The following is a 72,089-nucleotide window of genomic DNA, read 5'->3' on the forward strand; positions in this document are numbered from 1 at the left end:
CATAAGAGTTTAATTCTTTTTCATAAGCATTATATTTGTTGCCTACATAACCCCTGAAGTTAAGCAACATTGAGGCTGGCCAGTACCAGATAGGTGACCATTTTGGAAATGCTAGGCACGGTAGGTGTTGGAGACAACGCCTATACCTAGGTCATCTTGACCCTGTCTTGCCATCAGGACTAAGTGTTTCTGGATGACAGTAGATGCAAGTCCTCCACACTTTAAACTAAGTCAAGCCAAAGTCACAATGAAACGGAAAAAGGGTAGATAACAACTGTTTGTAAATACAAACAATTGTTTGTAGGCTTTATGGTTTACCATAGGTGAGGTAATATAACGTAACAACAAATTGCCAAAAGAAATTATCGATTTTCTTTTTTGGTATCGATTCTTCAAAGCATTTCCTATTTAATGATATATTAACAATATTGGGCCCACTAAAAGGAAATTAAATTTATTTTTAAAAGTAGTGATTTTCATCAAAATAAAAAAAATATATATTTTTTCTTTTTGGTAATCTGAAAGAATTACTATTAACAAATTCAATGAATTTCACACTTCAAACCACAAAAGATGAAAAATTGAACACATTCAAAATTCGAATTTTTAACCCTAAAATCAGACACATTCACAGCTATTTTTTTTTTTTTTTTGCTTTATCTACAATCCTCACCATTCCCACAATACAATATATTTTGTTCAGTTTCAGCTGATTATTTTAAGTATATTTTTAACCAGAAATAAAGAGGGGAGGGGTAGGCAAACTATACATATACATATATATATATATATATATATATATAATATCGATTATGAAAAAAAAAAAAAAAAGTACACTGTTAGAAAGTCCATTCTTCACTTAATAATTGGTGAAAAATTTTTATTGATTGGATAATTACTTGCTTTTTGGTAGATTTTTAAAGAGAGACTGTCAAAAAATGCTTACTTCCTCCTTCCATTTTGACCGTGCCAACCAGAGCCCTCCATGCTATATGAATTCATAAGTGAGTGAAAGTGTGCTGGTTGACCACCAGAAGACTTACGTTTAAGAATTTGGGATTAAATTGTTAGGTTAAAGTACAGAATAGTTATAAAATAGTCTCCTCTCCCCATGTTAAATAAATAAGTTTCTAAATAATTAACCCAAAAGCAGAATACATTCAACAACAAATACCGAGCTTCTTAAAGGTGGTCAACCAGCGTACTTTTACCCATAACTGTTACTGATCAAATTTTAGTATAAAAGAATACTAACCACAGAAAACATGCATGCCCTTGGTTTAACCTACTACTAACCCCAGTGTGGATGGCAATACAAGATATTTTTTTTTTTAGATGTATATGATGTGGGTGTAACAGGACCATCAAAAGTCATTTTCACACCCACTCAAAAGTAAATAATATTGTTTTATTTATGACATATCTATATTTTCAGTAGGAAAAAAAGGGTGCTTGTTGAGAGAGTAAACAGATCAATTTAAAAAAAAAAAAATGTCGTTTTAAGCAAAAACAATATGATATACTTAATTGTCATGTCGAAAATAGTAATATATCCAAAAATTACAAAATTTCAGTGTGTAGAACTGATTAAAATAAAGTCCATTACTATAGGAGAAAATGTTAAGTCAGCATTCAAATGTAATGTAAAATAAGGGTTCAGAGTTATGTCCTCTGTGTGTGTGAACTGTTTTCCGTCTACCTTAAAACATCTAAGAAAAATTCAATTTTACTCGGTTTTCCATAAAAATTACATTTAAATATAAATAATGATAAAATTTTACTTCAAGGCCCGTTTCACGTTCATATAGAAATATGTATATTTTTTTGTAGATGACGAATCTGTTAACTGTTTCCGTAGCAGAGAAATAGTTCTCTTGATATGACAAAATTACTTTTTAAAAAAAAATGGGTGATCACTTTTCAATGCAAATTTAACTTAAAATGAGCAACCACTTTCTGGCCACCTAGTGGGGGGGGGGGGCAATTTTGTTTGGTTATAGGCTAAAAGGTTTTTGTTTTTTTTCTGCTTTCATCTTTCAATAAAGATACGAGGAAATTGAAAAACAAAAATAAACAAAAATCTATATACAGATACATGTAATTCCTTATGTTATCAGTGGTGACCATTTGTATACACGCAAGTGCGCATATTTTTGACGCAAAGAAGTAGCTTTCCAGATATTAAGAAATGTAATTCTATATGTTATCAGGGGTGGCCAAGTCAAAGTTTTGTGGTTTAATATATGGAAAACTACTTGCTTCTTATCTTGCTCGGGGGGTCGGGAGCTCCGGGGAGGGGGTACCACATCTTACAACTTTTTATATACTTCCTAGATTATAATATCTCCAATTTACAAAAGGAGGTCGTCTCTATCTTTTATTTGAGTGACTTTTATCTTAAAATTCCCGCTATTCTGCCTTCTCGCATGTCTTTCATATAAAAAAAACAAAGGTATTTTCTGGCTTCGTGCCGGGAACATCCAGAAAGCAATTAGCTTTGATCACTGGGTGGAAAACCCCTCATATCAGACAATTATTATTCATTTGACACTTGAGAGCTGGGAACGGCCTCGTGGTGAAGAAAATAAATACCACGAGAGACTGGCCCCAGGCACTTTCATTTCTTTGCCGACTCCTGACCTAATTATCAGTGAGTCAACAGCTTTTCATTGACATCGCTAAATTTAAACACTTTTCACTTCCTTTGTCATCGTAGCACAGCGGTAAGATCTCAGGTTTTCCACTTTCGCATCACGGGTTCAAACCTGTCTGCCTACTGCCACTTTTTTTTTTCATTCTTTTACACCTCCAAAAAACCCCACAGCAGCCCTGCTAGTATTAAAAAAAAAAAATCCATTTGTCGACTATCTCAACAAACACGAAAAAAATGCATTATCAGAAAAAGAACGGAAATCAAAAGTCAGAAAATTGAATTTGCATAAAAACCAATGATATCTACTTAATTGTCAATTGATAATTAGTAACATATCACTGTATTACAGAAAACATGTACCTTCAACGATTTCACGATCAATTGGTCCATGCTCCGTTAGGTGTGTCAGAATTTTGGGGGAATTTGACACCCTTAACACAAAACTGCGAATATACAAAAGTCCCAATTTCTTCTTTTAAAGTGGGTTGTTTAATTTCTTTATGGAATATACTTCCAAAATAAACTATTAAAGTTTTTTAAAAAATAGAAATATTTTTTATTTAAAAAAAAAAACTTTATGAAGTGCATGTGCATGTTCATGCAGCCATTTTTTCTACGTAATCTATCAAAATTTAATGTGAAATTTTATGCTCTTTCCAAAAAACCGAATATAATATTTTAGACAAAGGTTTTTTGTTTTTTTTTAATTCCCCCCCCCCTCATTTGCAAATGTCTATTAAAAAGAAAATAATTTTCTCACCAAAGGTTTATATATCACAAATTGAAGATAAAAGATCAATAAATAAAATAATCTAATTTAAAACAAAAACAAAAGAATAGTTACGTGCAAATTTACCTGTAAAGTCAAAAGTTTAAAACCTTTTTTAAAAACCATGTTGATTTTTTTTTAAGTGAAACCTCATATTTTGAAAATATTGTCCTGTAAAAATTGGACACATACATCAATTTTTTCTATTTCAATCAATCTTAATTTTTTTTTTTTTAGATTTAAAAAAAAAAAAAAAAAAAAAAAAAAATTCATCGCATAAAGAAGAAATAAAATATTTAAAATCAAAAACTCGTGTAATTCTTTAAGAGAATAAAAAAAAAATGGAAAATTTGTCGGCGGGTTTGTGTATAAACTTAATTATTCAACTGATGAGTGAAATGTAATCATTTTTCAATTACGGTGACCCATTATGGACTAAATTGGTTGTTGACAGCAAACATGTCAGAAATTGAAAGGGGAGATCACTTCAAATGTTTGTTTCTTTATAGTTACTACCGGGATACTTTTGAAATATATTTGGTCTAATATGTTGTTTTTACGTTTTTGAAATAATTAATTATGGAGGTTTTTGGCCTTCATATTTTTCAACTGGAAGAAAGGCAACTCCGTTGTGAACCTCTCAAATGACAATTTAAAATCGCAGTCTTTTTGAATCCTTGCTTAAAAAATTATTTCATTTAAAAATTACATGGAATATAAAATATAAATATGGACAAATTCTTAACAATGAAGAATGGAAGCACCCATTGATTATTATTTTTTATAGGTAAGTGATTTTTTGGAATTTATATATATTTTTTATATTTGAAGTAAGTTAAAATTCGTTGAATTTCTTGAAATCTTTTTGAAAGAAAACTAATTAAAAAAAAATTGCATATTTTTCTAATAAACCTTTTATTATTTTAAAATATTGTCTTTGCTCCTTTTATTGAAAAACAAAATAGGGTTTAAATTACATTTTTCAAGTAGTTATAAGCTTCGAAAGACAGTGGATCTAATTATTCAAATTTTTATCACTCATTTTTAATGGCGAGATCTGCTCCGTTACGCCAACTGAATACGCCTCAACATTTTCTTTAAAAAATGACGACTTTTCGAGATTTTCGGGTATGTTGAAAACGAATATCGCAAGGTAAATTAGTGCAGACAAATAGTTTTTCGAGATATAAATACCTGTTTTATGCAATGCAATTTCTAGTAGTTTGAATTGGCCGCCATCTTTGTTGTTTCAATGAAATGGTTCAGTGAGCATGCGCAGACGAACCGTGAAATGAAAACGTTTATTCAACGTCATTTCTAAGTTCACCAAACAAACTACTTTCAAGAAAATTCGGTCACTGGTTGGTTGTCCAACCTGTTTATTCTGGAAGCCATTCTTAAAATGGGAAGATTGAAAATAAGAACATGTTTTTCGGAATAAACACCACTCCCCAGCCCCCTCATGTTAATAACGGCTTTCGGAATAAACACCCTCACTATGTTAAGAACGGCTTTCGGAAATTGCTCTGAAAAGAAACAAAAAAAAAACTGAGGTTTTGCCTCATTCATATGATGCCCGTTCAAACATGGCCGCCAGTGATTTACATTTACAAAATACACCTCGAAAACTATTAATCTGCGCTAATTTTCCCAGCAATATTCGTTTTCAGGATACCTGGAAATCTACAAAGTAGTCGATTTATCGAAAAATGATGAGGAGGCGCCCTAAGTTAGTATAATGGAGCATATTAACCTTTTTTTTTTTTTTTTTAAATGTAACAAGACAGACTAGCTAAATTCCTTTCTATCACGAGAACTATTTGGTTTATTATTTAAGTAAAGCTTACAATTTATTTCGAAAACTTTTCATTAATAATAATTTTCTGCTTCATTATTTTTCGTAATTTTTGATATTTTACTAATTTTGACATGACAATTAGGTATTGATTTTACTTGAAATTCAATATTTCGATTTTCGTTCATATTCTGGACAAGCGATGAAAATAAACTAACGGACCCACCCACAATTGATATTTAAGAAATTTGGGTACTAGTGCAGAGAGTGATCCGGACCTAAATAATAACGTTATTATTTTAAAAAGCCATTCTTAACATGGGGAGGGGAGGGTGTTTTGTACCTATTATATACTTCAACCTTACAATTGAATAAAAAAATATATCATAAAACTTTAATTAAACTTGGAAATACGATTTAAAAAATAGCGCGGATCACTCTCTGCTGCACTAGCACCGAAATTTGTGTTTACCTTTTTCCGAATGAATCCTCCATTTCCCGGAGTGAGGACCAGGCTTGGACAGCGAGTGCAATAAATTTTGTTTTTATTTTTACCATTCCCGTCTAATCTACTGTTGTATAAAGGAGAAGAAGGAAACGGTGGTTTTTCGTTGTGATCGCCATCATTGCTACACTTTTCGGCTTCTGCAGACATGGCGAACAAACAACTGGGATATTAGCAAGCAGATTGGGTCAGACCTTTAACAACGTGGTGCCTAATGAATGACAAAAGAATAACAACCAGCTACTCGTTTTGAGTATCACATTGTATTCAACTGCTGCATATTTATACAATTAGGTCTTCAAACGAACAGCAAACAAACAGGATTTTGTTCAAATGTTCTTTGATACGGGATCGTCGCGTCTGAAAAATTAATTTCTCTCTCCTTTTGCTTATGAGCACAAATAATTCATAATACTTAATTTTTACCTTTAAACTTTAATTGATACTTGTACAGTTTAATCAAGACAATAAAAATGAAAATATCGAGAAAAGGTACGTATCCGTTTTGAACTGAAGATCTCCGAAAAAAATTCCACTAAATTTGATCGAGTAGTTTTTTTGGGGTTTTTTACAGCGGAAAAACACGTTTTTATGCACGTTGAAGATAGACATCTTTGAATTTTAAAAAATTTTGTTTGGATTTTTAGCACACGCCACGGGGAGATACCTCAGTTTAAAGCGCCGACACTTCCTCATTTTTAATACTAGCTTTTCTTCCTAAAAATCGAACCTTTTGCTCGATATCCTAACAAATTGTTTTTTCGCTGTAAAAATAAAAAAAAAAAAACAAACAAAAAAACAACTACTTAATGAAATTAAGTGAAAAAATTTTTTTTTCGGAGAACTTCATTCCATAACGGATACATACAATATAAACTTTTGGTACGTGTACAGTTTAGTCAAGACATTAAAAAAATGAAAATATCGAAAAAAAGTTTAAATTGTATGTATCCGTTATGGGACGAAGTTCTCTGAAAAAAATTTCACTTAATTTCATCAAGTAGTTTTCTTTTTTACAGCGAAAAAACAATTTGTTATGATACCGAGCAAAATGTTCCATTTTTAGGAAGAAAAGCTAGTATTAGAGATGGTGAGGGGTGTCAGCGCTTTAACTGGAGTTATCTCCCTTTGTCATTTCTAAAATTCAAACAAATTTTTTTTTTTAATCCAAGATGGCCGCCTTCAACGCGCTCTCATAAAAACGTGTTTTTCCGCTGTAAAAAAAAAACTACTTGATAAAATTAAGTGAAATTTTTTTTCGGAGATCTTCGTTCTATAACGGATACATACAATTTAACCTTTTTTCGATATTTTCATTTTTTAATGTCTTGACTAAACTGTACAAGTACCAAACTTTTTTCGATATTTTCATTTTTTTAATGTCTTGATTAAACTGTACAAGTACCTTCAATTTAAGCTATACATTACGTTCTAATCGACGGTTTAAAGGTTTCAAAATCACACTCGAGTAAGGAAGTTTCACGATACTAAAACAAGTCAGACATTTTAATTAATTACTGATAGATTAAATGTAATTATGGTCGTTTAATCTGTCCACACTGATACATCCGTTACTGTAAGATCATTGAAGTTGAGACTAGCCAGTACTTAGGTGGGTGTCAATTTGGAATATCAGATGCTGTAATAATAATAAATAAAAAAAATGGTATTTTTTACGACCTGCAGCCATTCTTAACATGGGGAGGTTGAGGTGTTTATAATACGCTGGGGCACATTGTAAAAATTCACCAAAGAAATAATAAAATAAAAATATATATTCTGCAGCTACGTTGAACAGTTCTCAGCCATTTGTTGTTATCGGTGGCGACTAGACACTAGCCGGTGATGACAGATATATTAAAAAAAAAAATTTTTTTTAATGGCCAGCATGTGTTTTACCCACACAACAAGGACCTTACTATTTCCTATGGTAAGATCAGAGACCAAACATTCCAAATGTTCAGTTCTTTCTCTTGGACGAATTTCCTTAGATCCTTGCTTCTTGTGAGACTAATCTCGATGCTTCGATTGATAGCAACAATCTACATGTGAATGGACATTTGTCTTTTTGTTTAGGTCAAGGGTCGGGAACCTGCGATCTGCAGGCTGGATCCAGCCTGTGAAGGCATATTGACTGGTCCATGAGTCTGATTGCCAATGACTTTTTAACATTAGGGACAAGGCTTTCAAATTTAACAAAAGGTGTGCTGTTTTTCTGATCCACCCAACTGAATTTGAATTCTTTGATTGCAAAAACACAATCAAAACCCAATCACCTCTATTTCTGCATAAATTTTTTAAAAAATAACCAAAACAAAAACTGAGGGTCGGTTTAACTGACTGGCTGATGATAGACATTAAGCATGGACAGCTTCAACATAACAATGTTGTCTCAGTCGGTTTTCTGTTTCATTCCTTCAACAGCGAAGTTGCTGGAGTCTTTCAATAGGCCATGCTTTTATCTTTTAAATAACAGTTTCAAACATACACATCATAATTTCATCCATTTTGCTTTTGGTGATTTTTTTTTCACTTTGAAGTATTTTGACATTCCTTGAAAAAAACTAATTTTTGTGAGGTGTTCTTTTTTTTAATTTTAGATTTTCTTTTGTTTTTTTCATGAATTTTCAATGTTTATTTTCATTATTGTTAGGCTGACAAAGGTTTGCATATGTAATTTTCCTTAATTTTTCATTAATGGCTTTTGGCAACTTGTCATTATAACATGATCCGATCCATGAGGTCGAATGAGTTGTTGACCTCTGGCTTAGACTTTTTGACACATTTGTGGAGTCTTGCTCTTTTTCTTTTCCTCACACGGATCTCTCCCCTGCATGTGGTCCTAATCTTGTATCTCGTGTGTGTCTTTTCATCTTTCTGAGGCTATCTTTGCTTCCCTCCACTTCTTATCTCTTCTTTTTGTACCATTTTCTTGTAGTGCTGCTTCTGGCTACAGATTATGTTCTTTAGGAAATAATAATGTCTTTGAAAAGTGTTGAGAACAACTCTAACAATTAATATAAATGTAGTCAAATTGTCGAATGAAAAAGATGGATAAAACCATGAATGCTATGAATGGGTCACCAGTTAGCAAGGGTTAACTAAAACATGAGACAAAGTTTTGTAAATGAAAATTGAGAAAACGAAATTTTATAACAAAGCACAAAAGAGATAAGAATATCAAAGTCATTTTCAGTCATTTATTTAAACTTGTTCCTATTTACGTGCCTCCATACAAGGGCAGAGTTAGACACAAGGTCGGTTTTTAACGTGGGGGAAAATCCAGATCCTCAAAAAGGGGCACTCTGGATAGGAACAAAAATAAAAATTGTCTCAATCATAAAGAATTTCTCCTCCACTGACCGATGACAGAAAAGGTGAAGTGTAGCATCGGAACAGATACTACACTTTGTTACTAGGTAAAAGGCCAAGTTTCTAGTAAAGAAAGTTACATAGAAGAAAGTTAAATGGTCACAAGTCAAAATGTTCATAGTGTGAATAATTTGCATATGTAAATAATATACATATACGGCATAGTCATGTTGACACACTGGTTCCCTCCAGATCACCAAAGTTAAGCAACAATGAGCCTGGCTAATACCAGGTGAGTGACCATTTGGGAATACTAGGCCCTGTATAAGGTGGCGGGGCAGCACTACTATCAAAGGAAAAAGTTAGGCGCCTTCTTCCCTCCGCTAATCTGTGGGGGAGACCTCTGAGCAAGATTGAGTGCCCACTTCAACCCCCCCCCATGTCCCTATCAGGGTAACTTTGGATACAATGATCAGGATAATCTCTCAGTATGCGCACTACTCGGACAGAAAGAAACTGTAACCTACTGTATGTACAGCTGCAAAGAAAGCTGTGGCAATACATTAAACATTTTCGAAGAAACAGGATGAATGGGGTGGTGAATGATGAGGAACAATGAATTCATGAATGTCTCGAGGGAGATAGATAGATGGAGAGTCATAGCCATCAATGCCTGAACCAAGCAGGACACCACGTTAATGAATGAATGAAGTAATATACGTATGTGAGTATTTGGCAGTATAGAATTGTGTATGTGTGTACATTGGTTTACCTTGTTCTTGTTAGTGTGTGTATAGATGTTTGTGAGTACAGAAACTAAAATGATTATAGCCTAAATAGGAGAAATAGAAGTAATTTTAGTTTTAATAATAACAGTTATGGATAATAAAGTAGCACCCAAGTGGTTTCAATAACATGCAGATTAGGATAGATTAAAATAAGTTTCATCTGAGAGTACATCTTTTAAACTCCTCAGCCTAACGTTCACAAGAAATATGAGTTGGAAAAATTACATTGGGAGCATTGCCAGGACCGCTGCAAAAATGGTAGGTTCTCTCTACTGTGCTAGAAAGCTACTAATGCCCGAAAGTATCCTGTACCTCTATAAGGCCACTATTCGCCCATGTATGGAGTATTGCTGTCATATTTGGGCTGGTGCATCTGCTACTAGTCTCTCACTCCTAGACAGGGTTCAAAAGAGAGTCGCCAACCTGAACTGTCATCTAAGCTTCAGCTTCTGTCCCATCGACGAAATGTAGCATCCCTCTGCCTGTTCTACAAGTACTTTAATGGTGAATGCTCTGATGAACTGCAAGCACTTGTACCCCCTCGATGTAAATACCTCCAATAAACCTGACAAGCAGCAATATCCCATCCCTTCACAGTAGAGATCCCTAGATGTAAGAGAGCCTTCTACTCCAGTAGTTTCTTCCCCAGAACCACTAGACTTTGAAATTTTGTTCCAGGTTCCTGCTTCCCCAACTGTACTGGCATGCAGAAGTTCAAGTGTAACATGAACCGACATCTTGCTGCCAAATTCCCCACATAGTACCCCTGTAGCTTATGTCCCTGATAGTAGCCCCCTATATCAAAGTGGCAATGTGCCTTGTTTGGGGTGAAAATGTAATAAAAAAATTTTTTTTAAATAAAAATATAAAGTTGAAGAAAACTAAGTGAGAAATTGAACTGAGATTGTTATAAAGAAGAAAATGTTAGAATTATAAGTTTGAAATTCAACAACGGTGATTAATAAATAAATAAATGCTAAAGTCTAAATATTAAAATATTAATGCATGGAATTTTGATAAATTGGTAAAAATTGACTAAATAGAGTTATCTCCCTCTGAGCGTAAAGATTTTACGAATGCTAAGAAAGAGGAAAGATAATAAATTAAAATAAAATACTTGGATAATGATAAGAATCGAAAAGATAAATTTAAATTTTAAATTATCAGCATAGCCAGTACGGAATGAAGATAAATTTTAATTGATAATATTTAAATCAACCGTTTAATCATAGTTCCTGCTTAAGAAATAAAATGTTAAGCATAAATTAATCAGTAGATCGTAGAATGTAGACAAAGTTTGTACGAAACTATCGTAGATTATGAAAGAAATAATCGAGCATATAAGTATAAACTAGAATTTGAAGGGGTGGATTAGTTTTTTTTAAATAAATCAATTAAGTAAATAAATTGGGGAAGAAAAATAATTATTAAATTAAAAAAACATACAAAAGATTAATTAATATTAAAATAGATAATTCGTTGAAATATCATTTAAAAAGTAGAAATACAGAGATGGGGTAATTACTAAACATGAAGGCTATCGAAAAATAAAAAAAACAATAAGAAAATAGAAAGATGGTGTGTAGGTACGTACAAGTGCTTGTTCTATAAAAAATAAAGATTATGAATGTATTCATATTTGTATAAATAATGTATTTGGCCGTCTGAAGAGTAGCTGCTTTGGAAGATTTTGAAATGATATAATATTTAAAATTATCCAACCAGATATGAAACAATTGGAACTTATCAGAAAATAGAAAATAAGATGTTCGCATTTCATATTTTGTTGTCTCGAATTTTTTGAAAATATTATATGCATGTTCGATTATGAAAGCTGATAATCATGAAACTTAAATAATAATAGTTAATTAATTTGGACTTTAATTGTATTGGTATATGAACATTACCGAAATTTTAATATATTTAAAATTTTTGTTATAAAAATACTAATAAGGCGTATATATATATATATATATATATATATATATATATATATATATATCTTATTAGTATTTTTTTAACAAAAATTTTAATATATTAAAATTTTTGTTAAAAAAATACTAAGGTATAACTTACTCTTTAAGTCAACCATTTTTGTCTTAAAACTCATTGGTATATGAAAATTTACTGAATTTCACAAACTCAGTATAATTACATATAAGTCTATATATATATATATATATATATATATATATATATATATATATATATATATATATATATATATATATATATATATATTACTTGTTTATTGTTATATAAACATGCTCACATCCCGCTGCTACAAACAGCCACTTGTTTCAATCAAACAACAGATATCATCAGGCAGCGACTTGACTATTGAAATGTTCAATGAATAATGGATTTTTATTTTAGGTAGGAACTCTTTAAAAGTTGGAGTTAAAAAACCTTAAAACACAGAACTTTAATTATAAGATGTAAAGAGGGAGGGGCAATCTAAATAAAGTTAAAAAAATTATAATGGAGAGAGAATGATTAAGAGGAGAAAAAAATAAATAGAGAAAAAAATAAATAGAGAAAGAAAATAGAGAAAAAAAAATATAATATGGAGAAGAAAAAGAAAAAAAGATATAAAGGGTTACTATAAAGAAAACAAGAGCTAGAAGAGAAAAGAAAGAATGATGAAATATAGTTAAAGAGAGAAAGAGAGAAAGTAAGAATTAATAGGACGAGAAGCTTAAAATGTTGATAGGATATAGAAAAAGAAAAAGATCTGCGTGTCAACCAATTTATGAACAATTATACATTTCCGTAACGAGACACGTTATTACAAAAACAAACAGAAAATACAATCTTTGCGTTAGAAGTGTACATGTCAAAAGTAACAGCGAATGTAACCAACCAACATATTTATCATCTCACGTCCACGAGTAATATCAACGCAGTTCAAACATACGTCTACAATTAATTAAGCCCTTTATACTAAATGATATAAGTTTAAAGTTTTCGCGTTTTTATTAAATAAATATATAAAAAAATAATGATAAAACAATATTAAAATTATTAATAATAATAATAATAATAATAATAATAGTAATAATAAAAATAATATTAATATTAATAATATTAATAATAATAATAATGATAATAATAATAATAAAACAGAATGAAATTAATATTTATTATCTTTTTAATATAACATATTTAGCCATAAGAGGGGATTGAAGAAATTAAATAGGACTAATAATTATAAAGAATAATCTACTAATATTTATGTATATAAAAAGAATACCATACATATATATATATATATATATACATATATACACACACACACACACACACACACACACACACACACACACACACACATATATATGCATATAAGTAAAGGTGTAACTTTATACTATTAAGCTAGTTAAGTATAAATATAAAGTCATATTAAATCACAAATTAACACATTCAAGACAGTATTACTAAAAACATAGATACAAGTACACTTACATATAAATATATAAATATATTCAGGCAAAAGAAGTAATTAAATCAACAAAATACTCAAAAGTAACAACACACAGGTAGATAGTAACAAAATTAAAAATAATAAAATACATATGTATATACCCACAGAGAACCAACAGACATACATATACACATATATATATATATATATATAATTTTATGTATACACATACATACAAAAAAAATACACAAATATATGCACACAGTCATATACTAATATACAACAACGCACACACACATATATATATACGCACACATAAATATGTATAATTCACATAAACCATATATATAAAAATACATACGAATAAGAATTATTTGACAAGAGTACAGATAGATGCATACACACATAAAAGCATACAAATGGATTGAATAAACATTATTAGGGGAGTATACAACAAAGGAGGGTATACAAAATAACACAGATATATATAAACATAAGTACACACGGTCATAAAATAAACACATAGACACTTGCATATCCACATAGACACACAGGTATATAAGATAGGGGAAGTTAAGAATGAAATCAGGCGAGGAGAAAGTATATTAATAGTATTTTAATAAATTATAGAAATCAGTGACAATTTTAAATTTATTTAAATTTTATATCTAAACTAAATTACTTAAAAGATGGCTTTTATAATGTTTGCAATTAATTGAATTTTCGTGCTTCTTATTTAATAATTCATCTCTTTCTCTAAACGTAAGTATAAACAATTTCTCATAAAGACATAAGTAGCAAAGTGAGTTTAAAGATGAACAGGTTTTAGCTTTCTTTAAAATTTTCCAATTTACTATTGGGGAGTAACCTTGCTCTACTAGTTCATTGTAATATTTAGACAGGGAAGTTCTATTTTTGTACTCATTATTTTCAAAAGAGCACTTGTGACCGGTAAATCTTTCTTTAAATTTGTTATTTGTCATTCCTATGTAATATTTTTTTTCGTTAGGATTTTCCTTAGTAGAAATAGTTGCTTGGTACACTACAGAAGTACTTTGACAATTTCCTTTAAGAGGGCATTTCGATTTAATTCTACAGTTACACCCTTCGGTAGCAATGGGTGTGCTATTTTTGTTTAATATTTTGTTATTATGTTTTTTAATTATTTTTTCAAGGTTTTCATTACAGCTATAACTAAGTTTTATTGTATTTTTATTGAAAATTTTATGTAGTATGTTACTAATAGGGAAGTGCTTTTTAATTAAGTTTAAGAATTTCATTCCTAGGTTTGTTTTAAGTTTCAGATTAAAAGGGGGATTGTACCAAAGGATTTTTCTCTTACGGTTTCTATTTGAATTTGTGTTTGGGTGTGTTGATTCTATGAACTCAATTTGCGTGTTTTTGTATCCACTATCCTTAAGGGCCCTGTTATAGAAATATTTATGTTTATTAAATGTTTCAAGATTGGAAGAATTGTCACTGATTCTTTTACTAATGGATTTGGGGATATGCCTAATGATAGATTTTGGGTGATTTGATAGGGGGTGTACATAAATTGGGCTTGAGTTTTCCTTCCTATATGGTTGGTAGATGCCTTTCCTTAAATCAAAGTTCACATCCAAAAAATTTACAGTTTTAACATCTGATATAATATCCACTTTTAACTTAATTCTACGAAATTCATTTAAGATAATCTTTTTGGTTCTTTCACATTTAGGGCCGTTGGATTCCTTAATGATTATCAGTCCATCATCATGATACAAGCCTATATCCATGACATTGATGTATTTCGTTAAGTTGTATAGTATGAATAGACCTACTAAGTCTGTCATTTCAGCAGAATCCAAAGACCCCATGGAAATGTCAAACAGGTCATTTTGATCTTTTTTCAACCACTGATCATTTCCACTAATCAATGTAGTATTTCTACATGTCCGTATAATTTCAATTTCAGTGTCTTGTATAATCAGACAGGAGTTTAGCAAACTCCATCACCTCTTCGAATAGTTCCTTAGATATGGATGGATAGTAATTCACAATGTCGAATTGTAAGAAAGTACAATTCTTTTTATTTTGTATATTGGAAAACCATTTAATGGTATCCGCTGTATTAATCGATAGATTTAGTTTATATGTTGATTTAATTTGATAGTTAACTCTTTCTAGTATATTTTTACTTAATTTAGCAATTTCAGGTTTCGTAGGATTAATTAACCTAGTTGTAGGTTTATTTTCAAAATTTATCTTATGGTCTTTAAGCAAAATATATGACTGTTTTTTTTTTTTGTAAAATTCCCACTCTATTACTAATTTTAAGTCTATCAATTATTTCTTTACTATCCTTGTCAATTTTGTTGCAAATATCTATATTTGATTTTTTATAATTTTTTGTAATATTTTCTTTAATAAGCTTGTTATATTCATGTGTAGTTAGTTTGTAAAAATTTTGTGTCTTATCTGCTTTAACGTAAAGGTAATCCGAGGTGTTGATTTTCTTAATGGTAATATCCAATTGTTTTTGAAAATGATTCTTTTTCCTATGGAAAGACAGGCTTCCAATAAGTGTGTGTGCGTTGTTGTATATTAGTATGACTGTGTGCATATATTTGTGTATTTTTTTGTATGTATGTGCATACATACAATTATATATATATATGTATGTATGTATATGTATGTCTGTTGATTCTCTGTGGGTATATACATATGTATTTTATTTTTAATTTTGTTACTATCTACCTGTGTGTTGTTACTTTTGAGTATTTTGTTGATTTAATTACTTCTTTTGCCTGAATATATTTATATATTTATATGTAAGTGTACTTGTATCTATGTTTTTAGTAATACTGTCTTGAATGTGTTAATTTGTGATTTAATATGACTTTATATTTATACTTAACTAGCTTAAACTTTCAACTTAATAGTATAAAGTTACACCTTTACTTATATGCATATATATGTGTGTGTGTGTGTGTGTGTGTGTGTGTGTGTGTATATGTATATATATATATATGTATGGTATTCTTTTTATATACATAAATATTAGTAGATTATTCTTTATAATTATTAGTCCTATTTAATTTCTTCAATCCCCTCTTATGGCTAAATATGTTATATTAAAAAGATAATAAATATTAATTTTATTCTGTTTTATTATTATTATTAATATTATTATTATTAATATTATTTTTATTATTACTATTATTATTATTATTATTAATAATTTTAATATTGTTTTATCATTATTTTTTTTATATATTTATTTAATAAAAACGCGAAAACTTTAAACTTATATCATTTAGTATATATATATATAATTAAAATTACAATTAAATTTACCAAAATGATCCAAGATGGTAAAATTAAAGTATATTATAAATATTAAAGAATTAATATTTATAAAATTATCTCAGCCAGATGTAAAAGCTCGATAAAACCAAATAGGAAATAGAGCTTATATATATATTAGCATTTTGCTAATTCCTACCCTCTGATGAGAAGAAGAGTGTTTCTTCAAGGCTCCGCAGATTAAGGACTATCCACTTATCTAGTGTTTTCTTTTCAGATTAAATATGTTTTTAACTCATTTCAAAGTGTTTTTTAACATGTTTTATTAACTGTTTGCTCGTATATATATATATATATATATATATATATATATATATATATATATATATATATATATATATATTAAATCATAACTAGCTACCTGTTCCAGTGCCCACTAACGTCCAGCTATCTATTCCAATGCTCACTAATGTCCAGTTTCTAGTTCTCACTGACGTCCACCTACCGGCTACAGTGATCTCTGACACACAGCTACCAGTTTCCAGTGCCCACTGACGTCCGCCTACCAGTTTCCAGCATCAGATCTCATTGATACAACTCGGATTAACCTGAGGCATGTTATCCTACCTCAAGAACGCAAGAATTTCAGCCTCATAAGATGCCTGTTCTCATTCCAGCTAATTCTAATATCCATTGCCAAACAATAGACTGTTTTCGCTTGGTAAAATAAAACACGATACCCATCGTCTTTTAACCAATCATCTGTGTTTGTCATCTCTCTTGGCTATTGTCGTTACCTTCTTTGCTTTGTGTCTACTTTATTAGTTGTATCATCCCGGATATGACCTTGAACTATATCCAATTGTGAGGCCCCAGCTTGTGGATTTTGGGGAGTGTGGAGCCACCCATTAATTGCCATTGCTCCCAGGTCCACTCTGACCTGGAGTAGTAGTACCTGTTAGGGTCCCAACTATGGGTTAAATAGAAACCAATTGAAAAAAAACAAAACAAGTATGTTCTATTAAAAAGATTTTCCTCAAAATCTTTGGATTCGGCATTAAATAACCTGAAAAGGGTTGATATGCCATAAAACAAAAACAACTAATCAACCAATCAATTATTTGTTGTATGGCCAATTAGGACCTCCATCTTTCAACCACCTGCAACAAACACCCTGAAAAAAAATAGAAGCAATTATTTTAGAATTTAATGGGTAATCAGTTTCTTATTTATTGTAAAATGATCCCCAATTTCTGAACCATTCAAGCTTTTTAAGGCAGTTAACAACAGCAGTAACAACAAAAAATTATAACAAATCCTAAATCCAAGTGGATGCCACTTCGGATGATATTAGGTTTAGATGTATTGTACCCCAAAAATTATGTAGACTGATCATATAGTTTAATTTTATGAAGAAAATCATTTTCAAACGAATTTGAGTTTTTTCCAATGCTTCCCCCATGTTAAGAATGGCTTTCTAAAATCTCACAAGTTTGAATTATTTGGAATGATCTCCCTTGTTCCTTCAGCCTGTTTTTAAGGGTACTTGTACAGTTTAATCAAGATATTAAAAAATGAAAATATCGAAAAAAGTTTTAATCGTACGTATCCGTTATGGAATTAAGTTCTCCAAAAATTTTCACTTAATTTCCTCAAGTAGTTTTTTTTTTTTTTTTTATAGCGAAAAAACAATTTGTTATGATAGTGAGGCAAAGGTTCGATTTTTAGGAAGAAAAAGATGTGGAGGGAGTGTCGGCGCTTTAAATTGAGTTATCTCCCCGCGGCATGTTCAGAAAATTCCAAGATGTCTACCTTCAATACACTGTAATAAAAACGTGTTTATCCGCTGTAAAAATAAATAAATAAAATAAAATTTAAAAAAAATAGATTAAATTAAGTGAAATTTTTTTTCGGAGATCTTCAATCCAAAACAGATACGTACAATATAAACTTTTTTTTTCTCGATATTTTCACTTTTTAAATGTCTGGATTAAACTGTACAAGTGCCTTTTTAAGTTTAGCCATAAAATTTTATTTTCCTATTTAAAAATCAACCTATTTGATCCATTCACATGATTTTGGGTGTATACAAATTTTTTCTTCATTTTTGTTTTTTCAGGGGCAGCAATCTTGGACAGGCGCCAATAATTTATTGGAGAAATGGGAAAATGGTTAAAATAAATATATAAATAAATAAGAATTAAAAATATATTATTTCTCTGAAATGATTAAAAATGTCTGAGTGCCCATTATGAATGAAAAATTATACAAAATACAGTTAGAAACTGAACCAATACATGTTACCGTGACAATTACTGAATAGGTTTCTAACAGTATTTTGTATATTTTTTAAGTCATTGCCCTGACTTCAAAGATGTAAGAGACAAATCGCGGCCATTTTTCTAGTTCTCGTGTAATGCTCGAGTTGCTCGACACCACTTGTTTTTTTTTTTAACCGAATAAACATTTAAAAGTAAGTAAAAACACTTGAAATTTATCCAACTAGGTAGAAGAGTAACTTATCTTGTCTTTGGTAACATTAATTTGTTTTATATTTTATATTTTGGCCACTTTTTCGTACCTCTGCGTATTGTAAAAAAAAAAAAAAAATTTTGGTACTGGTCGCGGTAAGAGTTCCATGCCGAACACCCTAAAAAAACAATGACTTCTCCCTGCGCAGGCGCAAAGGACATGTTTTAGTTGCCATAGTAACAAAACTTTTTATCGACATTGTTTTACTGTTTATGAATATTGAAATAAAATACATTACTACACATTTATTAATAATATCTCACTTTTAATCACTTTTATCGACTTTTTAAAACTTTTTTTTACTCTTTTTAAATGACAACGTTAATGTTTATGAATATTGAAATAAAATACATTACTACACATTTATTAATATCTTTCTTTTTTTTTTTTACTGTTTATGTGTCAATTTTATCGACTTTTTCTTTTCTTATATTAAAATATTATATATATGAAATATTGAAATTATTCTTATATTGAATATTGAAATAAAAGACATTACTACACATTTATTAATAATATCTTCTTGAATATTAAAATAATTTCCCAACTTTTTTCATTTCTATGTGTTTTTAGTTTTGTGTGTTGAATGAAACTTTTTTTTTCATTACAACAATAGTTATCGACCCCGGTTCTTTGGCTGACAAACGACATCTGTCGGCGGTTCTTGAAATTTACTTACCACAAAATGGTGATAGAATAATAAATTTACTTACGTTTAATCAATGTTATTTTCTTTTTTAAATAGCATTTTCTTTTTAAATGACGACGTTTTTACTGTTTATGAATATTAAAAGAAAAATAATTACTAAACATTTATTAATAAGAAAATAGGTGCTAGTGCACTTATGATCCGCGCTATATTTTAAATCGTATTTCTAAGCTTAAAGTTTAATGTTTTTTTCGTGCTGAAATAACGTTATTATTTAAAAAGCCATTCTTAACATGGGGAGGGTGCAAATTCGCCTAAAAAAAGTAGAATCTCATTTTACGGAATTAGCTAAGAGTGTTAATTTACAATAACACCTATGGCACCATTGGCACTTCTGCATGTCAGTAACATGAAGCGAATGCATGCGTGTAATTTAGTTTCAAGAACCGCCGACAGATGTCGTTTGTCAGCCAAAGAACCGGGGTCGATAACTATTGTTGTAATGAAAAAAAAAAAAAAGTTTCATTCAACACACAAAACTAAAAACACATAGAAATGAAAAAAGTTGGGAAATTATTTTTATATTCATTTTAAGAAAATGCTATTAAAAAAGAAAAGTCGATAAAAGTGAGACATAAACAGTAAAACAGTAAAAAAAAGAAGATATTATTAATAAATGTGTAAAACGTAGTCATTTAAAACAGAAAAGAAAAAGTCGATAAAAGTGACACAAACAGTAAAACAGTAAAAAAAAAAAAGAAGATATTATTAATAAATGTGTAGTAATGTCTTTTATTTCAATATTCAATATAAGAATAATTTCAATATTTCATATATATAATATTTCAATATAAGAAAAGAAAAAGTCGATAAAATTGACACATAAACAGTAAAAAAAAAAAAAATATTAATAAATGTGTAGTAATGTATTTTATTTCAATATTCATAAACAGTAAAACAATGCCGATAAAAAGTTTTGTTACTATGGCAACTAAAACATGTCCTTTGCGCCTGCGCGGGGAGAAGTCATTGTTTTTTTAGGGTGTTCGGCAGGGAACTCTTACCGCGACCAGTACCAAAATTTTTTTTAATTACACCTAATAAACTATTCGGTAAATTTTTACGACGTGCCGTATCGTATTATAAACACACCAATCTCCCCCATGTTAAGAACAGCTTTCGGAATAAACCCCCACCCCCCAATCTCGAAAGCCGTTCTTAATATGAGGTGGTTTGGGGTGTTTACTGTTTATACTACGCTATGTATGGCAGGTCGTAAAAGAAAAAATACTAACTATTCTTTCGATGATATTATTTGGATTCTTCATACTACTGTTCTCATCTTGAGTGTCATTTTCACGTTTCGGTCGATGTAACCTCCGCCTTTCTTTAGGTAAGAACACTAGTCCGGAGAATGCAAATAATAAGAATAACGAATCATCATCTCAAAAATTCCGAAGCGTAATATTCTTTTAATTCTTAATCTTTCTGATTCTAAATATTTAACTGCATTCTAAATAAAGGAAAGATTTTTAGTTAAACGATGATAGGAAGAAAGCGATAAGCGATTTTATTAACTTCTTGAAAAGGAGAGTTCCAAAAAAGAAAAATAATTATTTCTGAATTTAATTCAAAGACTCGCCATAAACTAAAACAAAATAAATAAATACGCTAAGGTATGGTTTTTAATTAATGTTTGTATTCATATTTAATAATTTTATTTATGTTTGTTGTTAAATATTCTTCGCATCTCTGAAAGTCTTTCTTTTACGATTCGCAAGCTTAAAAACTGTTTTTTCTTCTTTACAACCGATAGCCATCCGTTCTTTTTGCAAAAGAATTAAATTGTTAAAACGACGCACCTTTTCGCCATTGAGATTAATTCTGCAATTAAAGAACATCTTGATGGTGCCAATAATTAGTTTAACAATTTCGTAGTTGAAGGATTTTGCCAGTACGTGTGGACACTGATTAGTCATTTATTTCTAATCGTTGTATTTGTTTATGTCTTCATATTTTTTTTTTTCCTGCAACTTGAGCGGGCTTCTTTTCTCTGAATAAACAGGGGTAATTCCTATTCCAGTCACCTAAATCATTTAGATCGGAGTGGTTTTTGGTATTACTCTCAAACTCTTTTAGTACTTATGCACTTATTGTACCTCGCGGAAATAAAATGTTATTATTTAGATAATCATTCTGAACATGGGGAGGAGTGTTTTGTAACTATTCTGTACTTTCACCTAACAATTTAATAGTAAAAAAAAAAAAACACAAGATATCATAAAACTTGAATTTAACTTGAAAATACTATTTAAAAATAGCGCAGTAAGTGCAAAAGAAAGCACCCTTACTTTTTAATAAGCAATTAACGACATAAAATTTTTCAAAGGGAGTTAGGGCTTTCTTCAAGATCAACAGTCAACACCTCTGTTGACAAAGGATTTCAAAGGGCTTTCTATGGTTCTGTCGATTGGACGAAAAAAAAAAAAAAAAAAAAGGTGAAAGTGCACTTGGGGACCACCCGAAGGCTTACCTTGTTGATTACAGGGAGGTTGAAAATAAGAAAATGCTTTTCGGAATAAACACCCCCCAACCTCACCATGTTAAGAACGGCTTTCGGAATAAACACCCTTTGCAGGTTGAGCAACCAATGCACATTGACCGTCTTTGGGTGGTTCCTCAGTGTACTTTCATAAAAAAAAAAAAAACTTAAAAAATCCCTCTCACATTTTTATGGTGTTTGATTAAAAAAAAAAAAAACGATGTAAAACTTCGTTTCATAAAAGTTTAAGTAAAGAATTTGTTTTAGGTCCAGCCAAGACAAAACCACAGAATCCTTTTAAAAACTTTTGTCAACACGAATGCTGCTTTTGCTGCTTGAAGAAAGCCGAAATTATTTATCTTCTCACTGTGGGAAGGTGTGACACAAGGGTCGGAAAGTGGGACAGGAAGAGCCAGTGCCCTAGAGAAAGCACAGACCGGCCTGCAAAAAATACCTGAGCAACCCCATTAGCATTCCCCAATAAGGGCGCCTCAAGCGATTAACAAGCAATAAACTAATCCTTTCTGAAAAGTTGAAGGCAAAACCTGGGAGGGTGAACATCCTAGTACTGCACAAAACCAGCGATGGACCTCAGTCAACAATGGGAAAAAGCCATTTTAAAAATGGCTAAGACTCTGACAGACTTGCCATCAGGAACCTAGTCAATAATCATTGTCTCAAATTCACCCTGAGATTGTGCAGCACCCACAGATACTGTTGTGGTTCACTAGTCGACATATAGGGACTCCATACTATTTCATGTAGAAGAAACACCGGCAGATTCCTTAGATACAGTACTGACAACAAGATCGTCTGACAGACCCTAAAAATGGCTGGTTTCCTGTCAATCCTCTAGCCAGTTTGAAAGCGGGGATGAACAACTATCTGATGATCTACTGTTTTTTTTTTTTCTTTGCAAACAGCATTCTATAGAAACGACTGGCTGTTCTCATCTTCGATGTTTTCTCTCAGCTGTCAAACAGAAGCCAGGTACATCCTAAAATCTAGTACTGTGGCCACATCTGGGAAGTAGCTGCTCGTCACGCCCTATCCAACCTTGTTGATAGTTCAAAACCAGCTTTAAAACCTAGTAGGTGATACCCTTTTCTCTTTCCTGCAACTTCTTTCCCACAGGAGAGACGTTGTGAGCTTGTCTCTGCTCTCTCATTATTTTCATGACAAGTGCTCAACTGAACTCCAATCTATGGTCCCCCCCTTATCAGACTTTCATAAAAAAAGATACTCAGCTAGCTACAACCACTATATATGATTTCCCCACTCTCTAACTGTGACTAAATCTAAATGCAGATTCTATGAATAAAGCTTCTTTTCCAGAACTGCCCACCTGTTTCGCTGGACTGCTTCCCGGCTGAATACAACATGGTAGCCTTCAAATCTATTGTAAACAAATTCATCCCCATAAAAAATTAAATTCTATCCAATTTACACCATTGACGATTACTACACTACTGTTATTCATGGCAATCCAGCAATGCATATTGAGGGTCCTGGCAATGGTCCTGTTGTCATAACTTGGATCGGTGGAAAGCATGAGTTGTACAGTGATCCATCTCTGATCTCACTCGTTGAAGATTTTGCGTCACTTTCAGACATGATAGAACGCTTCTATCGCTCTTGAGATTTGTACAAAACTAGTCAACTAGTAGATGGTCTGCAACATAAAAAGAAAACCGGTTTTCATCAAATGGAAATGGAATCATGTTGTCTTTTCTATGATGACAATTTCATCGTTCCACCCTGTAATATTTTTTTTTGTATTTTAAAATTTTGCTCCATTTTAAAGAATGAACGTCTTTTTTTCTCTACCATTATGGGGAATTTAATATCTATACTACACTAGCAGGGGTACCCCATGTTACCCGGGTGTGTCAAGGTTGTGTAGTAAGGAACTCTAAAAAAAAAAGTGGTAGTAGGCAGGCAGGCTTGAACCTGTGACGCGAAGGAGAAAAAGAAGGTAAAAAAAAAAGTAACATCTTAGCCGATGCTTCCATTGCAAAACTGGAAGTCGCAAACGTTGAAATTAAGGCTAGTCAAATGAAAGGAGACAATGACTTGCGGAAATGTCCGCAAAAAAAGCGACCCCCCCCCTCCTTGTAGAAAACTGGCCAGTTGAGAGTGAAGGAATTAATGTGTTTGGCTAATTTTTTGATATTTGTCATCCAAAAGATTGAGGTTTAAAACAGTACCAGTTTTGTCATGTTCTGACGCATCTGTCGGAAGTTTTTGCGAGACATACAAACACATGCGCACACACACAAACACACACACACACACACACTTTGCTCTTTAAATATATACTAGGTGGGGTATCCGGCGTTGCTCGGGTGTTTGGAGGTGTGTGTTGGTGGGAGGGAGGTAGATCAAAACAACCCTGTTTAAAAAAGAAAAAAAAATGTTGGCCGGGCGTTTGGAGGTGTAAAAGAAAAAAAAAGTTTTAGTAGGAAGATAGGCTTGAACCCCGAAGCCTTGACGCGAAGGTGGAAACGAAATGGAAAAAAAACCCTGAGACCTAACCATCTCGGCCACGAGGGGAGAAGAAGTAATAAGCGTCTTAAGTTAACGTTTTTAAAGTGAAATTGACAGGTGTGAGAAAGTTAAGTTGCGTGATGTTTGACCTTGAAACATGACACGGCTGTAAGCCAGTTTTCACTTTTTTTATGCTGAAAAGCATAAAGAAAACGTGGCGATCGAAAAAAAATGTCGAAAATAGCGCGTAAAAGTCAGGCAAATTAAAAATAGACGCGATCCCGGTCATAACTCGTAGATATTATGATTTAGACATTATATAAAAAGTTTTAAAGAGTGAGCCGACCAAGAAACCTGGCGAAAAAAGCCTTTGCTGGGCGTACACAAAAATGCACACACACACTAACACACATTTTCGCTTTTATATATATAGAAGATAGAAGAAGATGAATGAAGAAGAAGAAGATGGCTGATTTTTTTCTTGCCATATTTAATGTTTGCATTAGCCTTATTTACCCATTTGCTATTAGAAACGTGTTATAATTAAACATATCACCATGGCAACATATGTATCATGCATATCACCATGGCAACACTGAAACGATACAGACTTTATTTTCTTAGTGTTTGTTCCACATTCAAAGTGGTATATAACATTTTTTTTCTTTTAGTTCTAATAATCATAAAAAGGTGCTTCTTTACTATTTGTCACAATTCAGGAGAGTAGAAAGTAGATCTTTCATTTACTTTGTGCCGAAACCTAAACGTAATTTCCATGAACAAAGCTTCTTTCTTAAAACTGCACACCTGTGGTTCCGTTTTCCTGTTTTCCAACTGACTACAATATGGTTGTCTTTCAAGTCCAACATGAACAAATTCTTGATGAGCAATTCTCTTAAGTAATCCAATTTATCAAATTTCCACTACCAAAGATGACTACGACATGTTTCCCTTGACCACTGTAGACTCATTAACCCTTTTCCTCGAGTGACTTCTGGGCCTTGATAAGTGATGACTCCTTTGTAAAAAAAAAAAAAAAAATTTTTTTGTATAATGGTTTGAATTAATGTTTAAAATGAAAAAGTCAGGTATCATGGTTCAGTTGTGCTCTAAACAGAAACATTCATTTCAAACGCGCCATTGTTTTATCAAAGAACCTACTGTTGATTTTTATACACTGGGCCCGTCAGCATAATATAAGGGTGTTAACGTTGGTCAAAATCACCTATTCCTTCCTTAATCAGATTTTTTCGATTATTGATTTTCGACATTTTGATACAAAACCTATCTAAGAACACTTTCAGACACATAAAGTACATTTGTGTGAAATTTCAAAAAAAAATGGTCCAACTATTTCGGAGTCTGTAGGAAATACACACACACACACACACACACACACACACACACACACACAGTGCATTTTATCTCTACTGTTATATTAATTGATCTTTGTGTGTGAGTTCGTTCCCCATAGACTCTAAAACAGCCGGGCCAATTTTTATAAAATTTCACGCAAATGTACTTTATGCATCCATCAGTGTCTCTAGATATGTTTTGTATCGGAATGTCTTCAATAAATATTGATAATCAAAATAATCTGATGAAAAAAAGGAACAGGCGATTTTGACCAAAGTTAACACTTTATACAGCCTAACATCACAAGTTCATTTGAGAAGTTTTATTACCACACAAGCAGAAAGGCCCAGTATATAAAATCAATAGAATGTTCTTTGATATAACAGGTGCGTTCAAAATGAATGTTTCTGTTTAAAGCACAATTGAACCATGATACTTGACTTTTTCATTTTAAACTTAAATTCAAGCCATTATCATCACACAAGCAGAAAGGCTAGGCATATGCCATCAACGGCAGATTCTTTGATATGACAGGGGTGCGTGCAAAATGAATGTTTCTGTTTAGAGCGCAATTGAACCATAGTACTTGATTTTGCATTTTTATCTTTAATTCAAGCCATTATATATAACAATAATTTTATAAAATCAACAATAGGCTCTCTACAGTGCAATGTGTTGTGAACTATCACTGCAGGGAGGTATGTGAAGCTTCCTTTCAGTGCACAGCGATGGGTCCCCAACTAGAACAGGCAATCAGTCGATTTAATAGAAAAATGGGCGATTTCACCAATTTCGATGACAATAAAAAATATGGGAGTGTAAAACATTCATTTAATCCTGGGCAATGTTGGGTCTCCCTGCTAGTGTATGTATATATATATATATATTATTTCATTCAATTTAGGTAAGCAAAATTACCATAGGTCGCTACAATAAATCTATTGTTTCAGTCTAAAAAGACATCATTAGGTGATAATATACCTCTGGCCAGTCATTTAATGAAAACCGAGACCAGGTTCGGTAAGTAAGACTGGAAGTTTATTGTCGCCTGATGATATCTTTTTAGACTGGAACAATAGATTTATTGTAGTGACCTATGATAATTTTGTTTACCTAAATTGAATAAAATAATATCTTGCTCTTTTTATTGAGCACTATCAAAACCCTTGTAATTCAATGGTTTTTACTTTAGGATATTTTTAATCTGGAATTATATATATATATATATATATATATATATATATATATATAATTAATGGCTCTATATTAAGTCTACTTAGTAATTGATTGTCACTCAGTATTTGGTTGTCTTACTCTTCACTGTTCTTCCTAGTCTATAATTTTTACTTTATCCCATAAGGTTATTAAAACTACAATTAAACCATTTACTCAATATAGCATTACAAGTTGATTTTTTTCTTTTTAGATAATTGCTATTTTATCAACTTGCATGAAAAGAGCTATGCTTAAAACCGTTTGAATTTTTATTTATTTTTTTTTTTTTATTACATTTTCACCCCAAACAAGGCACATTGCCACTTTGGTGTAGGGGGCTACTATCAGGGGAAACATCTACTGAGGTACTATGTAGGGATTAGGGCAGCGAGATGTTGGTTCACGTTGCACTTGAACTTATGCATTTCAGTACAGTTGGGGAAGCAGTGACCTGGAATGGAATTCCAAAGTCTAGCTGTTCTGGGGAAGAAACTACTGGAGTAGAAAGATCTTTTACATCTAGGGATCTCTACTGTGTGGGGGTGGGATTTTGCAGCTTGTCGGGTCTGTCGAGGGTGTTCACGTCGTGGGGGCACAAGTGCTTGCAGTTCTTCAGAGCATTCACCATTATAATACTTGTAGAACAGGCAGAGGGATGCAACATTTCGACGATGGGACAGAAGCTGAAGTTTAGATGCCAGTTTAGGGCCTATCAGATTTGCGACTCTCTTTTGAACCCTGTCAAGGAGCGAGAGACTAGTAGCCGATGCACCGGCCCAAATATGACAGCAATACTCCATACATGGGCGAATAGTGGCCTTATAGAGGTACAGGATACTTTCGGGTGTTAGAAGTTTTCTAGCACGGTAGAGAGAGCCCACCTTCCTGGCAGCGGCCCTGGCAATGCCCTCGATGTAATTGTTCCAACTCATGTTTCCTGTGAACGTTAGGCCAAGGAGCTTGAGAGACGTACTCTCAGATAAAGAGTCGTTGGCCATTGCTATAGGTGGTAGAGAAGGTTTCTTGTAATTATTGAATGAAACCAGTTTTGTCTTGGTGGCATTGAACGTTACCATCCATTTTTGTCCCCATTCCACTACTGATTGGAGGTCATCCTCTAGTGTTTCTGCCATTACTTTAGATATATGTTCATTTGTTTTCCTGTCGTGCCTGCTATAGAATGTGGTGTCATCAGCATATATACCCATCCATTAGTAGTTCAAAAGTTATGAGAATTTTAAGTGCCAAAATTTAGGCTTTTCCATGGACATTTTTCTTTAGAAAAAGTAGGCTAAATTATGGACCTCAACATTTCAAGAAATTCGGTAATTTCGCCACCATTTATTTATTTTTCAAGCTATTCTCATGAAACTTTGTACTCTTATGTAAAATTCTGTGCTCTTTCTGATTATGCAGTCAAATCTGATGTATCTCTTTACCATAAGCCATGAATTATAAATTCAGATGTGCAAATTTCAATATTTTTCAAACTGCCGCATGGTATCATACAGTGGGTGTCTGTTCATGAACAAAACTAAGTGTTATAGTGGTATTTAAATATTAGCCTTATTGAGAGTAGGTATTTACCTGCCTCCCCACCAAAGGAGAGCTTAATCTGGGGTGTAGCAATTGAATGCCTAAAGAGCATTCATGGCCGGTATTTACTACTCCCCTCAAAGAAAAGAAAAAATTGAGTAGATATGAATTAATCTTGGAAATAAAGCAAAGAAAATTTTTCATATAGATTTCGGATTTCTATAAAAGATGGAAATTCCCAAAATATACCCCTATTTTCTGAGATGCAGCCATAAATTGTACTTTACATAAATCCTCGAATGTAGCTTCCACAATACCAGGATACCAGGAATCCTGATAAACAACAACTATATATTTACCAGTGTATGGTAATTTTCATCATTTCTACTCTGTTGTTTTACTGAAAATTCAACTATGTAAGCAAAGAAATAAAACGGTAATTTTTTTACCTGGTTTCTACCTTAACATTTAAAATGATTACTTTTACAGTTTTATGGTATGCTGAAAACGAATATCGCATTTAAATTTCTGCAAATAAGTAGTTTTCTGGATCATAATGTCATTTCTTATGTTATTGTTGGTGGCCATCTTGGAGTGCACAACTATGAGAAACTATGCGTAATAAACTATGCACAAACACGCGTACAAAGATGGCCACCAGCAATAACGTAAGAATTGCTTAATATCCGGAAAGCTACTTATTTGCGGAAAATTTAAATGCGATATTCGTTTCAGCATACCCAAAATTTAAATGCGATATTCGTTTTCAGCATACCCAAAAATCTTAAGAGGTAGTCATTTTAAAGAAAAATATTAAGGTGAAAACAAGGTAAAAATTTACAAAGTGTATCACAACAAAATTATTATTATTATTATTGTTATTATTATTTAGATATCCTCAGCTGAAAAAAAAACCCCCAAAAAACTGTTTTGTTTTACAGACTTGAAAAAATTGTCTTGGCAATGAGTTAAAAATAAAAAATATTATACAAAATAATGTTAGAAACCCATCCAATGAATGTCACGAGGACATTTATTGATTGGGTTTCTAACATTATTTTGTATATTTTCAAGTCATTGTCGAGATTTCAAAGACATGAGATACCACATGGTTAGTTTTCTTGCGCTTGTGTAACACTAAATGTTGAAATAAACAAACATTTTACATTAAATAAATACATTAAAAACATATCCAACTAGGTAGAAGAGTAACTTATCTTGCCTTTGGTAATATTTATTTGGGTGCTTATGCACTTGTATTATCGTGCTAATTTTTCAAATAGTATTTTCAAGTTTCACAATATCTTTTTTTATTTAATTGTTAGGTGAAAGTACAGAATAGTTAAAACACCCTTCCCTCCCCATGTTAAGAATGGGTTTCTAAATAATAACCTTGTTATTTCAGCATGCTAGCACAAGTACCTTTTATTTATTTATTTTTTTTTTTTTGACCATTAAAAAACTACAATTCTACCTTAATTACAAGTAAGAACTTATAAATACAATGATAACAGAAACGCATGTACTTCATACATTTTGTTGTTTTTTAATGCTTTTAGTACACGTGTACTAAAAGCGTTAAAAACAACAAAATAGTATTGTTTGAAAATCAAATTTGAAAAACTTGAAAATAATTTTTTTAAATTGACAAACTCGGAATAAAAAATGAAACTTTTTCTGCTTCCGTTTTGAAAGCAGAAAAACATTTTCATTTTTAAGCGAACACAAAACGAAATTTGTCAATAGCGAGTTGTTTTCCCATTAAATTCTGTATTATGTAAGAATATTTTAGTCAGCTCAGCGCATTATGTTAGCATTAGTACTTAGCAAGCCATTTTTCTGTTAATTTCTATAAAAGATAACATTTTAAAGAAATTTCCCCACAATTAATAATTATCAAATATTTACATATTATACATGAAAATAATTCTGAAACTATTATCTATGTGAAAATGGATGATATATACTTATTTATCTTATAAATTTTGAAATATTCTTTGTCAACTTTACTCGGTCGTAACTTTGCTTCCTGTGATCGTAAAAATAAAAATCAAAGTCCAGTAGAGGTGGACTTCTTCGTTTATATAGCCTGTAAAATTTCAGCCATATCCAATCAAATTTAACCCTGTGCATTTGTATCCAAATGTAACGTATGAAATGTAAACATTGAAAAAACAGTTTCCCTTTTTGCTGGCGTCATTTTTTGCCGTTTTTTCATTTTTAACTTGGGGCATAAAAACAAAATATTAGAATGCTTATTCTATTTTTTTTTCTATCAATGTAATTCTTTTAAAAATTGACCCACAAATAAAAAAGATATGACTTGTTGAAGCACATTAGGTATGTAATATTGCCAATGTCCACTAAAATACAGCATATACTTGTAATGCTACTCAATAAGTTTTCAGCAACATTTATTTAGAATGAATTTAAAACTTATTTCAAGTTAAAAGAATGGTTATGTTGTAATATATGAGAGAATAATGCATTTAGGAATTTTTTTTTTTTTTAGGTATCTTTTATATTGATCCAGCCAACAGTTTCATTAATATAACATACATTTTCATAAATCTACTTTTTTTCTCTTTTTTTTAAAAATATAGATTGTCTTATTCAACTGAAAATGAGCTCCGGCGATCTTCCTTCTGCTGGGTCGTCCCTGAAAAATTTTGTATCTGAGAAGGAAATTGAAGACCGGCGTCAAAAACGGCAAGAAGAATGGGAGAAAGTCCGTAAGCCAGATGAGCCGCTTGGTAAGAAATCAAAATCTCTTAAATTTGAATTTCACCCCAAACAAGGCACATTGCCACTTTGGTGTAGGGGGCTACTATCAGGGGTAACAGCTACTGGGGTACTATGTAGAGAGTTGGGCAGCAAGATGTCGGTTCACGTTACACTTGAACTTCTGCATGTCAGTACAGTTGGGGAAGCAGGGACCTGAAATGGAATTCCAAAGTCTAGCGGTTCTGGGGAAGAAACTACTGGACTAGAAAGCTCTTTTACATCTAGGGATCTCTACTGTGTGTGGGTGGGATTTAGCTGCCTGTCGGGTTTGTCGAGGGTGTTTACGTTGTGGGGGCACAAGTGCTTGCAGTTCGTCAGAGTATTCACCATTAGAATACTTGTTAAACAAGTTAATCTCTTATGTAATGATTTGCATTTAATTCTTTAAATCAATGCAATCTTCTTCATAGTACTGCAGGATGAGTGGCATGAGCCAAACTATGACAAAGTGTAAAAACAACTTTTGGTTCTTGTCTTGAATTCCCTGTATGTATTTGTGATGAAACGAAAATATCATATTCCAAAAATTATGTAAATCGATCAAGTAGTTTTATTTTTAAATAAGAAAATCAAATTTTATGAGTAAACAAACAGCATGTTTTGTCTGTCATTTTGAATCTAAAAAAAACAAAAACAAAGGGCAATAACTCAATAGTTCAAACTTGAAAGATTAATGTTGTAATGCCTATGAATTCCTATTAATCATAGTCAAATACTTTTATTTTTATAAAGAAAATCATTTTTAAGTGATTAATGGGCTTTTGTAGGTATTACCACATAAGTATTGAAATTTTGAATTAGTTATTGTAAAAATCAAGTTTTGCTGAATTAGCCAAAGATTTTCAGTTTTCAGAAAAAGATTTACCTCCCTTTTTTATGATTCGGACTCTCCATTTTTTTTTGCAAAACTCAATTTTTGCTAATTGTCTTCGAAAACTATTTTCATTAATGATTAACTAGTGGGACCTATAGAAATATACAGTGGACTTTTTCATCTCTATATAAATAAAATGAACTCATTTTTTCCCCTCCAACTTTGATCTTAATAGAATTTAAAATCATGACATTACATGCAAATGTAATGCATACAGACTGTAGCACATTATCTGAGGTTTGCTATAGGCCTATTACCTCTACAGTTCTGGTCCTGATATGACCTTAAACTATATCCGATGGTGAGGCCCCAGCTTGTGGGCAGTGGGGAGTGTGGAACCACCCTTTAATTGCCATTGCTCCCAGGTCCACTTTGACCCAGAGTGGTACTACCTGTTAGGGTCCCAACTATGGGTTAAATAGAAACTGACTTAAAAAAAACAAATATACTCTATTAAAAAATGTTTCTTCAAAATCACTGGATTCGGCATTAAATAACCTGAAAAAGGTTGATATGCCGTAAAACAAAAACAAACAAACAAACAAAAACCTCTACAGTTCCTTGACGATGGTACATTCCTATATTTTTTCCGGTGAGAGTCCACTGCCAAAATCGCTTAGATTCAATGGAAGTTGCAACATCTTTTCTCTCTATTAGATTCCTCCTTTCCCCTCTCCCTATTTACACTGCAGTGGATGCGTTCATAAGGAACACGAGGAAACACACCGGTTTGGAATCGTACAACGTTACTTATGCCATTTTTTTTTTTTTTTTTAATCTTTTTTCCCTGATTTATGCTTTCTGTTTTTTCCATAATAAAATGGAAATAAAAAAAATTTGAAAAAAAAACGCGAAAAACAATTGCTATTATTGTTTTCTTTTTGCTTTTTTTTCGTTAGTGTAAGACGCAATCTGCGAGACTAACCGGATTTTACTTCCGGTTTTAATGACTCTAACCATGAAATCTAACTATGACCTTTATTTATTAGTACTTTCAACTCAACATTTATTTTTACACAAAGATTACAACGCAACAATATTGTGATTTCACTTGCATTACACTTAAATTAAAATTAAAACAAATTCATTTAGAATTTGAGAAAACAAAAACATTCATTTAGAATTCGAGTGTAATGTGACTACTAAAACTAAACCAAAACAGACTTCACTGTGGAATTGATATTTGACCTAATTCACTTTTTAGTTCGAGTTCGACCCCCCCCCTTCAAACTTTTTTGGGATTTTTCAAACACACGGGCATCGCCCAACCGTTCGTACTGCATGACGTTCATTTTTTTTAATTGTTTTTTTTTTTAACACAATTTTTTTAATAGTTTTAACATTGTTTGTTTTTATAATATTAAAACAGGGTTATGATTTCGCTTTGTTTTCATTTTACCCCCCCCCCCCCGACCACACACACCTCTAAAAACCAGGGCAACGCTGGGTACCCCCCGCTAGTATGTAATATATATATTGATTTTGGCATTCTTTGGGTGTGCAGCGTAAATGGGGACGCCCTATTATTATTGTAGCTCTTTTGTTAAAACTGCAAAAGTATTTATCTAAGCTAGCAGGGACACCTGACATAGCCCGGTCATAAAATACGCTTAAATATGATATTTTAATTTATGCAGATTTCATATATATTATTTTAGAGTCAATTTTCTATCGATTCTTATATATTATAAAGTTGTGATTTAAAAAATAACAAAAATATATCCATATGGTTTGGGTGCATCAGCTTGAATTGAAACCGAAGCCAAAACTTATAAAAAAAATTATATATATATATATATATATATATAAAACTTGAGTTCCTTTAGCTATAATCGAAACTGAAACCAAAACTTATGAAGAGTTCTTGATAAAATTATTTATTACAAGAAATGGAAGATCATAAGAATTAAATGGCAGTCACTCAGAAGAAAAAAGATGTAAACGTGACCGACAAGATTTATTTTTTTAATTATAGTGTGTTATTTTTCTTTTCTTTTTTTTTTTTTTTTAGAAAACTTTCTAAGAATTGGGGGGGGGGGCTTTTGGGTATGTTTGTCCCTCATTATAAAATCCTACCAGACATTACCATCTCCTTTTTCCTCTCAAGCTTAATACCCTCCTCTGGCTTGGCAGTATAATATAGTTTTATTCTTCATAATACTGTCTTCCGAGACAATCATGTAACTTTGTATTCAGTTGTTGACTTTTCTACTTGAATTTATATGTTTAATTGTGAACAAATTTTCTTTTAAATTTTGTTGCCATAATTTCCTAACATTTTGCTTTCAGAATGTCCTGAAGAAGACACACGTAGTTTATTCGAAAGACTTCAAGAACAGAAATTTAAAAAAGATGAAGAATATGAAGAAGAGCAAAAAATACGTGAGTTTTCCTCGCAGAACTTTTAATTTGCCAATTATTTCAACATTCCAGCAGGATGCATGCCATTTTCGTACTGAGCAGTCCCAAATTTATGGCATTTGAAAATTTAGGTCACGTGATATTTTTGTAGACAGTGTAATCTCAAAAATTGTAATCTCATCTGAAATTACCAGGCACTATTTTCTCAATAGATTTTTAAAATGACCTGAAAACAATTAAATACGAGTTATATTGGACAAACAAATGAATTAATTAAATTGAATTTCGATCTCCAGAAGAATTTTGCAACTGATTTTAACTAATATTTTATCTATATCACTAGCCTGGGTGCCCGGCATGGCCCAGGTGTTTGTAGGTGTATTTTGAACAAAAAAAAAAAAAAAAAGTTGTAGGCAGGCAGGCTCAAACCTGTGACGCAAAGGCGAAAAGAAAATGGAAGTGTGTGTAAGGGTGTTGGTTGAAAAAAAGAAAGAAAAAAAAAGGAAAATTGTGAGTGCAAAAAAGAAAAAAAAATTAGGAGTAGTAAGCAGGCTCGAACCCGTAATGCGGCAGAGGAAAAGGAGGGGAAAAAAAAAACAAACGGTCTTATCGATGTGTGATTGTGACGTCACAGGCGGTTGAAATAATATCTTTTATGTGACGTCGTTGACGCGAGGTTTGAAGCGTTAAGGAATTAATATTTTTAGCTAATTTTCTGATATTTGTTGTCCGAAGGGTCAAGCTTCAAAATGATACTAATCTCGTGAAAATCCGTTGCCTCTGTCGAAAGTTTTAGGCAGATATACAAACATACATAGATACATACATACATTTAAACAGACAGGTGAGATTTATGTAATAGATAACGTGTGGACAACGCTCAAGATAAGAATAGTAGTCCGAATGAACCAAATAATCTAAATATTTCTTTTATGCCTGATTTTTTTATGCATATTTATTTTTGATCTTATTCACATGTGAAATCCACGTTTCCATGCCAAAACTCGTTTTGCTTCAGATGAGTGAATCAATAATTTGTACCAGTATTTTATTTTTTATATATTTATTTTTGAACAATAATTTATTTTTTTTATTAATTTTCAAACTTTTAATTTTTTTTTTCTTTAATATATAAATTTTAAACAGGAAATTCAGTGAAAGGTTTGGGAGAAGATGAAGTGAGTTTCTTGAATTTTGTGTCGAAACAACAAGAAAAATTGCAGAAACAGAGAGACAAAGAACAAGCAAGCATCGTCCAAGAATTGAAAATATCCTTTAAAGACGTCATCATTTATTTGTTTATTTTGTCTGCAATACTTTTTGAATGGAAAGCGCATTCTAATTGGAAATAAATTTTCCCTCACAAATATGATGCCTCCAGATGGGGAGCGACATATATTTTTAAAAATATAATTATCTAAGGGCACATGTTTCCTCATTATATAACTCATCAGCGTGGCTGAACCTAATGAGATTCCAAACCACAACACCAAAGTGTGAAGCCTGAAGCTCTACCACTGAGCCAATCCCTGCTAAACCCATTTACATAGTCTACCATCAGTACGTAAGTAACTGCCAATCTAAACAATATGATATAAATGCAGGGGTGCCCCAGGGTTCTATCCTTGGACCTCTATTGTTCCTGATATTCATAAATGACCTCCCCGACAACATTGCCTCTGAGATGGGTATATATGCTGATGACACTACACTCTATGGCAGGCACGACAGGAAGACGAATGAACACATTTCTAAAGAAATGGCAGAAACACTAGAGGAAGACATCCAATCTGTAGTAGAATGGGGACAAAAGTGGTTGGTCGCGTTCAATGCTGCCAAGACTAAACTAGTTTCATTCAATAATTACAAGAAACCCTCTCTACCACCCATAGCAATGGCCAACGACTCTTTATCTGAGAGTCCATCTTTCAAACTCCTTGGCCTAACGTTCACAGGAAACATGAGTTGGAACAATTACATTGAAGGCATTGCCAGGGCCGCTGCAAGAAAGGTGGGCTCTCTCTACCGTGCTAGAAAACTACTAACACCCGAAAGTATCCTGTACCTCTATAAGGCCACCATTCGCCCATGTATGGAGTATTGCTGCCACATCTGGGCTGGTGCATCTGCTACTAGTCTCTCGCTCCTTGACAAGGTTCAAAAGAGAGTCGCAAACCTGATAGGCCCTGAACTGGCATCTAAGCTTCAGCCTTTGTCCCATCGACGAAATGTTGCATCCCTCTGCCTTTTCTACAAGTATTTTAATGGTGAATGCTCTGACGAACTGCAATCACTTGTGCCCCCACGACGTGAGCACCCTCGACAAACCCGACAGGCTGTTAAATCCCACCCCCACACTGTAGAGATCCCTAGATGTAAAAGATCTTTTTACTCCAATAGTTTCTTCCCCAGAACCGCTAGACTCTGGAATTCCATTCCAGGTCCCTGCTTCCCCAACAGTACTGACGTGCAGAAGTTCAAGTGTAACGTGAACCGACACCTTGCTGCCCAAATTCCTACATAGTACCCCAGTAGTGTTGCCCCTGATAGTAGCCCCCTACACCAAAGCGGCAATTTGCCTTGTTTGGGGTGAAAATGTAATAAAAAAAAATAAAATAAAATAAAAAAAAAGAGTGTCCTAGCTAGGAGCATGTCCCCTGCCCTTTTCCAGAAAAAAAAGACAAGATATTTCATAACTCAATTCTGATATCAAATTCACACAATAAATGAAATGCAAAGTCATAAGGTTAACTAATTTGTATATTGCTGTGCAAAATAACATCTCATTAATTAACAGTCATCTTATGGATAAAGGCTAGACATTTCTGATCCTTCATAGGCTATTTACTTTTGGATGGGCTTACTTGATTTTCAACATGTAATTTAATTATAAATTGACAAAAACACGCATACACACACAGTTGTCATGCAAATAAGTCCATTTTTATCTCCCCTATCACACATACACAATAAATTCTGGTGCTTGTTAAGATAGTCGACAGATCGATTTTTAAAAATATGTTGTTTTAAACAAAAACAATATTACGTACTTAATTGTCATCATAATATACCCAAAAATTATGAAAAATCATTTAGAAATTTATTTATTGGCTAAAATCGTATTTTTCTCGGACATTATAAAAAGTAGGCAGTAGCAGGCTAAAAGCAGGGGGCATAACTCTGAAAGGAATATTTTAGATTACTTGTTGTCACTATAACGACAGACTTTTTTAATAAAAACACAATAGCAGTTGTTCTACTCAATGAATTTTTGTAATTTTTGGATATATTAGTATTTTCGACATGAAAAGTAAGCACATATTATTTTTGCTTAAAACGATATATTTAAAAATTCGATTTGTCGACTCTAGTTTAACAAGCACCTTTTTTTCTTGGTTTCATCGATCTTCTCAGGCAATACTGGGACACGGGTCCTGCTAGTATGTGTTAAAATAGACAAATCAAACCTTACATTAAAAATAGATAGCACAAAGTAATTTATTATACTTTATTTGTTTGGCTAATAATTTGGCTAATTATTGAGAAGTCTGGAATATTTTTGGAAAATGTATGAACCTACAATATCTTTTCAGCTATCACGAAAATTAGCAACTTACAAGTTGCTAATTTTCTTAAGCTATGATATGATTACTTAAACACAAGTACTTGTGGTTAAGTAATCGTATCATAGCTTAATGCAAGCAATTGTTTTCTGCTATTTCTGTCATGTATCATCGACACTGTGATACAAGATGACCACCACAAAATCATTTCTCTCTCAGCAGCCAAAATATATTCTGTATCCGCCCACCTCTGATTAATAACCTGGAAAGGGTAGTGTGTATGTGTGTAGTATCAGCCAATAAATGTTTTGATCTTTTTTTTTGTTTTTACCTTAACTCTGTTTGCTTCACGATGCGGCTGTAACCAAAATCGATGATGGAAAAAAAGAGACAAAACTCGAAGAAAAGAAAATTCCCCGATTACAAGTTGGAGCTTCTAAGTCCAAGTCTCAGGCTCAACTCTTGATGGGTGCTGTCAAAAGGAAAGCGTGAGTAAAAATTTTTATCATTTACTAGAAAATAAAGTGTTTCCTTGCGAATATGCACAATTATGCATGTGTAGTTGAGGTTGCAATGCACGTCACAAACGACAAACTCGTGATGATGAAAAATATCTGTTTCTAGTTTTGACCACCCAAAATTCAACCTAATTAAAAAAAAAAATCTTTATGATGTACATATCCATCATGGAATGAAAATCCCATATTCCAAAAATCATATAAATTTATCAAGTAGTGTTTGTTTTGTACTAAGAAAATAAAATTTTATGAGGAAGTGAGAATGGTGTGTCTCGGTTTGCCATCTTTAATGAATAAAGAAGTACAACTCAATTCAGACTATAAATAAATCAGCCTTGTAATGGCTACAATTGTCTATTAAAATTGCTAAAAATTGTAAAAAAAATTGATTTTATATCTATAAATATATAAATTACTTGATCAAGTTTGAATTCTGGACAACAACCAAGTAATTGCCTCTTAAAGATGAAATTCCATGCTGAGATTGCAAGCTACTTGAGGTTCTATAGAAGTTATGTCCACTCCAGAATTCGTCTCTGTTGTGTTTCGGAGAAATGGGATGTCAGAATTATTGGATATTCTAATAACAAACAAACAAGCTCATTGTATTTTTAAACACAATTTATTAACGGCAGAAACCTTATATTATTTACAGAACGATATTTAGCGTCAAGTGGAGCTGCCATATTGCCCTCGGTCCCTCTCTAGAACTCTTTAGTCTTTTCAAAGATCTATAAGGGGCGATAACTCCTACTTTCTTTATTTAGAGTTATTCCCTCTTTTATCGCTATAACAACTCTCCTTTGAAATATGATGCTTATAGGATGTTTAATGTGGGTCTATTTGTAAAGTTGAAGTTGGTTTGCACCTTCGTTGCGTCCTCCAGTTTAGACCTTTCTTTTCAGACTTGCTTTGTTTACTGCATGTTGCTTAAACATTGCTTCAATACTTTGAAGTAATTCAAATGTGGCCAGTAAAATATTTAATGGAATGCTTGTGTTATTTAATTGTCTTTTTAAAAAATATGAGTGATAAAGTTGATTTGCATGGCTGACCCAAATATATAATTGGTAGGGCTATGACAACAGCATATTGTTTTCATTGTTTTGACTCTCAAGTATATATCCAACACAGACACAATTAATCAACTGAGAATCACATCACTCTACATAAAACATATAAGCTATCAATGGATATATACCTGAGAATCAAAACAAGGTAAAGAATATGCTGTTGTCATAGCCCTAATGATTGTACATCCACATCATAGATTACATTATCAGAACCACATTATGTAACCTTGTATCCATTTGTCTTTACCATTGCGGTAGTCTTTTGCTAATACAAATCCTGGTAGGAATTTACGTGACCTTTCTCCATGATGGCAATTGAACTTGTTTTCCATCGTCCTGTTTCTCTTGGAAAGATTATTTGATGATGGACGAATAGTATCTATTGGTAAATGTATTTTTCTGTTAATCAGTGCTTCAGCAGGAGACTTTCCACTTGGGCAATTTGGACTTGGGTTAGCTCTGTACCTACTTAAAAATATTTCTATGATCTCTTGAGTAGTTCCTTCCCCTTTTAACTTCAAGAATGCTCTCTTAAATGTGTTGACAAAGTGTTCGGTGTGACCACTTGATTATGGATGGAAAGGTGGAGATCTGAGATGCTGAATACTATTTTGTTTACAGAAGTCAGAAAATTCTGCTGTGGTAAATGCAGTACCATTATCAGAAATTAAGATTTCAGGAATGCCCAACCTGCTGAAAATTTCTTATAGTTTCTTTATAGTTTCATTTAAGGCAGTATGGGTCATCTTGACTTCTGGCCACTCACTGTAAGCATCAACCAATATTCAGTAATGTTGTCCATTAATTGATCCTGCAAAGTCCATGTGTAGTCGTAACCAAGGCATTTCTAGGGTAGGCCATGCTTGCAATGTTGTTTTTTGAGGAGACTTCACAACCAGTTGACATTCTGCACAACTTTTTACAAGTTCCTCTTATTGCCTATTCATGTTTGACCAATATACATAGCCATGTGCCAAGGTTTTCATCCAATTAATTCCCTGATGTCCATAGTGGAATTGCTTGAGAACTCTGTTCTGGAGTCTGAATGGGACAATAACACATTCTCCAAAGAGAAGTGTTCCATTAATCTCGGATAAAGAAGATCTTCTCTGAAAAAATGGTTGAAGTTGCTGTATGTTTTTGGCCAGCTTGTGAAATGAAAATGTCAATCTTTCTGTAATAATGGATCTGTGGCTGTAGCCTCTGGATCATCTCTAAAGTGACAGGTAGCGATCTCACTGTGGAAACAAGTGCAGAGACAACTTCAGGTTCCACAAATATAGCAGCGATGACTGTATCTTTCACTACTTTTCAGCATTACAAGCGTTGGATACATATGCACAGGATTAAATTTGATTGGATATGGCTGAAATTTTACAGACTAAACAAAGAAGTCCATTTCTACTGATGTTTGATTTTTATTTTTACGACCACAGGAAGCAAAGGTATGACCCAGCAAAGTTGACAAAGAATATTTCAAAATTGATAAGATAAATCGGCATATATCATCCATTTTCATATAGATAATAGTTTAAGAATTATTTTCATGTATAATATGTAAATATTTGATAGTTATTAATTGTGCGGAAATTTCTTTAAAATGTTATCTTTTTAAATTAACAGAAAAACGGCTCGCTAAGCGCTGATGCTAACATAATGCGCTGAGTTGACTAAAGTATTCTTTAAAAATAGAAAACTGTTTTTCTGCTTTCGTCTTACTAGTCATTTTTTATTTTGAGTTTGTCAATTTAAAAAAATTATTTTCAAGTTTTTCAAATTTGATTTCCAAACAATACTATATTGAAACGGTTATTTATGCCATTTTCCGTGTTCGCTGTTTTTTTTTTTGTTTTTTTTTTTTAGATTTGTTAAGAAGTTTTAACATTGTTCATTTTGCATCACGTTTGTTTTTTGTTTTTTTTTCATCACGTTTACGTTTTCTTTTTTTGTTTTTGTTTTTCCGATTTTAAGAAATTTTAACATCGTTCGTTTGCATCACGTTCGTTTCTTGGTATCCTGGTACTGTGAAAGTTACATCAAGGATTCATGTAGAGTACGATTTATGGTTGCATCTCAGAAAATAGGGGTATATTTTGCCATGTGTCCAGAGAAATTGATTTTAGTGTTTTCATTAATTGTTTGTGAAATTGTGCCATCAAAGTTTCAATTAAATTGTTTTGAGCTTTTAAAAACATTTAGCTTGCTTGTTTTGCAATATTTTATCTAATAAATTTTAATGCATGATGTAAATAATTTCGATTTTTTTTTTTTTTTTTTTGCACAAATATTTTTTTTCTGTTTGTTCGCAAAAAAATACAAAAAAAAAAAATTTCTTTTGTATTTTTTGTGTGTTCACAAAAAAATTGTTGAAAAAGTATCTTTTTTTTTCCTGTGATCACGAAAAAATTATTGAGCAAAAGATTTTTTTTCTTGATTGTGCAGGAACGACTTTAAAATTAAAAAAAAAATTTTTTAGACCATGTGCGTTTTTTGTTTTTGAGATCTTGTATTTAATCCAATCTCATCCTGTCGCCAAATTTTGTTGTATTCAGAGAAATGGGATGTCAGAATCATTGGATATTCTAATAACAAGCAGACAAGCTCATTGTTGAAACAAAATTTTTTCCTGGCAGAAAAGTTATATTATTTACAGAATGCCTCTTTTATCACTATAACAATCTCTCTAATCGATCAGTTTTTATGTCCCGTAATTAAACAGTTGATAATTTTCAAATGATCTCTGTGGAGTTCAAACAGAACTGACATTTGATGTCACTCTCTCTATATATATTTTGAGCAAAACACAACAGGAGATTTGGGGTACCTGGTCAGCTGGTCAGCTGACTGTTGGGCCTACTTATTGCCATGTGTTTTGTTTCTATCAGTTCTGGATACAGTCAGAATTTTAAGCAAACCAGTTTTTTATTCTCTATTCTATGGAAGTGACTGTTATTTTGATTGCAAGTTTGTCGTTTAGCAGAGAAAGTGATATCTTAAATTTCTCAAAATAATACATCATTGCTTGTTTTAAAACTCAAGAGCTGTAATTTTATTTGAAAGAAAAATCCATTTGTTACAGTAGTAACCAAGATTAAATAACTGACATATGGCCAGTGTCAAAGTCAAGTACCAAATTCTGACAATGAGCCACAACCTTTGCGGGGAACACCCGTAAACATAGGTTCACATGTTACTATCACACTATATATAAAAAAAAAAAACCCTTCTTTACGTGACTTTGTGGTCATACAAACAGTTTGTTTGTTCGCAATCTTTTTGCATTTTTATTGTATTCTGCAAGATCTTTCAAAGCTGCACAAGTTGGTCAGTAGAGGGTAATGTTCCATCATATCATAGTCTTCCTTTCCACATTAACCGACGGTTGAGTCAGCAGCTTTTGATTGGCAGATTCCTTATTATTTGTATTAAAGGATATTTGAAAAACTCCGAGAGCAAATACTCTCTATGTTCAGATACTCTAATAGAAATAAATGTTAAAACTCTTTTGATGTGATTTGATACCATGTGGTGATATACCCTCATACCATTCTTTCAATTATGAGCATGAATCTCTTTGCTGCTTTGGCTACTTGAAAACTAGGTAGAAAGTACCAATCAAGAATCTGTTCTTGACAATCAGCCCAACAGGTGCAGGGCCAGGAATGAGATACACTGCCTCGGTATTATCTAGAAGGTCCACTCTCTCAGGCCTTGCCATCCGGCTTTTAGATGGGACATGTTTATCCATTGTTGCCTGAGACGCCCCTATTGGGAAATGCTAATGGGGATGCTCAGGCAATTTTTGCTAAACTAGTATGTTCCTCCTTTAGGGACACTGATTGGACATCCCCACTTTCTGACCTTGTGTCACATCTTGCTGATGTTGGCAGCAAGTAAATATCTACCATGTGATGATATTGTTCAATTGTTTTGTCGGATACTGCAGCAACACAAAGCATGCATTGATGCTCGAGTTTAATTTTGTTAGTCTTATTTTTGACTGAAGGTCTGCAGAGATGTAGTACCATTCTGAGTTGGCCTCCAGGGGTGTCTGCGACTGGTCTTCGTACATCCGAGCACCATGAGATGTGCAAAGTATAAATCCAGTTCTTGTAGTCAATAATTTAAGTTTAAATATTACTATGTACTAATAATATAGAGAAAGTTATGAACAATCCCCTCTTCGATATAAACTTGAAACTATTTGTAAAATAATGGTTTCTCTTAAGTGAATACTTTGCATTAGCGATCTTTTAGGGTTGATATGTCTGAATCAACCAGAGGAAATTTGTTGAGTGGTTTAGGAATTAGATTAAAAAATTAAGTGCATTTCTGTTCTCTTTTATGCAAATCAGCCATTTTATTTGTTTGTTAAATTGTACATTACAAAGAAAGCCTTATCCGAAACACCACCACCAACTAAAAAAGACAGTGAATATTTCCTACCCACAAAATAAAAGTTGTTTCTTTAAAAAATTAATTTCTATCTTAATGCATTTTGATTCATTTATTCATCAGTCTGTTATTCTATTCTTTTGTTACATTGTATATTACCCCCTCCTACCCAACAAATTAAAAAAATATAAACAAAAAAGTATGTTTTACTTGTCACTAATATAATAATAGAGTTATGGAATTAAGTTTTACTTATATTAGATTTTTTTTGTATATATATATACTAGCAGGGGGTACCCGGCAGTGCCCGGGTGTTTGGAGGTGTGTGTGTTGGGGGTGGAGGTAGATCCAAACAACCCTGTTAAGAAAAAAAATGTTGGCCGGGTGTTTGGAGGTGTAAAAGAAAAAAAAAGTTTTAGTAGGAAGATAGGCTTGAACCCCGAAGCCTTGACACGAAGGTGGAAACAAAATGGAAAAAAGACCCTGAGACCTAACCATCTCGGCCACAAGGGGAGAAGAAGTGATAAGCGCCTTAAGTTAATGGTTATAAAGTGAAATTGACAGGTGCGAGAAAGTTAAGTTGCATGATGTTTGACCTTGAAACATGACGCGGCTGCAAGCCAGTTTTCACTTTTTTTATACTGAACAGCGTAAAGAAAACTCAGCGATTGAAAAAAAAATCGAAAATAGCGCGTAAAAGTCAGGCAAATTAAAAATAGACGCGATCCCAGTCATAACTCGTAGATATTATGATTTAGACATTATATAAAAAGTTTTAAAGAGTGAGCCAACTGAGCAGCCTGTTGAAAAAAGCCTTTGGCGGACATACAGAAAAATGCACACACACACACACTAACACACATTTTCGCTTTTATATATATAGATAAATAAATTACAAAAAATAATTCCAAAACAAATTACTGACTAAAAATTTGTCTTTTAACTCATTATACAACAACATTGTATAATTTGCAAATTTCATATGAAAAGTTTTTTTTTTTAACTTTTCCGGTTGCTTTTTACATTAACATCATGGGGTCTTCATTTGTGCTGGATTTTCTATGTTTGTTTGTTTTTTACACGCAACACCCAAGCACAGGTTCACTAGTAGTATATATAAATTATTACTAGTAAAAAAAATAAAAAAAAAATTTTTTTTTTTCTTACTTTAATTGCAACTCAATATTCACTGCTAAATAGGTTTTCAGGTATGCTGAAAACAAGTATTACATTGGAATTCGAGGCAGACAAGTAGTTTCCTGGATATTACAACCTTTATTATCCAATGTAATCCCTTATATTTTCACTGGCAGCCATGTTTTGTTGCAACTGAACAAGTACTAATGTACATGTGTTTTACATAACACACCCCTCCTCATGTTAAGAATAGTAACTGCCACTGAAGTTTATTAAGTAATGTATTAGAAAAAATGTCTTAATATGCAGAAAACTACTTGTCTGCCCCAAATTTGAATGTGATATTCATTCTCAGTAAGTAGACCTGCAAAACCTGTAAAAATCGTCAATTTAAAGGTGAGTGTTGAGTTGCAGTTATAGTAAAAATTTACCAAAAAAAAATTTTTTTAGTTCGACCTTTAAAAATGTTAGCTGGAATTAAATATTTGTTGATACAATGTTAAAAACAGAGAGAAAAACCAAAAACCATAAAGATTGTTTATAATTACTTTATAACATTTATAAAACAATGGGCCGTTCCATATAAGTTAACATATTTACCGAATTTTCATTACTAATGATTACTATATTGTCCAATTTCTACTGTACACTCTTTAACCCTTATCCTTGAGTGGCCTCTTGGCCTTGATAATGTGGTGATGCCTGTGTAAAAAAAAAAAAAAAAAAAAAAAATTGCAATAGGAGAAAAATCATAAAAATTTCCAGGTTTTTTTGGTTTTGTTTTAATTTTAGTCATGTTTTTAATTTTTAGTTCCAGTCCAGAAAAAAAATCTGAAGGAGATGAAAAGAAAAAAGAAAGTAAGTTATTTTTATTTATTGTTTGTATATTGTGACCATTTTGTGTTAACATCAACAAAAACCTGGCTGGCAATTGTATACTATCAAGTACAGATCATCATCAACTTACAGCTGATTAACTTTATGACCATATATATATATATATATATATATATATATATATATATATATATATATATATATACTTTCAATTTGTCTTTACATAAGCAGTAATGTGTTGCTACACAGCCATGAGCATGTTTCGGTCTTCTAGTATTTAGTAACTAGAGACCTCTTCAAGCAACAATGCGGAATGAATTCAAAAGCGGAATGATTAAGAATTCCTCTTTTGAATATAAGCATTGTTGCCTGATGAGATAAAAGACCGAAACATGCTCATGACTGTGTAGCAACAAATTACTGCTTATGTAAAGACAAATTGAAAGTTTAACTTGCTCTACTTCCGTATTGAGCACTCTTGTATTAACCTCGTTACATTTCACTGGTTACCTTACCTTTGAAAAATAGCAACCTCAAATTATATATATTAAATAATAATTATTCATCTATACCTACATGCACTAATGTTTCATGCTTACGTAATCATCAGTGTAGGGTAATAATTCCTACCGATCATGAAATTCAAACTCAGCCACGAAGCCATCTTTTACTCCATTTGCTGAGTCTCTACCTCAAGGCCACCAAACAATTGCCACAGGAATGAAACAAATTAAGAACTATTAAATGCCGAATTCAGGCGAATACAATGACAATCAATATTTCGTAATATATATTATTTAATTGAAATTCATTCGGGGCCCGTGGTGCAGTGGATAGAAACATTGAATCCCTACAATTCGAGGTGAGAATTGTCGGAAGATAACGGTTTCAATCCTACCCAAAGCTTGCCAGAGGCTTACTTGGCCAAAACGTGGTGAGACGACAACAACTATGCAAGGCAGTAATTGCTGTGGATGCAGTTAGGAGATTCGGAGTTCCTATCCCGTCATGGTTACCAACTGACGAAGGCCAGAGAAATAGTTGGCCGAAACGTCATGAAACAACAACTGAGAAAGATGAGGATAATAGTCCGCAATGAATAAATTAAAGTCATGAACATTGTATAGACGCTAGTTGACTGCTTTAGTTATAATTCCACAGACAGTGCCTATCCTTAAGTATTCTTTAAGGGACTTGATAATTATAATTAAATAATAGTTATTCATTTATACCTACAGACACTAGTGTTTCATGCTTATGCAATCATCAGTGTAAGGTAACAATTGCTGCCGGTCATGAGATTCAGCATATTATTTAATTCTCTTTATACATTTAGGGCTACTTTATGACATGATATTTAAGTTATACACAGTTTTTCCTAGCTCTGTTTGTATAAAAGATGACATCTAATAACTAAAAAAGAACCTTACATTCCTTTTTTTCTGGAACCGTGTTTTATGAATCCTGTAACAATGTGAGCATTGTTCTTTTGTTTTTTGTTTTTTTCATTTGATGTTTCTCGGCACAATATTTTGATTGCTGAAGAGTCACATGTATGAGAAATCCAGGATATACGTTTCTTTATTTGGTTGTTCATATGTAGACAAAACAGAGTGTAAAAGTTGTACAGAATAAAGAAATGGTCATTGCCATTATCTACTTCTTAAAGTAGATAATGGCAATGACCATTTCTTCCAAGTCGAAAAGAAAGGAAGACAGAAAGCTAATGCGATTGTACATAACATGCACTTATCATCAGGTTGACAAGAATGTTCTGGTTTTTAATTCAGGCGAACATATCTCGGCTCAAACAAAGATTTATTGATTGAAAATAAATACCATCAGAATCAACACACTTTTGCTAGTAATGTAAAAAATCTTGCGTTCTGGTGGCGATGAAGTCGCTGAAGGCGTTTTTGATATCGCTGGGTGTTGTTGTCAAAGTTACTGATGCATTCATCCATTTGTTGACAGTACTTCACCACCGTAATGGTTCTGCCTGCATTCAAAAAAACTTTAATGGATGAGACCGGTCACAGACCATCAAACAGTCAGCATGACCTTCTTTTGGTGCAACTCTGGCTTCGGGAAGTGTCATGGAGCTTCGTCGGCGTCCAACCACTGAGCTGAGTGTCGCTGGTTGTTGTAAAGAATCCACTTTTCATCACAAGTCACAATCCGGTCGAGAAACGGGTTGTTTTTGTTGTGTAAAAGAAGGGAAGATGATACTTCATAATGGCGTTTCTTTTGGTTTGTCTTTTCAATCCCTCTCAAGTGGTTGGAAATCATTGTATATGTTACATCTAATTCAGAAGCAAGTTCTCTAACAGTTGTGTGTGTATTGGCTTCGACTAAGGCTCTTAATTGATTGTTGATGACCAACCATTACACTTATCATTTTGAAGACTCTCATCACCGCCACAAAATTTCTTAAACCACCACTGTGGTCCGCATTCAGTAGTGGTCCCTGGGCCAAAACCTTTGTTGATATCGCGAGCTGTTTCAAAGAAAATTTTGCAAATTTGCTTTTTTTTTCCCCCCATCTTTTGTTCAACATTCTAAAAAGACGACAATTGTTTTAAAACGATTGTAATTTAACCGATTAGATAGAGTAAAAAACGCCCTTTAAAATGATATATAAAGTAAAGGTATTATAATGAAAACTTATTTGAAAATACATTTTAAATCAAAATTAAAAATTCCACAAGCACTTTCTTCTCAACCTAATATTTTCAACTGTGTTAACAATTCTGAGTAAGAATTCATCAAGAATCTTGGGCAACACTGGATAGATTAAATACAATTAGTTTTTTTTATAGAAAAAGATGTACATGGGCCATAAATCCTCCATTATACATTTCACTGAAGATGACAGACAAGTGTCTTAAGAGTATTTTATATATTCAATCAATTAAAGCTTACATTGTGTCTGTTTCTTGTAAGAGTTTTTGTCTCTTTTAGGGCTTTCAGCTAAAGCTGTAGACATTGTCAAGAATTTGATACCTTTAAGCATCTATTTGGTATAATAGTTAGCTATTCACTAATGAGCTGTGAGACCAGGGTTTAATCCTTGGTCAAATTATATCAGAGACTAAAAAAAAAGTATTTGATACCTATTTGCATTATAAGGGGATAGTCAAAGGTAAATGGAGCAATCCTGGGAATAAAGTGATGCTCTCTCCTACATCTTGGGTAATAACCAATGAAAAGGGACTTCGGGTTGGCTTCAATTATAGTCACCCACTTCACAAGCACATCCATATCATGCTTCATGCGATTGTTTATGCCATCTGATGCTACTGTTGGTCTGTTCTATTCTTCGTTAATGAAAGCGGTCCTTCTAAACTGAAGCAATTTTTATTTTTACTCAAAGCACTTTTTCCCACATTAAAACCTAACCTTGTGTTTAACTTTAGCCTTGTAAATAGGACTGTTTAAGATTAGAGTGTAGTATGTTCTGATATTTCAACTGCAACTCAGCATTCACCGTTAAATCAACAACTTTTATAGGTTTTTCGGTATGCTGAAAACGAATATCACATTTAAATTTGGGGCAGACAAGTAGTTTTCTGGATATTAAGACCTTTATCTTCATCTTTAGTATATGTCCTGATACTACAGTACATCTATTGTGAGGCAATTTTAATTTTTGGCCCAATCCAGAGTTCCAAATTTTTGGGGAGTTGGATTTCCTCCACAAAATAATCTTGTGTCTAACTCTGTACTCATGAGAAAGCAAGTAGATAGGATTTGAGATATTGACATCAAAATAACAAATGTATCCAATGGGATTTACATATGAAAGATTAATCGACAAATAAATACATAAGTAAATAAAAATAGATATTCTATGCTGAGAAGTATTGAAGACCGTGCTCATTTGGACAAGCGAGAAACTATTCCAACAGCAAAACACTACTACTACTACTTGTGATGTTCATTATCTTTGTCAACCAAACGTTTATTTACAGGAAATTAATCTATGTTGTTTGAACTGATTTGCATGTTTGTTTCTTGTCCAGATCTCACCCTATATTAAAAAAAAAATAAAAATCTGGATACTTCTGCACTTACCAACCACGCGGTTTCCACAAAGTTTCTCTGGTGTGCTCGGCCGCTTATGGGAATAACCTGAAATGTCAAACCACTACGAGAAATGATAAACAGGATAAACATGGAAATTCAATAAATAAAATTACAAACATATACATGTTTGTAATTTTATTTATTGAATTTCCCAACACTAATCTGCGCGATTAAAATTAAGTTTTATTTCTTCCAATTTATAAAAAAAGTAGCCTAGCTAAAACAGAGAGAACATTTGTTAAAAATTGAAGAACTCTCTTCTGACCTTTTCCAGTTATTTCGGTCAGCTGCTGAGCGAGCCCGAGAAACTTTGGAAAACGCGGGTCAGTAAATGCAAAATCTGTATCTGTATGTTGTACATACCGATGACGAAACAAAAATATCATATTCCAAAAATCACATAAATTGATCAAGTAGTTTTATTATAATAAAGAAAATCATTTTTAATCGATTAATGGGAATTTCAAAATGGCAATCGAAGCAGTCGCTTCTCGGAAACTCGTAAATTTGATTTTCTAAATTAAAAATAAGACTACTTGATCAATTTCTATGATTTTTGGAATATGATGTTTTCATTTTATCATGGGTATGTACATCATGCAGATTTTTATTTTTGTAATATAGGAGAAATTATGGACAAGAACTGGATATTATTTTGATACTGATTATGTCCTCCCCCCTTATAAAAAAAAAACATGATAATTCTTCAGAGTTCAACCTAATTAAGAAAAACAAAACTACAGCAAAATCTTTGATGTATGTACATGTCACAGAACGAAAATATCATATTCTAAAAAGCATGTAAATTGATCAGGTAGTTTTATTTTTATACAGAAAATCATTTTTTATGATTTTTAGCAATTAATACTATATTGTAACCATTACAAGGCTGATTTGGATCTCTACTTGTGTCTCGGTAGTTCAAATTGAGTTGTTTCTTTTTATTAAATGTTGTGGATTGAGGTACCATTCTCGCTTCCTCATAAAATTTGATTTTCTTAGTAAAAAAAACTAATTGATCAATTCACATGATTTTTTGAATATGACAGTTTTGTTCCATGACTTGTACGTACATCATAAAGATTTTTCTGTATCTTTGTTTTTTTAATTAGGTTGAATTTTGGACATGAACCACAAAATTTTTAAAAAGTAGATATGTATATACGAATCGGATTTGTCTTGTTTTTAGGTTCATCTACCCAAAAAGGTGAAGAAGAAGCAAACATTCCACAAGCAAAGACATCTCGGTCTGATCGGCCATATGTAAAATATATTCTGCCGAGTATAGGTCCGTATCATAGTCCCAGCTCCGACTCTGAGACTTCCAGCAGTGAAGATTCTGAACTAGATGCCCCTTGTTTTTTAACCAGTGCTCTTCATAATGACCATGAACTCAAACGAATGGCTGTCATCTCAGCTGCCACCGGTTTCCAAACTTAAAACAACTTTTTTTATAACCCCTTAAATAAATGGGTGTTTGTGCAGAATAGTGGATTTTGAAACATATGCATTTCAGGTGAAAAAACATTATTACAAACTTATGTGCCATGGCAAAATTAGTATAAATTCTAAAAATTACGGAAAATGATCCATTAGAGGATGTACTAAATCCAGTTTTTACAAAAAAATCATCCACAATAATGGTCCGAAATTTTTTATTTCAAGTTGCTTGATTGCAGTTATCTCCCCTTGATTTTCAAGAACTTTTCCACATTAAAACATACAATAAAACTTTACAAATCGATAAAACTGGATAAATTTTGTTTTTACTTGTAATTATTTTTCTACCGGATAAGTTTTTAGAATTTGTAATAATTCTGAGATGACATATGTAAGTATGTATTAATGTTTTAACCTGAAATGTTTGTTTCAAAATCTACTATTTTGCACAAGCACTTAACTTTTCCACTCCTTTTTATCTTCCCTTTTTTTTTTTCTTTCACTAGCAAAAAAAAGCATCTGTCATAAAAAATAAAAAAAATACAGAAATAGATAAAAAAAAAAAATGGACAAAAGGAGCTTCTATCCTCTTCTCTTAATAAGAGGGACTTACAATACAAAGAACCATGTTATAGGTTAAAAATATCAAATTTAATTTTAATAAACTCTAATAAATGGTGCGAAACAAAAAAATAATTGAAATCCTGTTTTATTTTTTGTATCTTTTTTTTTTTTTCAATTAAATGTTTTTGTTTTCTCAAAAAGAATCTTATGATGGTGTCAGATTTTGATTTTATCTGGATAACTTTGCTGTAATATTTTCATATTTCTTAGCAAGGTCACTTTTATTTGTACAAAAATGGAGAGAAACAGATTGCACATAAGAGAGAGACTAATATTCTCTTAACTAATTAATTAACTATCTTATTAAGGATAAATAGGTGGACACATCAAACAGATTTTAGACCAGAGGTGCACACACTTTTTCAGCATGAGAGCTACTTATGACATGACCAAGTCAAAATGATCTACTAAAAATGCAAAACACATTTATAAATATATTGAGAATTATTTTTATATGTACGCAGGGCTCTACGGACAAATTTATCTTTAGTTGACCTTTGACAACTAAATATTTTCGTTTACTAGCCAAATAGAAAAGTTACTAACCAAACCCATATGACTTTTAGAATGTGACATCTTCGTTCTGTGACGAGTATCTATATCATAAAGATTTTTCTGTGTTTTTTTTTTTTTTAATAAGTGTAATTCTAAATATACACCGAATTTATATAAATTATTAATCCTCACCTAAAAACATTCAAAAACAATATTATAAATGTCTAACTTTTCTGGGCACCAAAATGAGTTTAGAACAATTATTCACTAATTACTATACATGCATTTATTTAGCAAGGGAGCGCCCGACCTTGCCAGTCGTAAAATACGATTAAATATATTTTAATTCATGCAGATTTTGTATTTATTATTACAGAGCCAATTCTCTATTGAATATTATATTGTACCTAATATAAAGTACTGATTTCAAAAGCAAAATAATAAATGACTTGGGTCCCATCAGCTAGAATCGAAACCAAAACATTTAGCGCTCCTGCCATGTTCTCTCTTTTTTTGCTCTAGCCAAATTCCTTACCATTTGAGCTAACCCAACAGACAGATAAGGAATTTTTAAAATTTAAATTTTAAAATCAAACCGCTTTTAGCTATTATTAATTTTACGCATGTGCAAACTAATAGAAATATGTCGGAAAGTTGAAATGAACATTTTTTGGATTATATCTTGCTGACTTTTGTACGCATTATCCATCCATCCAAAGATTTTACTCGTTATAAACTATCCTTGGCCTATGATTACTATTTCCTGTTTATTTCAGTGTTATGTGACCAGTAGTTTAAGAGTTTATTGGTTAAATATTTACAGACACACACATACATCTACTGTTTTATTTATATAGATGAATTGCATTGGAGGATACGTTTTTTGAGCTTTTGGTGTAAATCCATGGCAGGATTTGGGGGAGTGGGGGCGCAAAACTATCAACGTAAATATAACTTTCAGATTATTTCATTAACCAACCATCTACAGAAATGGTGTAGCCCTAATCTACAACTAACCCTAAAAGTAACTTTTTTTGTCAGATGATCAGTCATCATCATCACTACCATCATCAGTTTAACGTCCGTTTACATGATGGCATGTGTTGGACAGCTTTCAGAAATTGGCTTCCAAACTAACCTATCTCTATCCAAGTCGTTGTCTACCTTTCTCTAGAGTCCATCCTAATCACTTCTTACCATCTGACTCTTTTCTGCTAATGTCTAGAGAAAATCTCCCTTCATTACCAGTCTTTTTTGAGAAGACTAACCATTCAACATTGTGAACATAAAGTCACCACAGACATGAATGCTAGCAAAAGGGTGAGCAGACAGGATCTTGTCGATTTTGTCAGAGATTTGCTCAATAACAGTAACTCCATCGGTGATAGCAGGCAAACTGATGCTGTAAGCAAGTACAACACAGAAACACATAAACCAAGTCAGGATCATCATAGGAAGTGTCCCTACCTTTTGGAAAACATTCCCTGATGTAAATTTTATTCTATGAATCTAGGACCATGGTGACTCTGGGGGTCAAGTTTTCAGGCTATGTTTGAGTAATTTGTGATCATGAAATCATCTATAGAAATTGATGAACCCATGCTAGTTTTGCACAGAAACAACCGGTCAAGTTTGGCCGCTTGTAAATAGATTCCGACCTCTGGAAGCTTGGAATGTAAATCTCTAATGTTGAACAAGGAGACCTGATAGTATGGATCTACGTCAAAAGTTTGAGTTTTGGGTGGAGGTGTGTGTAAAGGTTTTGGTTGAGCAAAAAAAAAAAAAAAATTGCGAGCGCCAAAAAAAAAAAGTGGTAGTAGACAGGTAGGCTTGAACCCGTACCACAAAGGAGGAAAAGAACGTGAAAAAAAATATGTGACGTCTTTGCCGTTGCGTCCATCACAAAGCCAGAAGTAAGGCTAGACAATTGAAAAGAGGCGATGACTTTCAAAAATATCGGCGAAAAAAGCAACCCCTCTCTGTAGAAAAGTGCCCAGTTGAGGGTGAAGAATTAATGTTTTTGGCCAATTTTTAGATATTTGTTGTCCGAAAGATTGAGCTTCAAAATGATACTGATCTCGTGAAAATCCGTCGCCTCTGTCGAAAGTTTTAGGCAGACATACAAACATACATACATATATTTAAACAGACAGGTGAGATTTATATTATAGACTAGCAGGGATGCCCGGTTGTTTGTCGGTGTATAAGAAAAAAAAATTTTGGTAGGGAGGTAGGCTCAAACCCGAAGTCTTGAAGTGAATAGCCTGATAAGTTACCACGACGCTACGAGGGCAGGGAAGTGATAATGGTTGAAATTAAACGTTTAAAAAAGCAGGTGGTTTTCTAGGTCAAACATCACGCCATAAAGAAATGAAATCACAGCGCGAATTTCGTAACATAAAAGTCGCTGAAATAAAAGATATAGATGACCTTTTGTAAATCGGAGAAATTACAATCTAGAAAGTATATAAAATGTTGTAAGAATTAGTGACCCCCTTCCCCCCAAAAAAAGCCTTTGCCAGACATACAAAAAAAAATGCGCATGCACACATTTTCGCTTTTCTATAATAGACTAGCGAGGGGTACCCGGCGTTGCCCGGGTGTTTGGAGGTGTGTGTGTGGTTTTGGGTAAATCAAAACTCTGGGGAGGGGGGGTTAAAATAAAAAAAATGTTTTGGTAGGTAAGTATAAGGATCGAACCCGAACCCTTGAGGCAAAGTTGGAAATTAAAGTGTGAAAAAAAAAGAGTGTGACGTTAACCATTGGGCCACTGCGAGATGCTAACGGAAACACGTTTGAATTTATTTAATTACTTAAATTAGCAGGTGCACGTTTTAATGACTTAATGAGGTCAACTTTTGACTGCGGGGTAGCATTTCATTTAGTGTGGGAATGCTTTTTTTTTTCCCAAGATGTTGGGGGTAGGGGGAAACAGCTCCACTTGTCGAAATTGAATAGCAATTGTCTTCTGATATAAGGAAATAATATTTCCACATTGATTAAAGCTCATTGCTTTCAGACATTTCTGGCGATCAAGACCGAAAAAATACCTAGACAATTAGTGTCGCTTTTATTATGGGAAAAGGCCTAACGCACATGCGGCGAGCGAAAACTGTTGAATATTTATCTTCCCGAAGTCGAGCAAATTAAATAGACAGGCGAGCTCCGTTGTTAAACTCTGAGATATTACGGTTTACATGTGATATAAAAAGTTTTAAAAAGTTGTGAACTGACTGACTGCTTCTCTGAAAAAAGCCTTTTGTAGAAAAAGCGAACACACATACATACATTTTCGCTTATATATATATATATAGATTACGTTGGGATTTGAAGATTTGTGTAACAGATCAGCAGAGGAGTCAAGAACAGAAAGAGAATGAGTAAAAAGTTTTTGGAAAATGGATTTAAGGGGGATCTCAGATATGAAGATCTTAAACTCATGAATATCAATAAATCTCCGATGGAAAGGAACGTCAGAGAATTTGCTGAACTTCATTTTGATCTTAATTCAGACAACTGAGTGATTAGAGGATCTCAGAAGCGATAGGAAAGTAGGTGTGCACTGTTCAGAGAAAGTTGTCAGGAAAAGATCCAGAAGGTTGCCAAAATGTCCAGCAGCATCTGGTAGGTTTGTAGGCTTATCAATAATTTTATGAGCTTATATGAAAGGGAAGGGCCATGAAAAGACCCAACTTCATCACCAATCTTTTTTTGAGTTCATCCTTATCTTACCATGTTTTCTGAGTGGACTAGTCCAACATTGTGAATATTAAAGTCACCGCAGACATGAATGCTAGCAAAAGGGGGAATAGGTAGGATCTTGTCAATTTTGTCAGAGATTTGCTCAATAACAGTAACTCCATTGGTGAGGGGACGATGAAAATGGTGCTGTGAGCAAATTATCAGAAAAAGATGCAGTATTTGGTATACATGTTGGCTTGTCAACAATTTGAGTGAGTTCATATACATGTGAAAAATTATGACAAAAAAAAAAAACTTAGCATTATATATATATGTATTCTAGAATAATCACGTTGTACGGCATAATCACGTTGCCATGCTGGTTCCAGTTGGATCATCGAAGTTAAGCAATATTGAACCTGGTCACTACTAAATGGGTGACTGTTTAGGACTTCCGGGTGCTGTATGTGCTCTCTGCTTATCTCAGCATTGTTTCCAGTTGTCCTGGACTTTTCCTTGCCACTGGACCCAAACAGAAGAGGTGTGGTTGGAGATTGCGCGACCATTTCCTCATAATTACATGCGCAGCTGCCCATACAAGGGGTATCCTTTGTCTTTCGAGACTAAACGGAGGCCTTATTATTATATATACTAGAAGATGTACCCACCGTTGCCAAGTATTAAATGTAAAACGTTAAATTCTTTAAAAGAAAAATGAAGTAAAAAATATGAAAGGAAACTGAGACGTGTATGTGAGTATTATGTTTTTCCTGAACAAATGAAGTGAGTGAAAAAAAAAAATATTCAAGCTGAGATCGAAACCAAAACCTAAAGACAGTGAGTTAAGTACGATAAACATTAGGCCAGTTGACGTGATCTTTAAAAAGTGTTTTCAAACCAACTTATATTTAACATAAGGGATCTGTCATGTGAAACAGTTGACAAAGACATAAAAATCCGATGACTCCCATGTACCAATTTTTCAATTTTGACCCATTAGCAGCTCTTTTTGGGGGATGGAAACCGATTAAAAGTTTTCCACATGTCTGAATACTGTATATATACTAAATTTCAAGTCTGTAGATAAAAAAATTGTTGAGTATATAGGTTGAGAAGTGTCCTTACAGAATACATGCATTCTCACTTTTATAAATATATATGTATGTATATATATATATATATATATATATATATATATATATATATAATTGTTATTATTATTAATAAACATTCCTATTAAAATTAGGTCTGACCACTAAGAAAAGAAAAAATCCTTGCTAAAACAACAAAGAAACAAGTGTGTTCGTTCACTTTCTACAATAAATGAGCGTGTGAGTAACTAAGAATCTGATTGGCTGACTAACAAACCCAGTACCATGAGGATATATAAAAACATGAATTCCATGCAATAGCCTGACAAATCCTCATGTAGATTAAATGCTAAAAATTCTGTAACTTAATTGCCATTTTCAAAACTTTTTATATATATATATATATTTGTAGTCATCGACATACAGTCCTGTTTCGTTGTATCACAACTCATCAGTGCCTCTAGACTAGCACCTCTCCCAAGCCGAGGATTGAACCTAGAACCATCGCATTGACAGTCAGCAGTTCTACCGATTAACACACGGGAGCGGCGCCCATAAATAATCTTGCCAAATGTCTATTTAAATAAACATCTGTCCACCACTTGTACAGTGCTCTAACCACTTTGTTTATAAACAAAGAGCGAGCATTGCATATATATATATATATATATATATATATGTTTTAAATATTAACAATTATTTTTTTATCTACAAACACTAGTGCTTCATGTTTACATAAACATCAGTGTAGGAAATGATAATTACTGCTAGTTGGCAGATTCAAGCCCTGTCGCAAAGCCACCTTGACTTCATAGGCTAGTATCTTACCTCAACGCCACCGGAAGAAAATTAAATGCTTATAAATGTACTTTCAAATCTGCCTGGATTCATCATCAGGGATAATTAATCGAACTGATTTGGGATTATTCATATATATATATATATATATATATATATATATATATATATATATATATATATATATATATATATATATTAAGTAATGTGATTGATAATTTAAAATTTAAAAATCAAATTATAATTAAATTAAAAATCAGTTTCACAAGAAGGAACAACAACAAAATCAATTATCTGTACGATCATTTCGGAAAACCGTGTTTTTATTGTTTTTATTTATTTTATTTAAAGGGTTTTTATAAAAACCCTTTAAAATTTGCTGACGAGGAGACCTTTTATAAAAACCCTTTAAAATTTGCTGACGAGGAGACGTTGTTTATTAAAAAACTATATGTAATAATTATTGTCCGTAACTTGATGTCTACCACAATAAAAACACGGTTTTCCGAAACGATCGTACAGATAATTGATTTTGTTGTTGTTCCTTCTTGTGAAACTGATTTTTAATTTAATTATAATTTGATTTTTAAATTTTAAATTATCAATCACATTACTTAATATTGAATTAGCTCTAGGATATTTACCTATCGAGCTTATTATATATCTAAATTACAACGAGCACTTTTTCTTTCCTATATTTTAATGAAACTAGTAATTTCACTGTTACATTAAAATACACTCAGCTCTTTAGACTATTGTTCTAATCTCCTTTAAATTATATATATATATATATATATACTAGCTGGACACCTGACATTACCCAGTCACTTAAACATGATATTTTAATTTATGCATATTGCGTATCTATTTTTATGAAATCAATCCTCTATTGAATATTATATATTACGAGGAATATTTTGCCTGGTGGACTAATCTATAAAAAGAATGAAAAATAATAATGATAATGTCGTTCATCAATTCCGTCGGCGTTTGTTTACAATATCATATCAACTGATATTTGAGCTTGACGATGAATGCCCTGGAAAAGTCATGCAAATGAAGAAATGATTTGCTGTGATTATGAATGGTATCTCTTCTTCATAAATTGAACTCATTAATAAGAAAAAATTAAAATAAAATGGTACGGTATATCCAGGCTTGAACAGAGGATCATCCAATCTGTAGTCAAATTGTCTACCACTGAGCTATATCGCCAGATGTCAATAATTCTGATTTTTTTAAGAAGAAATCATTTGCTAAGATTTATTATCTCCCTTGCCAGTGTTATGTAAAATATTCCCCTGTAAAAATTATTCTTTTTTATCTATAAGAAAGAAAAACTATTTTTGGGATCAGATTTTTTATATTTTCGATACTTATCAGATAATTTTCTGTACAAAACATATCTAAGAACACTGCCAGACATATGAATTACCTTTGGATTAAATTTGGAAAATATAGGCTCAGCAGTTTTGGGACCTATAAGGAAGGAACTCACACACACACACACAAAATGACTTTTATATAATAGTAAATATATATATATATAAAGCCGGGCTGAACTGCTAGTATATATATATATATATATATATATATATATATATATATATATATATATATATATACATACCTATATATATACTAGCAGTTCAGCCTGGCTTTGCTCGGGGCCCTATCTACTGCTCATAACTTTATGTGCATATTTATATATATATTAAAAAGTTTGATTTATGTCCAGTTATGTCCAGGTAACTTACATCTAAAATTTCAAGTGCTTGGACCCAAAATTAGTGGATGAGTTTGGTAGAGTCTGGAAAGTTCAACTCTTTCAACTTTGACCTCTTAGTAGCCAAATTTTCACCCAAAAGCTGATTAAAAAGCTTGCTGCATGTCTGAATACCCATTTATGTAAAATTTTAAATGTTTAGACCCAAAATTGGCTGAATAGTTTGCTAGAGACTGCAAAAATCAGATCTTTTGAACTTTGACCACTTGGCAGCCAAATTTTCGGTCAAAATCCGATTAAAAATCTTGCCCTATATCTGAATACACTTTATGTAAAATTTCAAATGTTTAGACCAAAAATTAGCTGAGTAATTTGGTAGAGACTGCAGAGGTCAATTTTTATTTTTAACTTTGACCCCAACTTTGATCCCTTAATCTTTATTGCTTTGGGCTCAAATCAAAGTAAAAAGTTTGATCCATGTCCAAGTAACCTACATCTAATATTTCAAGTGTTTAGACCCAAAATTAATGGAGGAGTTTGGTGCAGTTTTCAAAGATCAATTTGTTGAACTTTGACTCTTTGACAGCCAAATTTCTGACCGAAAACTGATGAGAAAGATTTTCCCAAATCTCAATGCCCCTTATGTCAAATCGTGAGTCTGTAGACTGAAAATTGACACAGTAATTTGGTAGAGAAATGTACACATATCACTTCAGTGACTACTGTTGTTACTAATTCACCGCTCTTGCAAAAAGAGAAGTAACAAGTGAAACAGAGAGAATGAAAGCAGACGAGTGCCGTATATTGTTTTACATATGTGTATGTTATGTTTCTGAGGGTGCAAAAAATAAGACTGAGATTAAACAAAGAACAAGTGAATTTACTGGAAGCCTAGAAAAATCATGGATTACAAAAGAAAAATGTGAGCATGAAAAGTAGTATGGTTAAGCTTAAGCATGGAAAAGAAAAGGACAAGATATTCTAGTAAAAAATATAATAAATTTATAACTTAAAATATTGCAGCATTAAGAATTTTTTTTTTAAATTCAATTTAACATTATATAATCAATTCTTAATGCTGCAATATTTTAAGTTATAAATTATATTTTTTACTAGAATATCTTGTCCTTTTCTTTTCATGTTTAAGCTTAATTATATTACTTTTCAAGCTTGCATTTTTCTATTGTAATATATATATCATATTATCTATTTTTGTGTAAGAAATTTAATATCTTTTGAAAAAAAAAAATGCTTTATTTGCAAGAACAGAGAAAATATATTTGGGAATTGGGAGAGGTGCAGTTAACTTTTTGTTAAGGAACGCCCTTGGGGTTTTAGATAAGCAAACAATCTCCGCTATCAGTGTTTCTGAATTCTGTGAATAAATAAAGTATCATATGACATTGGCTTTGTTTTTTAATTGACAACTTTTATACATTTCGGGTAATCCATATTTGGAATCTGTTAAATACAAAGAAAAGGTGTCTATCCAGAATTCCACCTATATTATAAAGAAAATCAGTTTTAAGCGAACTTGTGTGTTTTTTTTTTCAATGTTAATAATGGCTTTCTGAAACCTCACAACTTTGAATTATTTGAAATTCTCTCCCTTGTTTTCAGCCTGCTTTCAAGATGACATTGTGATACCGTTACTGTTTGTTCAACCACAAAATTTGATTTTTTTTTTTTTTTAAATAAAACTAATTGATCAATGTACATAATTTTTAGTGTACAATATTTTCTTTCCGTCACAAGTATGTACATCATACAGATCTTTCTTTATTTTTGTTTTTTAATATTGGAAAATTCTGGACAAGTACCCCCCCCCCAAAAAAAAACACTTTGTAAAAATAACCAAGTCTAAGCACCAATCTTCATTTAATCCTCCCTTTTATTTTTATCAGTTTAAATAAAATTATTATTTTTTAATATTTAACAAAAAAAAATTGAATGTTAAAAATGTTTTTACAAAATTAATTTCAGTTTTGATACTTATGGAAATAAAATCGCATGTCATATGTTAAATATATATTTTTTTTTATCATATTTAACATATCATATGTTAAGTATATTTTTTTTTTATCATAATTAAATCATATTGGCTTCCTCCATCTTGACAGACTATGGATACCCACTCTAAGGGTGCCTGCGTGTGAAATTTGTGTGGCAAGAGTTGCGCAGTCTCCAACCACGCCCTTCCTGAGTCAATATTGTTGCATAACAGTGGCGAGTTGAGGTATAGGACGACTGGAAACAATGCCGAGATGAGGGGAGAGCACATACAGCGCCTAGAATTCCCAAATGGTCACCCATCTGGTACTAGCCAGGCTTAATGTTGCTTAACTTCGGTGATCTGGCGAGAACCGGTGTGTCAATGTGATTATGCTGTACATAACTATGCTCTCCGCTTATCTCAGCATTTGTTTCCAGTCGTCCTGTACACACTTCACTGGCCACTGGTATTAAGCAATATCGACTAAGGAAAAGTGTGGTTGCGCACCTCCTGTCACAAAAAATTTCATGCGCAGGCACCTCTTCCTTCGGAGTCCTTGTTTATGCATGGCATAATCACGTTGACACAACATATATTAACATATGTTAAATATAAAATCACATATCATATGTTAAATATATATTTATTTCTAATATTTAACATATATTAACATATTTTTCAAAATAATTTCTGACTGGCAAAATCGCATATTGATTTATTTAAAACTGTTATTAAAATATATACTGTTAACCTGTTTATTATTTTAATAAAAATGTGTATCTGTATATGTAAAATGTTTTTGACTCCTAATGGGGGTAGTTATTTATTTGCCACCCACCTCGGCAAAATGTGGCACAAGGCCGGAAAGTAGGGATCCAGCAAGCTCCCCTAAAGGTGGGGCACTCCTACAATTGTAAAAATTGCCTGAGTAACCCCGTCGGCATTCCCCGGTAGGGGCGCCTCAGGCAGTAAGCAATGAACTTACTCCACCGGAAAGCCCAGTGGCAAGGCCTGGGAGGATGGACCTCCTAGGTATTACCCAGGCGGCGTACCTCAGTCCAACAGGTGTTGGGCCAGTTCCCGGCCCCTCACCTGTTGGGCTGAGTGTCAGGTGACGAATCCTTGACGAGTACTACTACCCTGTCTCCCTACAGCCGAAGCTGCTAGGAGACACATCCCCATCAGACGAACTAATGGGGGTATGAGACGAATGGATTCGCCAATCATTTTTATAAGCATCGGCTGTGCTAAACAACCAATGAAAACGTTTCAAAATTATTATAAAAATTGTCGAATTTTGGATTCAATCAGTTTGCCGTTAACTACGTCACGGACCGCATTTGATTCTTGGCCGCCATCTTGGTTACTGATCTGAACTACGCCGCCATCTTTGTTCAACACAATGTCTCAAAACTTAACAGTATATTTATTCATGTGTCCGTAATTTCTTCAAATAGTCATTTTATCAAAGAAAGCTTGCCTGTCCTATTTTTACTCATATATTAAGAAATCATAAAATTTTTAAAATTAAAAAAAAAAAACTAAAAAATTATACAAAATACTGTTAGAAACCTCCCCAATATATGTCACGGTAACATATATTGGGTGGGTTTTCTTATAGTATTTTTTATTTTTAACTCATTGTCAAAACTTTGAATTTTAGGAGCCAGGTCGCGTCCATTTTTCTTCTCACATAATTAGAAACACTGGATGTATTTCGAACTGATTCAAAGTGATCAAAACCACTAAAAACTTTTCCAGATAGGTAGAAGAGTAACTTTTCTTGCCTTTGATAACATTTATTTGTTATGTATTTTAAATTTTTACCACTTTCAATCTCTGTGGATAGTAAAACAAACCTGCTAAAGTTTTTTTTTTTTTTTTTTTTAAATAAATGTAAGAAATTTATAAAATAGAGTGCCACTAAAGTCTTTCATCAAAATACCACATTTAGTCTATGAGTCGAGTTTAAAAAATTTTTTTTTTTTTTACTGTTTATTCACCCGAAACAAGGCACAGTGCCACTAAGTCTTAAGGGGCTACTAATAGGGGCCGGATTTGTAAGGGAGTTGGGCAGCGAGATATCTGCTCACGTTACATTTGAACTTCTGAATGTCAGTACAGTCAGAGAAGCATGAGCCTGGGAGGGAATTCCAAAGTCTAGCAGTTTGAGGGAAGAAGCTATTTTAGTAGAATGCATTTAGGGATCTCTACAGTGTAGGAGTGGGATTTTGCTGCTTATCTGGTTTGTTGTCGGGGGGGGGGGGTATTTACGTCGAGGAGGTACTAGTGCTTTGACTTCGCCCAAGCACTTCGCATTAAAGTACTTGTAAAACAGGCACAGGGATGCCACATTTCAGCGAAGGGTCAGAGGTTGGAGATTGGCTGATAGTGTGGATCTGTTAGATTGACGACTCTTTTTTGAACCCTATCTAGGAGCTTATTTAGAAGCTTTGCGAAGCGATAGTGAGCTGGCAAATCCATCTAGCGGAGAGATCTCATACGTTCACAATTATATTTTTGCCTTTATTAGCTACACTGGCGGGTATCCAGACTCCCATAGGAGATAAAAAAAAAAAAAAAAGAAAGAAAGAAAAGAAAAGAAAAAAGAACAACAGGCCTGGATAGCGTAAAGAGAGAAAAGGGCAAATAAAATCGAAAAACCGGCTTTTGAAACTAATGTTACCGGTTTTTCTTGGCTAACAACCGCCTCCAGTTTTTTTGTTTTTTTTTTTCCTTATTTTTGTATTGAAAAACAACAACAAAAGTAAGAAAGAACGAAAGAAAGAAAAAAAAAAAGAGAGAGAGAGAAAAGGTCTAGTCATGATATTATATTTACAGCAGCCCAGATGGTTGGTGTCTTCATCACGCCTCCGACCAGACATGGGTGTGGCAATTCTTATTTAAGATTTGAGGGCACATGTTAAAAAAAAAAAAAAAAAAAAAAAAAGACAACGGAATTTTCCAGGATTCTCCATGATCATCCAGGATCTCGGATTTACCGGTATGTTATTTTGTTGTTGTACCATAGTTGTGTGTTGGAAAATAATGATTTTCTTTTTCTTTCATTTTTAAAAAAAATTTTTTTATGAACAACAAAAAAGGGAGTATTTTTTTTTTTTTACGATAGTACCCAGCATAGTATAACACCCCCTCAACCTTCCCATGTTAAGAACGGCTTTCGTTAATAATCCCCAACTTCCCCATGTTAAGAACGGCTTTCGAGGTTGGGGGGGGGGGGTTATTCCAAAAGCCGTTCTTAACATGGCGAGGTCGGGGGTGTTTATACTACGCCAGGAAAAATGCTACCAGATATTAACTCGCATGTTTGGCCTAATAAGAAATTATTTTCGAATTGTAGTTGACAGGTTTAAAAGGCTTTAAATCCATTTCCGACGGACTTTTTTTTGTTGTTGTTTGTTTGTTTGTTTATCTTTGATAATGAGGAAAAGATGAAAGAAAAAAAAAACTACTTTGTAGTTTTCGATATCTGAAAATGATTTTGAAGGCTTTAATTCGGCAGATATAAATTTCATTCTGATTAGACAGAAAGTTTGCTATGTCTATAGTTATATATTTGTTTTTATTTTTATTTTTTTCTAACCCCTAAATTTAACTCGAACCTAAATTTTAAATTTAGTTTCGCAAAACGTTTGGTTCGGTTCAAATTCTGTAGAAGCACCAAAAGTTTATAGGTGAAATGTCGATCATTATGATTTTTTGTGTGTGTATGTATTTTCGGCTGGTGGAGGGGGGGTCTAAAAATAAATAAAATAAAACAGTGTTTTCGACCACACCATTATTATATTAATACATCTTTTTTCTTTTATTTTCTTATTTAAAATATATATATAATTTTTTTTTTTTTTTTTTTTTTAAAAGAAAAAGTGCAAAACAAAACAATTGATTTAAAAGGTGGATCAGTTTCGCATACTATCAGATGATACGATTTCCGGATTTTCTTTTAGGGCAGTTAACCAAAAAAAAAAAAAAAGAAATAAAAAATACCATGGGAAATAGATTCTGCGCACTTTTTTTTTTTTTTTTTTAGCACTTACAAGTCGTTTTATGATCTTGCAACCCGAACTTATGGTTAGTGGTAAAAAAATATAGATAGCATCTCTGAAAAGTTAGAATCTATATATCTATAAAGGTGAAAGTGTCTGTGTGTATACATTTCCCCACACAATATCTCTGTCAATTTTCAGTCTACAGACTCGAAATTTGATATGATGGGTACTGAAGTTTGGAAAATCATTGTAATCCGTTTTCGGCCAAAAATTTGGCTGTTAAGAGGTCAAAGTTCAACGATTTGACATTTGAAAACTCTACCAAACTCCTTCGCCAATTTTGCGTCTAAACACTTGAAATTTTAGATAAAGGTTCCTTGGACATGGATCTAACTTAATAACTTGATCTGAGCCCAAAACAATAAATCTTAAGGGGTCATAATAGAGGTCAAAGTTAAAAAAATTGACCGCTTTTTTTTTTTTTTTTTTTTTTTGCTCAATATACACCTTCAAACACCCGGGCAACGCCGGGCTCCCAAGCTAGTATATCTATAAAAGTGAAATTGTGTGTGTACCTGTGTACATTTCCCTATCAAAATAATTCTGTCAATTTTCGGTCTAGAGACTGGAGATTTGACATAAAAAGTATTGAGATTTGGGAAAATCTTTTTAATCGGTTTTCGGTCAGAAATTTGGCTGTCAAGGGGTCAAAGTTCACCGATTTGACCTTTGAAAACTCTACCAAACTCCTCCGCCAATTTTGGGTCGAAACACTTGAAACTTTAAATGTAAGTTACTTGGACATGGATCAAACATTTTAATTTGTTTTGAGCTCCCAAAAATAAATGTTAAGGGGTCAAAATTAAAAAAAAAATTTGACCTCTGCAGTCTCTACCAAATTACTCAGCCAATTTCTGGTCTAAACATTTGAAATTTTACATAAAGGGTATTCAGACGTAGGGCAAGTCATGAACAATACATAGAGCCCGAGCAAAGCCGGGCTGAACTGCTAGTTTAAAATATTTTGGTACTTGTGCACTTTTGCCACCGTGCTGAAATAATGCTATTATTTTGAAAGCCATTCTTAACAAGGGAGAGGGAGGGTGCTTTGTAACTCTCTATGCTTCCATCTAACAATTTCATAAAATAATAAAAAGAAGATATCGTGAAGCTTGAATTTAACCTGAAAAAAACTATTATAAAATAGTGTGGTGGCAAAAGTCTACAAGCATCAATATTTTTTTTTTTTTTTTTTACATAGTCATCACCACTTAACAAGGCCCGGAGGCCACTCGAGAATAAGGGTTAATGAGTGTACAGTAGTCAATGGGATAATAATAATAATTGTTAGTAGTGGAAATTTGGTAAATTGGATTACTTAAGGGAATGGTCCAAGAATTTGTTTACGTTGGACTTGAAGACTACCAAATTGAAGTCAGCTGGAAAGCAGGCAAACAGAAGAGAGTTCCGCAGGCGTGCAGTTCTAAGAAAGAAGCTTTGTTCATGGAATCTACGTTTAGATTTAGGCACAGATAAAGAGTGGGGGAAATTATTGATAGTGGTTTCAGCTAGACGGGTGTTTTTTATGAAAGTTTGGCGAGGAGGAACCATGGACTGGAGCTTAGATGAGAACTTGCCATGAAAACAATGATAAAACAGAGACAGGTTTGCGACGATCTTCTGTGGGGAAAGAGGTTGCAACGTCTCTTCTAAGGGAAGTGAAAAGAGCATCCCCACTAAGCTACAAAGTCTATTTTGAACTTTGTCAAAGCAGGATAAGCTGCTTCTAGCAGCTCCTGTCCAGATGTGGCGACAGTACTCTATCCTTGGACATACCTGGCTTTTATATAGGTAAAAATTGCATCAGTTGAAGCGATAGAAGGATCCCACCATTTTTCCATTGACTTTGGCAACGGATTTGATGTATGTGTTCCATTTCAGATCAGGAATAAAGGTCAAGCCCAGAAGCTTGTCAAAGCATGAGGCCTCCCCAAGATGATAGTCATTCATTTCAATTGATGCCAGATGAAGATCAGAGCATTGATGATGTAAAGATAGAAGATTGGTTTTAGATGCATTAAAAGTAACCAGCCACCTCTTTCCCCATTTTACCATGTGCTCAAGATCAGAGGAGAGATAATCAGAGAGAACTTGGTCATTTACGGCCTTTGATATGTTGCCATGCATAGATGTCTATGAATGATCTTAGGATGTGATTTGGAAGATCATTGATGTAGATCAGAAAGAGAGTTGGGCCCAGGGTGACCCCCTGAGGGACTCCAGCATTAATACTGTGAGCTTCCGATTTCTGCCCATCAACCTGCTTTTATGAACCTATCAGAGAGAAATGATTTAATAATTGAGAAGACATTTCCAGCTATACCGTAGCTAGAGATCTTGTGAAATAGACCTTTATGCCATACCCTATCAAAGGCCTTTGATATATCAAGAGCAATTGCCCTAGAAAGGAAGCCTCCATTGAGAGATTTGCTAATCCTATGAAATATAACCATGGGAGTTGGATTTGAATGTTAAGTTAGAGTATCCTTTAATTACGAACTAATCCAGAGAAATAGTCAGTCCAATGCCAGTTTCACTTAGGAATAATAGTTCTAGTCTCCTGTAGACCCCTGATGTTGGAGAAGGAGACATGGTAATGGGGGTCTACATTGGAAATTGGAGTTTTGGGTTTAATCGTGTATTTTTTCTGGAGACTTTGTATGATGGAGTTTTTGGATTTATAAAACAGGTTGACAGACTTGGTTAGAGCAGGGCAGAGAGGGAAAGTAAGAGAGAAAAAGAAACAAAGAAATTTTATTTTTTTTGTAGCCTATGGTAAAGTTGTAACGATTATGCACTAATATTGAGAAGCTACTGCATGGTTCAGAATTTATTCACCAAATGGCAATACAGCAGCCCCAGTACTTTGCACCTGCTGATAGGACAACTTCTCTAGTGATTAATCCAAAGTTTGTGTCCCTGACTATCAGGCGAATAATGTCAGCCCAAATGAAATGTTTACCTCCAGCACCCTTATTAGTGACATGGCCACAAGAATAGACATAGAAACAGAAAATTTCCGACATCTCAGGCTACTGTTGATGCAAAAATACTGCCAACCTAGAATACAGTTTTTTCTTTTCCCTTTGCCAGAAAAATCACTCATTGGAAATGAGGACTGGGGGACAAATAAGGAGAAGTGAGAGTTACAGAAGTTGCTGATAATGTATCCACAAAGCATTGACTACTCTCCATTAAAAATAAATAATAATAATAATAATAATAACTATTGTACTTAATATAAGTTCAATTGACATGTTTAGGGGAAAGTATGGTGATAGATTCCCCTCGTACTAATTGAAAATAAATAGAATTGTCGGATCTATTTATGCTATATTAAAACCTACTATACATTTAATAAAACAATCAAATAAAAAAAATATATAAATTAAAAACTGAAATAAATATCATTCAAACACTACCGTGTTTGAATATATGGTTAAGTGGCAGTTTTAGTCATTTAGAACTGCTTTAAAGCTTCACCGCTCACTCATTTTTCGACCAAATTTCAAACAATTATTACAGTTTATAGATCACCTTCTCAGCTATATTGTGAAAAGAATTTTTCAATTTTCATGCAGTGAAACAAAAGTTATGATGAATTTACTGGTGTTCAAAATCGTAACAGTATGTAAGGAGGTGAGAGACGCTTATTATTGACTGGTTTCCATAGCAACCATGTCGTTTCAGTTACTAATGTTGCTACTAATTCACTGCTGTTGTGAAAATAGAAGTAACAAGTGAAACAAGGAGAATGAACGTATGAAAAGGAGATAATTGGAGAGATTTTATTAAAAGCAGACGAGTGCCATACAATTTTATTACATATGCGTTTATGGGGGCAAAAAAATAAAACTGAAATTAAACAAACAACAAATTAATTTATTGGAAGCCTGGAAAAATCATGGATTACAATAGAAAAATGGGAGCATGAGAAGTAATATGGTTAAGCTTAAACATGGTAAAGTAAAGAACTAGTTGTTAAAACTGGAAAAGAAAAGGACAAGATATTCTAGTAAAAAATATAATAGATTTATAACTTAAAATATTGCAGCATTACATTTTTTTTAATTCAGTTTATAACATTATATAATCAATTCTTAATGCTGCAATATTTTAAGTTATAAATTTATTATATTTTTTACTAGAATATCTTGTACTTTTCTTTTCCAGTTTTAACAACTAGTCCTTTACTTTTCCATGTTTAAGCTTAACCATATTAATTTTGATGCTCACATTTTTCTATTGTAATAATTAATATTAATATTTGCATCTAATAAAAAAGAAAATATCGCAAATTAACAACTTATCTGCTAAAAGCGTCTGTCTTCAATGCAAACTTTATTAAGGATAAATTTCCGTCAAGTTTTTAAGATTTCACACGTAATTGCTCAAAGAAGTAGAATCTCATAGGGGATATAATCTGCAAGTTTACCTTTGTTTTTCTCTAGCAAAGGATAATCCATAAATTAAATAAACTCTTGTCAAGAATTCCTGCTATTTTAAAGAAAACGATAATAAAGAAAATATGTTCCATGTATGTATCCGTAACAAAACGAAAATATCATATTCCAGAAATTGCGTAAATTGATCAATAAGAAAATCAAATTTTATGTGTATTCAAGGAGTGACTGTTTGGCCCACCATTTTGAAAAAAATCTCAAGAAACAGAGGGAGATAACTCAACAATAATTCTTATCATTTTCACTGATTACATGGCAGCCTAGGACTAGCCTCTTGTATCGCATGCTCCTTCATGTCAACATAACTGCAACATTCTTCTCAGACAATTTATTTGATATAAGGTTTCATTCGGCGCATTAATATTAGGGCCAGGTGTGGTTGATCAACGTCCCCTCCCTCCAATTGGTAGGAAGTTAAAAAAAAAAAAAAAAAAAAAAAAAGAGGAAAGACTATAACAAAAAAAAAGAAAATAAGTTTATCAGCAAAACAAAGATGTAGAATGTAAGGTTACTAGAAAAACAATGTGGAGGAAGTTGTTCACCAAGGCACACAAAGGAAAGCTGAAATAGGATTGTTAATCAAGGTGTGGCAGGAGACCAGGACAAAAAATCAGACGTACAGGTTGGTATATTTAAAGTTAGTTTATGGACAGTTTTAAAGGTGGAAGTGAATTTTGTGACAGTTCAGGGAAGATTACAAACAGTTTTGAGTTTGCGACAGATTTTTTTTTCCTTACAAACAAGTCATCACTTATCAAGGCTCAGATGCCACTCGAGAGTAAGGGTTAATGAGTGTACAGTAGGGAACATGTTATAGTAATCATCAGTAGTGGAAATTTGGTAAATTGGATTAGTTAAGGGGATGGCTCATCAAGAATTTTTTCACATTGGACTTGAAGTTAACCATATTGTAGTCAATTGGAAAGCAGAAAAACAGAACAGAGTTCCACAGGCATATAGTTTTAAGAAAGAGGTTTTGTTCATGGTATCTACATTTAGATTTAGGTACGGATTAAGAGTGGAGAAAATTATTAATAGTGGTTTCAGCTAGATGGGTGTTTTTTGTGAAAGTCAGGACAGGGAGGACCATAGATTGGAGCTCAGACGAGGACTTGCCATGAAAATTACACTAAAGCAGAGACAGGTTCGCAACATCTCTTCTGTGGGAAAGACGTTGCAGGAAAAAAAAAAAGGGCATCCCTACTAGTCTGTTTTGAACTCCGTCAAGGCAG

The 72,089-nt window shown here is 32.7% G+C and overlaps 2 protein-coding genes across 2 annotated transcripts in view; one reads left to right on the forward strand and one right to left on the reverse strand.

The window, feature by feature from the left end:
• LOC145246723 (guanine nucleotide exchange factor MSS4-like) overlaps window positions 1–5,981 on the reverse strand; it is a 20,828-nt gene extending 14,847 nt beyond the window's left edge. Inside the window, exon 1 of the mRNA XM_080108472.1 lies at window positions 5,690–5,981. Coding sequence (XP_079964598.1) covers window positions 5,690–5,872 — 183 coding nt within the window. The 5' untranslated portion in view covers window positions 5,873–5,981. The remainder of the gene's footprint in view (window positions 1–5,689) is intronic.
• A 15,282-nt stretch (window positions 5,982–21,263) lies between these two features.
• LOC145246724 (PSME3-interacting protein-like) lies at window positions 21,264–52,609 on the forward strand. The gene is made up of 7 exons (XM_080108473.1): window positions 21,264–21,388; window positions 31,452–31,601; window positions 34,796–34,888; window positions 36,014–36,135; window positions 38,782–38,918; window positions 46,365–46,411; window positions 51,666–52,609. Exons 2-7 carry the CDS (start codon window positions 31,472–31,474, stop codon window positions 51,914–51,916), a joined length of 780 nt encoding a protein of 259 aa, XP_079964599.1. The 5' UTR covers window positions 21,264–21,388; window positions 31,452–31,471; the 3' UTR covers window positions 51,917–52,609.
• Window positions 52,610–72,089: the final 19,480 nt, after the last annotated feature.

Source organism: Euprymna scolopes, chromosome 24 (genome assembly GCF_053919585.1).
Source record: "Euprymna scolopes isolate OS-2025 chromosome 24, ASM5391958v1, whole genome shotgun sequence".
NCBI lineage: Eukaryota > Metazoa > Mollusca > Cephalopoda > Sepiida > Sepiolidae > Euprymna > Euprymna scolopes.

What these genes read in the sequence shown, in the direction of transcription:
- LOC145246724 (XM_080108473.1), top strand. Translation starts at nt 31,472, where the DNA reads ATGAGCTCCGGCGATCTTCCTTCTGCTGGGTCGTCCCTGAAAAATTTT. An exon ending in TAAGCCAGATGAGCCGCTTG is followed by an intron (nt 31,602 to 34,795) that starts GTAAGAAATCAA and finishes TTTTGCTTTCAG; the next exon opens with AATGTCCTGAAGAAGACACA. An exon ending in TGAAGAAGAGCAAAAAATAC is followed by an intron (nt 34,889 to 36,013) that starts GTGAGTTTTCCT and finishes AATTTTAAACAG; the next exon opens with GAAATTCAGTGAAAGGTTTG.